The sequence below is a fragment of the Cenococcum geophilum genome, assembly GCF_001692895.1.
Source record: "Cenococcum geophilum 1.58 unplaced genomic scaffold K441scaffold_3, whole genome shotgun sequence".
Lineage (NCBI taxonomy): Eukaryota > Fungi > Ascomycota > Dothideomycetes > Gloniales > Gloniaceae > Cenococcum > Cenococcum geophilum.
Window position 1 is genome coordinate 889,417 of NW_027137561.1, and position 69,971 is coordinate 959,387.

General features: G+C 41.2%; 13 protein-coding genes across 13 annotated transcripts; 6 read left to right on the plus strand and 7 right to left on the minus strand.

Annotated features, from left to right (window-relative positions):
* Positions 1-11,864: 11,864 nt before the first annotated feature.
* Positions 11,865-12,215, minus strand: K441DRAFT_536216 (uncharacterized protein; the record flags this gene model as incomplete). The annotated part of the gene is made up of 1 exon (XM_067642403.1): positions 11,865-12,215. A coding segment is annotated over one exon (351 nt), but the record flags the coding sequence as incomplete, so codon positions are not given.
* A 9,897-nt stretch (positions 12,216-22,112) lies between these two features.
* On the plus strand, positions 22,113-23,227 carry K441DRAFT_535714 (uncharacterized protein; the record flags this gene model as incomplete). Its single annotated transcript, XM_067642384.1, has 2 exons — positions 22,113-22,286; positions 22,349-23,227. The coding sequence occupies 2 exons, from the start codon at positions 22,113-22,115 to the stop codon at positions 23,225-23,227; spliced, it is 1,053 nt and encodes a 350-aa protein (XP_067509133.1).
* A 3,520-nt stretch (positions 23,228-26,747) lies between these two features.
* K441DRAFT_673191 (uncharacterized protein) lies at positions 26,748-29,566 on the minus strand (the record flags this gene model as incomplete). Its single annotated transcript, XM_067650627.1, has 5 exons — positions 26,748-27,121; positions 27,172-28,502; positions 28,592-29,149; positions 29,305-29,451; positions 29,553-29,566. 5 exons carry the CDS (start codon positions 29,564-29,566, stop codon positions 26,748-26,750), a joined length of 2,424 nt encoding a protein of 807 aa, XP_067509134.1.
* Positions 29,567-32,099: 2,533 nt separating this feature from the next.
* K441DRAFT_651768 (uncharacterized protein) lies at positions 32,100-32,996 on the minus strand. The gene has a single exon (XM_067647248.1). The coding sequence runs from the start codon at positions 32,785-32,787 to the stop codon at positions 32,368-32,370; it is 420 nt and encodes a 139-aa protein (XP_067509135.1). The 5' UTR covers positions 32,788-32,996; the 3' UTR covers positions 32,100-32,367.
* Positions 32,997-38,626: 5,630 nt separating this feature from the next.
* On the plus strand, positions 38,627-38,847 carry K441DRAFT_536963 (uncharacterized protein; the record flags this gene model as incomplete). Its single annotated transcript, XM_067642446.1, has 2 exons — positions 38,627-38,711; positions 38,771-38,847. 2 exons carry the CDS (start codon positions 38,627-38,629, stop codon positions 38,845-38,847), a joined length of 162 nt encoding a protein of 53 aa, XP_067509136.1.
* Positions 38,848-39,693: 846 nt separating this feature from the next.
* K441DRAFT_724742 (uncharacterized protein) lies at positions 39,694-40,456 on the minus strand (the record flags this gene model as incomplete). The annotated part of the gene is made up of 1 exon (XM_067654112.1): positions 39,694-40,456. Exon 1 carries the CDS (start codon positions 40,339-40,341, stop codon positions 39,694-39,696), a length of 648 nt encoding a protein of 215 aa, XP_067509137.1. The 5' UTR covers positions 40,342-40,456.
* A 106-nt stretch (positions 40,457-40,562) lies between these two features.
* K441DRAFT_626574 (Sec14 cytosolic factor) lies at positions 40,563-42,342 on the minus strand. The gene is made up of 4 exons (XM_067646137.1): positions 42,008-42,342; positions 41,895-41,944; positions 41,712-41,841; positions 40,563-41,658 (listed from the first exon to the last, which is right to left on the minus strand). Exons 1-4 carry the CDS (start codon positions 42,203-42,205, stop codon positions 40,984-40,986), a joined length of 1,053 nt encoding a protein of 350 aa, XP_067509138.1. The 5' UTR covers positions 42,206-42,342; the 3' UTR covers positions 40,563-40,983.
* Positions 42,343-44,579: 2,237 nt separating this feature from the next.
* Positions 44,580-47,678, plus strand: K441DRAFT_156401 (uncharacterized protein). Its single transcript, XM_067640227.1, has 5 exons — positions 44,580-45,315; positions 45,372-45,887; positions 45,940-46,621; positions 46,691-47,208; positions 47,354-47,678. Exons 1-5 carry the CDS (start codon positions 44,752-44,754, stop codon positions 47,459-47,461), a joined length of 2,388 nt encoding a protein of 795 aa, XP_067509139.1. The 5' UTR covers positions 44,580-44,751; the 3' UTR covers positions 47,462-47,678.
* On the minus strand, positions 47,480-49,187 carry K441DRAFT_724746 (mitochondrial tricarboxylate transporter-like protein; the record flags this gene model as incomplete). Its single annotated transcript, XM_067654113.1, has 8 exons — positions 47,480-47,949; positions 48,004-48,153; positions 48,223-48,516; positions 48,578-48,725; positions 48,786-48,917; positions 48,977-48,997; positions 49,051-49,105; positions 49,158-49,187. 8 exons carry the CDS (start codon positions 49,185-49,187, stop codon positions 47,892-47,894), a joined length of 888 nt encoding a protein of 295 aa, XP_067509140.1. The 3' UTR covers positions 47,480-47,891.
* Positions 49,188-49,688: 501 nt separating this feature from the next.
* Positions 49,689-50,789, plus strand: K441DRAFT_535998 (mitochondrial glyco protein; the record flags this gene model as incomplete). Its single annotated transcript, XM_067642397.1, has 4 exons — positions 49,689-49,866; positions 49,937-50,052; positions 50,102-50,160; positions 50,210-50,789. 4 exons carry the CDS (start codon positions 49,689-49,691, stop codon positions 50,787-50,789), a joined length of 933 nt encoding a protein of 310 aa, XP_067509141.1.
* Positions 50,790-51,296: 507 nt separating this feature from the next.
* K441DRAFT_626585 (uncharacterized protein) lies at positions 51,297-51,885 on the minus strand (the record flags this gene model as incomplete). The annotated part of the gene is made up of 2 exons (XM_067646138.1): positions 51,297-51,664; positions 51,714-51,885. 2 exons carry the CDS (start codon positions 51,883-51,885, stop codon positions 51,297-51,299), a joined length of 540 nt encoding a protein of 179 aa, XP_067509142.1.
* Positions 51,886-52,139: 254 nt separating this feature from the next.
* Positions 52,140-54,689, plus strand: K441DRAFT_692476 (uncharacterized protein; the record flags this gene model as incomplete). The annotated part of the gene is made up of 3 exons (XM_067652575.1): positions 52,140-52,230; positions 52,277-52,424; positions 52,475-54,689. The coding sequence occupies exons 1-3, from the start codon at positions 52,218-52,220 to the stop codon at positions 54,687-54,689; spliced, it is 2,376 nt and encodes a 791-aa protein (XP_067509143.1). The 5' UTR covers positions 52,140-52,217.
* Positions 54,690-55,560: 871 nt separating this feature from the next.
* Positions 55,561-56,242, plus strand: K441DRAFT_724764 (uncharacterized protein; the record flags this gene model as incomplete). The annotated part of the gene is made up of 1 exon (XM_067654114.1): positions 55,561-56,242. A coding segment is annotated over one exon (682 nt), but the record flags the coding sequence as incomplete, so codon positions are not given.
* Between the last annotated feature and the right edge of the window lie 13,729 nt (positions 56,243-69,971).

Below are 69,971 nucleotides of genomic sequence, written 5' to 3' on the forward strand. Positions count from 1 at the left end.
TAAAGATGTTATAATAGAGATAGCTTAGAGGGGTAAACTATATAAGCAAAGAGACCAACTAAGAGAGGCGCCAGATGATTATTTAGAAGATCCATTAATAAGAGGGACACGTAAAAGAAAGGTGGATTACACTATAGATGGAGCCTCTAAGAAGCTAAAGAAATAAGAAATTTCTTATAAGAAAAGATTTTCGCAATTACGTTTATATTTTCTGGCGCTAAGAATTAAGGCGCCAATTAGAATTTCCTTAGCTCGGTATTGTTTTTCTATCTAGTTGCTTCTATATCAAAAGTATCTCATTATCGTTTACCTATACGTTAAATTAAAGTTAAGAACTCGCTTACAGTAAGCTTATAAGTCCTCCACCTTTATATACTTAGCAGCAATAAGTCAGCCTCTATAAAGAATTAAAGTTAAGGTATTATAGTCTCTAGCGTTTTTATAGGTAACTAGGGTGTAGGTTAACTCTAAATTTTATATTAATAAGGTGGGAATGTTAAGGATAAATACAGGATATCTCTCTTAATATTAAAAATAGGATCTTATTTTAAGAACTAGATCTAATTCTAAAGACTATATCCTATCCTAATTCTAAGCCAAACATACCAAACATAGCTAAAAAGGTATAGCGTTAAGCTAAGCGGTTCAATGGTCTTGGAAAAGAGGAGCTATTTTTAGTTATAGCTTAAGTTATAATTCCGGGAACGGAATCTAATTTTAAAACTAAGATTTTAATTCGGGTTTATAAAGCAGACTAATTAACTGCTATAAAAAGGGCGTAATCCTAAAAAAGGATTCGGTTCTAAGAACTGGATCCCAGTTACTAAAAATAGGTTAATTAAGCGCTATAAAATAGGGTTAGCTATATCTATATTTAGCATATTAGGTTTAGCTCGTTTTAGGACTAGCTATATAATTAATTATAGGTGCTTACATAACTAACCTAATAATTAACCCACTGTCGCCAGCTGTACCTTACCTAGCGCCTTTTAGCATCGCTATATTAGAGCCTTACTCTATTTAAGCCTTATACGTCGCGGAATAAACTAAAAGCTAATAACCACGATTACTAATAAATACTACCTACAACTTTCTACTTTAGGTCATCGTGGCTTAGTATTTAACTAAGCCCTATAAAGCCTTAGTCTAAGCCATATTAGGTCGGCTTAACTTTTCTACACCCAATCTTTAATCCTTACGTTCGCTCGCACCCTACTTTCTTCCTTACACTTTTCTCCCTAGTTATTTCCTTATTATAAGACGCGCTCGATATATACTTAACCTCCCTATACTTATCTACTATTATACCATCCGTTATATGCTAGCCTCTTTAATCTCCCCTCCTTATCTACCTACCCGCCTACCACGTCGGCCCTCCCAACGTAGCTCTCGGCGCGTTTACTCACAATAGCAAATTTCTCCTAATTAGAGATAATTAAAACGAAACCTATTAAAGAAGGACTAAATAACTTTCGCGATTTATTTAACTTGGCTTATTAGGATCTAGATATCTCTAGCTCTTTAGACTCGTTATACTAAATAGGTAACAAAGGTAATTGCTAATATACCTGTTATAAGTTTCTATCTAACGCTTACAGAACTAAAGAATATTTTACTCGATCTAATACTAGCTCTACAAAGCCTTTCTACTTCTTATTTATTGCTATCTAACAGCGGCAACAAAAGCCTTCTTGTTAATCTATTAAGACTTAATTTAGCAGTCGGTTCCAATGACTTTAACATTAAGTGGTTCCTACCTCTTCTAAATGCGATCCTTTGGATTAAACCTAACAAGGTTATCTAGGAAAAGGCGTACGCTACCATAATAGAGTTTACGCCTCCTTCCTAACCGCTACCATTCTATATTTAAACCCCATATCTACGCAATATAAGCAGCTTTACTAACTCGTCCGAATATAGAAAATATATAGATTATATTTTAAAGGAAGAGCTAGGCCCTCTTTACGTGGGGATTCCTAGCTTATATAAAGCATTCTTTAGGGGGGTAAAAGGTCTTAAAGAGGCAAGCGCCGCCGTTTTTAAGAAATGTAAAGAAGGGGACAATCTACTATACGCCAAGGGTAGTTAGCGTAACTAGCCTAGAAGCGCAGAGTAAGATAATGTCCTAGAGTGGTTTAATAACCTAATTAAATCATTTTTAGGCTTCATAAAGGAGTACGGGTCTGCCCCAAAGATATAATAAACGCTTATCATATATACTAAGCAGCCCTTATAAGGGTCTACAGCAAAGCAAAAGCTAGATATTAGTTTTGTAGATAATCCAATAACTAGCGAAAGTTCTTAATGCCATTAGTCGTATATACTTATGCTAGGAGAGCTAAAGAGTAATCTAAATACCAATATAGCCTCGCAGGTATAGTTTAATTTAGGAAAATACATAAGAGAAGTTTTTGCCGCTTAGGACACTCGTCACTTTATCCTAAGCTTTACCCTCTATAGATCTATTATATAGCTATAGAAGTATAACCGGGTAGAAGGCATCGCATTATTACTATTTAATATTAATAAAGACGGACTACAATTTACCTTAGCAATATTAGGGTTTCTCTAAATAAATAAGGAGCAGCTTAGGTTTAACCCTACTATTCTAATATTAGACGGCAAGCGATATATTAAGGTTATACGCAATAATCAGACTAAGTATTTTATCCTTAACAAACCTATAAAGCGGGCACGCTGTATCGCCAGTTAAGTAACTACTTACTAAAAAGTATACCGTAAAAGAAACACCTTTAAGATACCCCTCGTCATTAAGGACTTATAGCAGTACCTATAGCGCGAGAAAGAAGGCAAACTACTGCGTAAGGTAATGGAGAAAGAAGTGGTTAATATGGCTAGGTACTATCACCACAAGACAGTTTATATAGGCGGTAAAGAAAATAACATTTATAATAATATCCGCAAGGGGCTAGATATTATAAGAGCGATAAACTACAAGCTAGAAGACTTAATAATGCCTCTAAGACCGGCTAGAGTAAAAATTAGTATAAGGAAAGATAGAAGTTTTAGTAAAAAGAGGTTGTCTAGCTATACTAACGCCTTATTACCGCCTAATAAGCGTATATATTTAGGCTCTCCGCCTAAAGGCGGAAGGCGCCTTATAACCCTAAATTAAGTATATTAACGTATTATTACTAGGGACTACAAAAAGCCTCTTTACGAGGTAAGCTCTTAGGCTACAATACTTACTACACTAAAGGGTGGCATTAAAGGATATAAGTCTTTATATACGCGGGCCAGAATTATCTAATATAATATTTTAATAGGCAACCTTATAATAAACAAGAAAGATAACAATCCTTCTTAGCTAGCATTTTTAATCGACTTTAATCTTATAATTAAGGAGCAGTAAAAAGGGCCTTTAGAAATACGGGGCAAGACCGGCATAAGAGCGTTTATAGTAATTAGAGTGCTCCTAGGCGAGATATACTTAGCTTAGCATAATTTTAAGTCATTCTTTTAGGTGCTATTTTGGATATACATTTACTATAATGGACCTAATAGGAAAGGTAATATTATTAACAGGTTTAATAAGTGGAATTCTATAGATATAAAAGAGCTAGCTAAGATAAAGAAAGGAGAAGTGGATAACAAAGGGGATTTTCTTAAGGGTATAGGTGATAACTTTTTACTATACTATCAGCCACTAATCCCTTAGGTTAATAGATTGCGGAAGGTGGTATTTCTAGGCGGTAGGAGGCGAAAGGGAAATAATAAAAAACTTCCTTCTTAAATAAAGGAGGTGCTTTAGGAAGTAAGGAAGGATCTAAAGGTACTAGCAGAGTAGATAAAATAATATTTTATTGCTTAAGTAAAGTTTTACGGAGATTTAGGCGGCTAAGGCTAGGTAGCAGCCTTAGTTAAAACGCATGTAAAATAGCATAGGGCAAGTCGCCTGGGCTAAATAAACCCAGAAAAAAAAAATATTTTATTTTTCTATATTCTTCCACTATACGGGTTAAAGTTTTGTAGGGATTTAGGCGGCTATAGCCAAGTAGGTCGAAACGCATATAAAATAGCGTAGGGTGAGTTACTTAGGCTAAATAAACCTAAAAAAGCGGATAACCTAATCTTCCGCCAGGCCCCTATACCCCACTATCCCGTATAGGCTTTAATTTCCATAAAATACGCAACCTACTCTCTAGCCTATTAGAAGCCGCCTTATGCTATCTAAATAGAGGCCATAAGAGAATTAATCCCTTACTTTAGCCAATCCCCTACTTAAATAAGTCCCCTACTTAAATAAATCCCCTACGGGAGCTAATACCTACGTATTTCGCCGCCCTATAGGAACCAATCCCCTACTCCTAATAATCCCCTACAGGATCCGATCCCCTACTCTAACAAATCCCCTATAGGATCTACTCCCCTATAGGATCTACTCCCCTATATTAACAAATCCCCTACACTAATAAATCCCCTACGCTAACGAATCCCCTACAGGTACTAATACCTATATATTCCACCGCCCTATAGGAACTAATCCCCTACGGCTTATATTCCTATACGGCTTTTACTCCCCTACGGGAGCTAATAGCTACGTTTTCCTCTCCCATACGGGAACTAATGCTCTACAGCTTCCGTTCTCCTATTTCCAGATTTATAAATACTATTAGCTATATCTTCTACTCCCCTATGGAACAAATCCCCTATAAATTCCGTTCTTATATATAGTAACCGTATCTTTTACTACCTTATAAGAACTATACCCTATAACTCCTACTTTTATACGGCTTTTACTCCCCTATAGGAACTAATAGCGATTTCTTCCACTCCCCTACGGAAACTAATCTCCTATAGCTTACGGTTCTCTATAGGGATTAATACCTACTTTCTTTATCGCCTTATAGCTTTTAATCCCTTACAGGAACTAACGCTTATATCTTCTACTCCCCTACGGGAACCAATGCCCTATAGCTTCCGTTCTCCTATTCTTAAATCTATAAGCAATTTACCCGCGCTATAGCCTACTATATAGGCCTTATTATTATAAGAGTAAGTAAGTAATTTTAAGAAAGTAATAAGTAATAATACTACTAGCTATAAGATCTATAAGACGTATTTAATGCTATATATATATAAGCGAATCTATATATACGAGTTCAAATTCTTAACTAATCTAGCACCTTTAAAGTTACTCTTAAAATTTTAGTTTAACGTAAGAGCTATTCTTAAATACTTATATATAAGTTTCTCCCCCTTACTTTTAGCCAAGCCGTAACTAATCTATATAGTGTTCTTGATCTAATATAGTATGTTAGCACTAGCCTTAAAACTCTTACTTAAACATTACCTTACTTATCTTCCGTTTAATTAATAGTCCAAAAGCCGCTCTATATCTTTTTTAGAGATATTAGCAGTAGTATTAACTTGCTTTAGGAAGGTCTTCTATACCTACTTTTTTACTAGTCTCTTTAGCTCATTATATTTAAGTGTAAGATATATTCTGCTCTATATAGCTGCATTAAATACAGTAATCCTATTTGTTATAAGAAATATAATACCTTAAAAATACTCCATCTATCGCAGGAAGACGGATACTAGGCTATTACGTCGGACATTATTTAAAGTTCTTTCTACAAGAAAGACATTGGCCTTATCTAAAAAAAGGACAGCGCTCTAGCGGTAAACGTTCTTAACTATTAGAGCTAGGTTTTGTTCCAAATAGGCTAGATCTATATTAAGGTCTCCCGCATAAGCCTTATTATAGTTAAACTAGTATATAAATACACTTATAAAGGGGAACAAACTATATAAAGGGGTCTCCTCTAAGATTCGGCAAGTGCTTTAGCTGTTAATATCTTTTCTACCTTAGGTGGGCCACTAAAACGGTCAGCCTTTAAAACAGCTAATGCCTTACTAGAAAACTTACTATAGTAAAAAAACTAGGCCTTTCCCCTTTCCTTTAATTATATTATTAAACTTTAATTTCCCGGACCTAGACTAGTAGCTCTTTATAAGTCCTTAAAGCACTATTTTCTTATCCTCCTTAATTACGAGTGACTTAAATGCTAAGGCATTTCATTTAATGTCCTTGATATTAGCGACGGCAAATTCACCTATTAGTGCTTGTATTAGTATATATAATTCGCTAGCTCTAAAAAAAGTGTATAGAAAGCCTAACCCTATTTTTTATCTACTAAACTAAAGGCTAGGGCTATTAGTAGACAGATTAGGTACTTATTATCTCCTATCTCCTTAAGAACTAAACCCTAATTCTTTACGTCCCCTTACTAATTAGTCCCTTAATTAATTACGCTTATTCCGTACACATCTATAGCAATTAGCTGCTTATTATAGTTAGGATTCTAACAATAAAATACTATCGCGTCCACTATAATGCGGCCGCTTATAGAAAATCTTAATAGGCTATCTTTAGTCCAGAAAAACGCAATCCCTTTATATTTACGGTGGTTAATACCTCTTAAAGATATAAACTTCCGGCCATTACTAATAAGATCCTACTTTATCTCGGCTTGTCTCTTATAACGCTCTAGCGAAAATACCTTAAGAGACGTAATTTTTATAGTTAAACGGAATTCCGGAATAGAGAGGGTGGTTTTTACCTCACTAAACGCCTTCCTATTATAGCCGAAATAGTAACAGTTAAGTTCGAAGCTCTTTTCGCCAAAAAGTGAGGTTTTAAAGTTGCCTAAATTATATATAAGGCATCTTAGTTAATCCGAGCCTTCGCAAATTATAAGGACGTGTGTGTTTGGTTTAAATAAGGCCCAAAGGAAATTAAAATTAATTTCGCTATAGTCCAGAAGCAGTAGGAGACTATTAGTTATAGGCGCGAAATGGTCTTTAAGGAATCTTAGAAACCCCTAAAGGTACTTAGCGCCAATTAAGTTAGGAGAAAGACTCTCCTAGTATGTTTTTAACTAGGGTAGGAAATTAAATATAAGGTTTATAGGAATCTAGAAGTTAAATTAGAATAAGCTATATCTGTAAAAAGGCCTACTTACTATAGGCTTGTCTTCCCGAAGGGAGATGGCTCGTACGCCGTTTAGCACCACCTATAAGGCGTCTCTTACTTCTTCTAAATTTATGCCTAGGTACGTACTATAGTCTTTCTTATCCTTTTCTAGCTTAAAGTTAGTATCTAAGTTAATATATTTAAAGGCACCTAAGAGATAGACTAAATTTCTTCTAAAGGACATAAATATACTAATTATATATATTACGCTCACTTAATATATCTGGCGAAGTCTCTATAGTCTTATACTGGCAGCTTTGTTTATCCTAGCTATAGTAGACGCTACATTAGCGTATTTCTAAGCATATTTTGGGGATTTCGCGAGCATACATCTCATTTAACACCTTAACTTCAATCTTGGAACCTCTTACTTTGGGTATCTCTTTAACCCCTAAACTTGTAGGAGGTGGAAGAGGTAGAGGAGGTAAAGGAGGTAGAGAAGGTTAGGCCGCTTAAACTATCTTCAACACCGCTATAAGCATTTTAACTGTAAGATGCTATGCTGACTGCCTATAATATAGATGCGTTTTACTTAGACTACTAGGGGGTATATTTATGCCATCGCAAGGTAGTAAAGGCGCTAGCGTAACTAGCTTAGATGCGACCGGCATTATTACTCTATAAAGCTTTGGTAACGTAACACTAATCTAAAGTGCAAAGTTAGAGTAAGGAACTAAGTATAGATAATATCGTTTCTTTAAAGGATCCGCCCTCTTTTATACCCAGCAATACGATATAACTTGCGGCTGTGCCGCGAATATTCGCTACATGCCTCTTTTAGCTATAGTACCTTCCCTTACCAATCCTAAAAGCCGCTAGATAATGCATATTTATATTACTCTAACGTAGTAGAGAGCTAGCGGAAGTATAAGGACGTTCTATCCTTAACTATTTACCTATTACCAATAGTTTGTATACGGATAACGGGTTAGAGTACTAGTAAAGAGCGCTCTAATTAATATGTAGGAAATAGATAGTGTCTTAGATCGAATTAAAGATATAAGTGTAGAATTGGTACCAGTAATGCTAGCCTAATTGCAATAAGCGATCCGGCTGCGCATAAATGGGAATAATAGAGGTAGTGCGCTGTTAAAGGCGTATGTATACACGAATATAATTAGTTAGGTCTAGGGTCCTTAGTAGAGCAAAATATCTTTTTTACCCTTATCGAGCTCGATCTATCGCATTCCTTATTAAGCTTAATCTATCGCACTACCCTTGCTAAGCCTGAATATAGCGTACTGCCCTTGTTAAAAAGCCCTATACTTAAACTAGATAGGGCCCAAATCTCTTTTAATGCCTTAAGCGAATTTTTTACTTAAACCACTTGAATTCGAAGATTTTCACTCTTTTATTACCGCTGGGGTGTTAAGTTTAAGATAGCGGTCCTTTTGTTACAGGAGCTTAGGCGGAACCTAAATAAGGTTAGAGAAGACATCTAGTGCTATAATAGTCCCGCCTTTATTTTAGACGACGTTTTAGAAAGCTTATTAGAGCTATATACATAGCTAAAAGTCCAAAGAGCGCTTTAGATAACAGCGGAACTACTATAACAACATCTAAGCAATAAGTCGCTTCTAGGCAAGCAGGCCACTAGGGTAAAGCACTTTATTAAGTTTATCTTTAAAAAGGCAACTTATAGAAACGAAAGGCAAACGCGGTTGCGGAAGCTAGATTGCGATACCTTAAAGTTCTACGGACTAGCTTACAAGGTTAGGGATATCCTTAAATTACCGCCAGTAGAGTTTAACTTCCTTATTGCGAACGTAGCGGACTTTATACATCGCTAAAAGCTTTTATAATATTTATATCGCGAGGACATTAATAAGGCCGTTTATGGCGAGTTTAATCCTAAGGATGATGACTTATTTAAAGAATTCCTAAAGTATTCGTCCGCCTCTGCCGATCCAAAATAATAGGGTAGCTAACTAGATTAGCATATGTTGAGCTCCGACCTGCGAAACGTAAGCAAGATAAAGGTATGTAAACCTCTATTCCCCGTTTAAGGAGAGAGTATAACTAATTATAGTAGCGTTGCCAAATTAACAAGCTAGACCTAATAGAGAAGCTTAGTCGACTAGAGCCCAAGGCCTAGGCTTAGGTGCGTAATAATTGATTAGTTATATAATCAGTGCTTAGTATTAACTATCGCTAGGGTTAGCCTAAGACTCTTAGTTATTGGAGAGGCATTTTAAAGCTTTAATCCCTTAGGACGCTTATAGAACGCTTAGTATACAAGTCTTAGGTGCTTATTAATTAGTTACTTATATATCTTAGAGCAAGATTTATTATAAAAGGAAAGTACAATCTTATCTAATAATCCAAAAACTAATGGTTGGATACCTTGTTCCCCAAATTTAATATATTAATACTTATCTAAGATAAACGCCTCTTCTAAGAGTCCTCTAAGCGCTATTATACTAGTATACCGTTAAGTTACCGATAAACCATTATTAAAGCGTCCTCGGTTAGAATTATAGCAAACTTTAGGTCTGTAAAATAACCTTTAATAAGATATCGTATCTATGGTTAACATTAAACAGGAAATCCAATATTGCTAGGGGAGGGCTAGTACTTTTCTTTCTTATTTATAAGGCGCTATATAATTAAAAACCTCCCTAAGCTATTTCGCACCAGGATAAAGACGAGTAATTTATAAAGAAAGAAAAAGGAAAGCGAAGGACTAGTGGTTATAAATTGCCTATCTATATATATGCCAAAGAATAATAAGGACGCTCTTTTGTTAGTTAGGATCGGCTACAAGAATAGATAAAACATCTTTAATTTATTTGGTTTGGGGACCTAGATACTCTAGAGTTTTAAAAAAATACTATAGAAAAAGCTAGAGATTAACTCTTATCCACAAATAAATAGTATATATCGCTTTGGATTACCACTTAGCGCTACCTCTTTTCTAACTTAATCCGTGCCCTTATTATATAACATTTATACCCAGCAAAAACCTCTCTTATTACTTATCCATCTTCTATACCTAATGCTTTAACTACTTTCCCTTTGCCGTCTTTAATAAGGCATAATCCGCCTTTAAATATTATAGTTATATCCTCTATTATCTTAAATTTATAACCTCCAATTTCCTCCTATTCTCCACTAAGCGCCTTATCCCCAGCCTTAGTGGACATAATCTATATAGCTAGAAGTGCGACCGCGTAAGTTAGCGGGACTAGTAGCTATAAAGGAGAGGTATTCTATAGACGTGAAATATTAAGTAAATGTTATCTTTTATAAAGCGTTCTTAATTACGGATAGCCGTCTAAGGAGGAATAGCGGCTGATTTAGGAATTTGTTTTAGAATAAAAGGCCGTAAAGCACATGCGTATTAAAGCACAACTATTATAAAAGATATAAGTAATTAGGCACATACTGCGCGGAGTAAAATAGCTAAGCTAATATTTACCTTAATAGCAAGAATAGAATTACTGGATAACTATAAAAGGTAAAACGTAAAAAATATAAAAAGAGGTAGATTGTAGGCTTAAATAGAGAGCGGCTTTACGGAACTGCGCTACGAATAACCAGCGAAGTAGGGTTAAAGGAAATTTATAAGGGGAAATAGAGGTGTTGCTACAGCTAATAGGTTTATAGCTACTTAGGTATTAGTGCCCGACAGAAAGGCTTATATAAAAGAATTGCCAAACGGCTACCTCTTAGGCTAAGCTGCGGCCGGATTTACCTTACCCTACCATTAAAGCTTTCTAGCGCAGAATATTACGTATATAATTAGGCCACTAGCCGAATAGTAGAACGGGTAAGGCGTCTGCTATGACGCGTATTCTAGCTATATATTGGAGTCACCAGATATATATAGCCCTCCGCCAACTAAAATATCTTATAAGGATTGGATTCTCGTGGTTCGTTCTTATTAGTAAGGCAAATTAACTAAAAACTAAGTTTCTACAGCCAGTTTATGCGCCTTCACGTTATATACATAAGTTAATCAATTATTAACGCCCGACTTTATATTATTCGGACTGCCAATCGGTTTTAGCTATATTATGTAATTTGAATTGGCTGGCCAAGTCGTGAACGTAGTTTCAGCCTTGCATTCTCTATCGTTTATAGCGTTATAAGTGGTAATAAGTGGCTCTTGCTTACCGCCCTCAAAAAAGTAATACTCTTACGGACCTTTTTATGCAGCCCTTATATAATAGGAAATGCGCTATAAATAGATTAAGCTTTTATCCAGGCAGACCTACTGCCTAGAATAGTCCTATAGTGGCTATATTAAAATACTATATAAAAGGACATATTTCCCCATCGCCTATTTTCTTATATACCTTATTTTTCCCCCACTAAAACGGGAGCCTCTCGCTAATTTCAGCTGCTTGTCGTTAACTATATAATATATCACTACTTTAACCAATCGTTTTACTACAGTAAATATAGCGCTTGACCTTATTATATTCAGTCAGAACGCAGCTAGGATAAATACACAAAAGCCCAAGCTAATAGGCACTACTATGCCGATGCGTTACCAGCTAAAGGTCTAAATGGTGAAGTGCTAGTAATGGGGTCATTAAAGACTATAGGCAACTGTCCTTAGTGTCCGCCTTAAAAGGTATAGGTAAATAAAAAAAACTTAGATATCTGCTAAAAACACAAGAACTTAGCCAACTAGCCCCGTTATTTACAATTTCTTACCTAGAACGTAATAGGAAGTAGAAATATAAGAGTAAGGGCTATAGGAAATGCGGTATTATAAAGGATTATAGATAGCTTAACCCATACGGCGCGTCCAGACTCTATAGTAACTAGAAAATTATTAGTACTAAATATCCTACCAAATAAAAAACATATCTTTGGCCTTTATATCCTCTAGTAATTTATCTATACTTACATAGCCTTAAGCCCAGCACTTAGCAATAATGTCCCTAAACGCGGCTAGGAAAGCTAGGCTTAGAAATTCCCCCCGGGCATATACGTTACATATCGCTTCGTCTAAAAGCTCTTTATATAGTTTAGATCCTATTATTACTTTATAGAAGGTAGAGCTAAGAGCAAATACCTTACTCCTTATCGAGACACCTTTATTATTAGGATGCTTATAACTAGTCTTATAATAGATAAGAGGGGCTTTATCATTAATTAGAGATCCAGCAAAGTCGCTAAGCTTCGCGTTAAGCTCTTTATTAAGGAAGACATTATTACAGGAGATATCCCTATATATTATATTTCTAGAATAAACAAAAGCAATTAAGGCCGTAATCTATTAAACCTAGCGGAGTCGTTATAAAAGCGGAACGGGTTTGTCTTGTCTTGTAAAGTACTGTCTTATAGAGCCGTTATAGGCATACTATAGGATAAGAGCGTCCTCTAGGCTCCTATAATATTAAAGGACCCCATCGTAATCGTGTCTAAGGCGTTGGTAGACGCGCTTTTCTCTCTTAATAAATTATAGCTTGGAAGGCCGGACGAACTTTATAATGGCATCAAGATAAGCGACTAGTCCCATAATGCCATAGCCTACCATATCTTAGCCGTTTAAACTATATAGGTAACAAACAGTATACTCTATTAGAGGCATTTATAATAGCTATAGTACCTATACCCACAGTGTTAAAAAATAAGAGGGGTGTATATGCTGCGGGATTATATTTATTGCTCTATTAATAAAGCCGCTAAGGGAGCGTAAGGAACCCAGTAGGTGGGCTAGATTATTTCTAGCTTAGCGGATTTTGCTAAAGGGGATTAGCGATATTAGATTAAGGAGCCTACGGATTATTAATGTGGGGATATATAAAGGAAACCAAAGGCATAAAGAAGGGTTAAAGAAGAGTCTTAAAATGATTTGGGAGCGTGGCTCAGATCTAAGCTTAGTGCGTTGCCTTATATATTAACGCTAGGCCCAGTAGGGAAGCAGTTAGGACTATTAATAAAACCTGCTAAGGACCTAACATTAGTTAGTAATAGGTTGCTATAAAAGACTATTAGAACTTTTTTCCAGCATAGAATACTAGACTTAATTTAGCGCTATTATAGGTATCTAAAGCTAGCGCAGCCATAGACAGACTTGGAAGGGAAACGCCTTATAGAATTGCGTAATATATAGAAGCTACTATAGAAGGAAATAGAACTTTAAGCTAAAAAGAACAGCACTATTATTACCGCCGATTCTTCCGCCTAGTAGGCCGCCCCCTTTTCTTCTACGCAATAGGCTAAGCCTTTAATTTTAAATAGTAATGCCCCTATAGTAATCTAAGACTTCTTTTTAAAAAGCTCTCTTTAATCTATTCCTATAAGAGATTTTGTTTCTCCTTTAGATTAGTAAGCAGCACGTCTTCCTCTTCTATAAATTTCGCTCTGGACTTTAGTTTTTAGGGCTTTAATTCTAGCTCTTAAGGTTGCTTAACTAGGTTAGCTAGTAAGTAGAATTATTAAGGAAGTATATCTACTGCGTACAACCCGTCTTCTTAGCGCTTATAAATAGCTCGGATTAATAATTCTTCTAAATTATTTAAGGCAGCTCCCAGTATCGCTTTATTAGGGTTAGAGCCAAAGATAGAGTTTAACAGCGGTTTTTAAGCATATAGGCGATTATATATTATAGATCCAACCCGCTTATAGTAATCGCTACTAAGCGCAGTGCTCCGGGCAGATGTGTATAGGGATAAAATTAAAGGAGAACGGTAAGACCACTAAAGACGATGTTTTGGCAATCCTCGTCGTCCTACACACCCGCGGGCCTTATTACCCTTGTCGCTATCGCTGCTATCGCCATCCCCAGTGTTATCATCATCTATATCGCTGTTGTTGCTTCCATCATTGCAGTTCTTAGCCTTACCTTCGTCTATATCGCTCTCGCCGTCCTTATTATTATCGCCATAATTAGATTCTTTAGCCAAGCTATTAACAAGATCGTCAAATTTTTAATTACAACTATCGTTAACCTCGTCTTACGGTGGTCTAATATTACAAGAAGACGAATATCGCTAAAGGGAAGGGCTAGCGGACTACGCAGTAAAGGCCACTCGCTCCTTAATACGTTTATCGCTATTATTAAGGCTAAGGGTAAAAGGGCTAGGAGGTAAGGTCTTCCGGGAAGCTAATAAGCTTTATTACTTCCTAGGTTATAGGTTCTTACTACTCTTGCTAATAAAAGTATTAGAGATATAATTAGTATTATCTGGTTACTTAAGCTAATTAAACCTCCGCTTCTTTAACTTCTTAGCTCTTAAAGATTCTTAACTAGTAATTACCAATGTCTTAAGCTCCTGCCTAAACTGCGGAGCAGTTTTAATACAACACTCCTTAGCTAAATTATCCGTTTAATTGCCGTCTAGCGTTAAGGGTGTAGTACAATTGTGCGCAGGTGCGTATACCTCCTCTTATAGCGCTTCTAACGAAGGCAGCTCCTTATCTTCTTTATTATCCTTATTACTGCCGTTATTCCTATTATCTACTAATTATTAGATAAGGCCATTGTAAATTAAAGGGAGGCATATACCTAATTTACGGGGCATTTATTGGTTATTGGCTTTACTAGCTTTATTAACTTCGCCGGCTTTATTATTAGCGTTACTAGCTTCGTTGCCCTTAGCTTCCAAGTCTAGATCGGCTGTATTATCTTTAATAACTATTAAATTTACTACTAGTTATTAAAACTATATATTTGGAACTACTAGGGAAAAATAGAGAGTAGTGGGATAATTATTAGGATAATTACCTTAACTACTTCCCCTAGAGACTTAACTATCATTTCCATCCCCATAGAAATCTTCCTTATTATCCTCGTTATCCTTATTATTCTTATAATACTTATTATAGGCTTTCTTATAATTATATATAGGGTCTATAGGCGCTTTATTAAACGGAATCTCTAAATTAAGGCCCTAGGTAGAATAATATGCTATTAAGTGCCTAAGCTTCTAATGCTTCTTAACTTTTTAGGGGGAAAAGAGGTACTCCCCTATTTCTCCTTTTAGGTTTACTGCTCGCGCTTTTCTTAGGGGCTGTAATTTTATAGTACTAAGATGAAGCTATTAATCTTTTAGGGGGATTAGTGTAAAAATTATTCTTATTAAGTAAAATTTCGTAAGGGATATAAAATGAAGATTAAGATAGTGCTAATATTATTATTATTAGAGTTACTATTGCTTTATAACTTTTAAAAGCTTTAAGGGGGGATTAACGGTCTTTTTAAGTGTACGTTAGTCCTCCCTTTACTACTAGCACTTATCTATTGCCCCTTACCCCTTACCCCTTATTTAGGTTTCTTATTAAATTAAAGCATTTAATATATACGCCTCCGGCATAGACTAGGGTCAATTGCTATTTATAGGGTAAGGTTTGCAAGGGCTTAAATTCTAACGCCTAATTAACACCCTTAGCAAATTACAGTTAAACCGTATCCGCCCGTCTAAGCTAGTATATTTAGCTCTAATACAGCCATTACATCTAGCCCCTTATTAGGAGGTTAGTGGTGTAAATTCTCTACCCTTAGTCCTTAGTAAAGGGTAACGCTGACGTGTCTATTTACTTCCCGACAATACCAATCCAGCTAATCTTCTACGCCGCTTATATCAGTAGGAGGTAAAGCCCTACTTATATATGCGCGTTACAAGCTATCTATAACGGAAGAAGGCAGTGTCCTTATTAGTGGCGGGCGGGGTTCTCTAATGCTAACCGCCTAGTGACGGATACGCTTACCGCTCGTACGGTGATTATATATATATCCATAAATATATTAGGTAAAAGACTACATAGGGATACTCACTCTCCTAACGTAGCTAGCTGGTGTTAGAGATTCCTTTATAGTTATACCACTATACCGCTAATCCATTATGCGCCTAAAAGCTACAACCTTCCAATTTTAATCTAGGTAGTTCCTATATAGCCCTATAACTTAAAAGCCCAGATTGTTAATCCTTTACCGCTCTACCGCTAAGTAGTTAGGCAGAGCTAATAGCCCCTTAACCCTAAACTAGTAGATTAAACGGCGTCTCCGAAACATCCATGGCAATACTCCATACAATATCCGTTCGAATAATACCTAACATAGCCCCGTATGGGGTGGTCGCTTAAATTAGCGACGTCTAGCTACTTTTTTGCTAAGTAGCCTAGTAGGCATACTAGCCGTAATACAGGTAGCTTTAGCTATTATTAAACGCTAAAGCGGGCCATCTAACTAACAGTATATCCCAGGCGAGAAAATAGCGCGTGGGTTAGCTAAAATAAGTGCGACGTAAGCTCGCTTAAGCCCTTAAAGGGGGTAGTACGGCACGCCTATCCCTCCCTACCTTAGAAGGAAATATGCGGCAGAGTTAAATAAGACGATAGTACTAACGCGGCTAGTAACTACAGAATTCCCCTAACCCTCTTCCTATGGGACGGTTGCGGACTAGCGTTATCTAGAAGGTAAAAGGAGAGAGGGTATATATAAGAGAGAGAATAGAATTATAAGGATAAGGACGCGCTTAGCGGATAGAGGCGGCGCTAAAAGAGCTTAATAAAAATTAAAGCCATCGGCTCCAGAGGCGGGAATTAGGGGAGGAGGCTAAAACCGTCTATATATTACTATAGAATAGAGACTTACCCATTAAAAAGGCCGCAGTTAACTATATTAATTATTAGTTTAAGACACGGGGGAATAAAGGAATAAGTGGGCTGGACTTATATATATATAAGCGCTAAGGGGACGGCAGAAATGCCTTAATGCAACCGTGCTAGGGACTAGCAGTAAGAAGAGGAGGAGGCGCAGCGTTGGGAGAAAGGAAAGGTAGAGGATAAGAGGAAAAGTAGTAAGAGAAATGGCCTTTTATGGTTAAGGTTAAGGGGCAGTCTTAGCTTGGCTGGGGTTAATAAGCGAGGGCGCCTTGCCCGTAAAGGAAGCCTCTATTTCCTAATGCAGTTTCCCGCGCAATAAAATAACTATTTAAATTTAATATAATATAAATTGCCCTTATTATAAACCTTAAACTAATATAATAAAGTTATAACTGCTAATTGCGGTAAAGAATGCGAAGATAATATATTAAAACCCCTTAAAATTTATATAGTATAAGCCGTACCCTTTTATTTACTAGCAAGAAAATAAAACTATAAGATCTTTACTATAATACTAGAAGATATTAAAAAGGTATTAGAACTGAAGCAATATATTAACCCCTAACCTCTTATACCTAAAGAATATTATAATCTAATTAATACGTTTAAGAAACAATTTATAGACTAACTACCCCCACATTAAGATAAGTATAATTTTAAGATAGAACTTAAACCTAGTATAACGCTAAAGTTTGGCCCGTTATATGGTATATTATAAGAAGAGCTGCTTATAATATAATAATACCTTAAAGAGCACCTAAAGAAAGGATTTATTCGCCCTAGTTAATTACTATTTCCATACTATTTATTAAAAAACCTAAAAAAGGCTTAAGGTTTTATATTAATTATTAAGCCCTAAATACGATTATAATTTAAAACCGATATTTAATTCCTCTGCTTTAAGAAACGCTTAATTACTTAGTAAAAGTATAATACTTTATAAAGCTTAACGTAGTTACTACCTTTAATTAAATCCGTGTTTGTAAAGGAGATAAAAAGTATATAGCTTTCCGTATATAATAGGGACTTTTTAAATACCTAGTAATGCTATTTAGTATATAGAATAGTTCTAGTACATTTTAATAATATATTAATAATACGCTTCGCGAATTCCTTAATATATTTATTACTGTCGGGAATGAGGCAAGCGGTCGTCACGTGACCACACGTGATATATTCCCGACAATTACCGCGTATATTAATAATATCTTAATTAATTTATCTTCGCTTTTTAAGCATTAGAAGCACATCTAAATAGTCCTTAAATGCCTATAAGACGCGGGCTTATAATGTAATATTAAGAAATATAAGTTCTATACGTCCGAAGTTATATACTTAGGCCTAATTATATCCCATAACGGAATTAAAATAAACCCTAAGAAAATTACTATAATTATAAACTAGAAAAGTCCTAGTAGTATATAAAATATCTAAGGATTTCTAGGATTCGCAAATTTCTACTATTAATTTATTAATTACTTCTTAAAAATTATTTAGCTATTAGTAAACTTAATAAGGAAGAATATAAAATTTAAATAGACTATTAAATATAAATAAGTTTTTAACAACCTAAAATATTATTTTATAACTACTTTAATTCTTACCTACTTTAATCCGGACCTTAAATATATTATTAAAATAGACTTATTTAATTATATACTAAGAGAAGTATTATCGTAATATAATAAAAACAGCGAGCTACGCCTAGTAGCCTTTCTCTCCTAGAAACTTACCCCTATTAAATTAAACTATAAGATATATAATAAGGAACTACTTATAATTATTAGATACTTTAAATAATGGCGCCTAAAACTTAAAGGATTATTATTCCTAATACGCGTATTAACGGACTATAAAAACCTATAGTACTTTATAACTATAAAGCAATTAACGCAGCGCTAAATTTGTTAGGCTAAATACCCCTTTTATAATTTAACTTAAGATTACGTACTAACCTAGCAAACTTAATTAAAAGCCTAACTTATTATAATATAATATATAGGACTTACCTATAAACGCCTCTAACAAATAGATTATAAATTAATTATAAATTCTACTACCCCCAAACGCTTTAAGAAACTACGCCCTATATTTCTAGATATAGAACTTAATAGGAATAAATTAGAAATAGATAAGTGGATATAGAATTAATAATTATAGATATAAATATAAGATCTTTAGATAGTGATATAATAAAAGCAATTTAAATAGGGGAAACGGTAAATAAAGGATATTAATACTCGCTAAATATAAAATCCGTAATAATCGGTTATACTAGTTAATTAGAAAATATTAATCCAGATTCCAAACCCTTATAATTTAAAATCCTTAATTTATATATACGATTTCCTATAATAGGCATCTGGTATATAAAGACTATAGATTATCTAACAAGTATATACTAGCCTATAATGTATAACCTATATAATAAAATACGTTTAAGTATATAGAATATGCGTATATAGGAGACCTTATTATAAGAAGTAAGGAGTATTTATACCGTTGCTAATCCAATATAAAAGAGCGAGATATCTTAATTAACTTTATAGTTCCTACCTATAGTAATAGGGTTTATAAATATTATAGTTATTTAACTATCTTATAAAATGCGAATTATTATAATTCCTATAGGAATTATGTTAAAGTATTATTAGTAGCTAAATGTTTTTTAAGCTACGTCTTTAAGCTGTAACAGGCTTCCTGAATTTAATATAATAGGCAACTATAAAAGCCAGTTTATTTTAGACTTCTAGCAAGCCGCTATATAAACGATTAAGTATATAAGTATAACTCTTAACTATATTTTATCCGGAAATAAATAATTAAACTAAAATTGGTAACAAACGCGATTATAAAATAACACCTATAAATATACTGCTCCTACCTATAAAATACTAGGAAAAATGCTACTTTACGAGAAACGAATTAATAGGCGTAACGCCGTTCTACGCAACCTACGGATAAGACCCTTAACTTAGATTTAAACTATAACCCGAAATTAATATAACAGAACCTATAATTAAGAGGATTTAGCTAATTAACGTATATAACTTTGCTAATTAAATAAAGTAGTTAACGGAACTATTATAAAGTAAATTAGCGTACGTTTAAATAGTATAGAAATAGCATATAAATAAAGGATAAGCTCCTATATAGGACTTTAAAAAAAGGTAATATAGTTTACCTAAATATATAAAACCTAAAGACTTAATAACCCTTAAAGAAACTAGACTGGAAGTTTGCGGGCCTATACTAAATTAAGAAGAAACTAAGCCCGTATACTTATAAGCTTAAACTACTAACTAAAATAAAAATATATCTAACGTTTTATATAAACTTGCTGTAACCCTTAAAAAGTAAACCTATAACTTATAAAGTACTACTACTACCTTCTATAATTATTAATAACGGTAACGGTTCTTACTTTATTAACTTAATTAATAATATATAATAGAAAACATAATCTAAACAATTTAAACTACTTATTAAGTGGGAAAGATATAAAATATAAACTTAGGAAACCTATAACTAGATTAAAACTAACGCGCCTTTCCTAGTTAAAGAATTCTATAAAGACCATCCTTTACGGCCTACTTTAGTTAAATAGATATAATATAAAGGTAAATAACTACTACCTAATATAAATATATAAAATATAATAGCAGGAAGCTTAAAATTAAAAAGAACTTAAAATATATTATAACGTTTGTGATACGATTATATAATATATAAGATATTAAGGAACTTTAACCGCCGGTTAAAGTTATCTAATTAGTTAAATTTGCCTTGCTAAGACTTACTATAAAGATATTAGTTTGGCTTACCGCCTTAACTAAGCTAATAGCGATTTTCTATACCGGGTATAGAAAATTCTAATTAGCCTACTTAACGATTAGAACCGGTAAAACCCTATACTACTACTTAACGCGAAAATACGACATATAATAAGTTATAAGTCTTAACTAAAATTAAATTATTTAGACCTTTAGCTAAAAGGGGGGGTACTATAACGGGACTAGTCTAGTTATAGTAGGAATGTCTTGGTAAAACACTTGACAGATAAATTCCAACGCTTTAATTAAATTCTACTAAAGTCTATTAAAGACCGCGTGCGTATATATGCACGCATTAACCACTAAGCCCCTAACTATTTAATTATATAATTCTCTTGTTATTCCTTTCTCTTCTTTACGCAACGTCTTGTTCTTAGCGAGAGCTATATACCCTTAGATTTAGATAGAATTTATATTATTCCTTTAAATCTTCCCTGAAGTCTCTCCGCGCCCTTATAGATATCTTTATTTTACCGCTTTAATACTAAAGGGCGAGCGAGAGATATATATACTTTAGGTATCTTTTATACCTAGGCCTTAGTTACTAGGTCCTCCCTAGGGTAGCTAGTTATAAGGAGGAGATAAGGTAAACCGTAGGGTTATTATCTAGACTACTAAATAGGATTATACTATAGATAGTAAGTAACTATATACTTTGCGGGCGACTACCTTAGGGGTAAAGAATGGGGGTGTATTTGTTTATTTATTTGTCAATATAAGGTTATTAGTACTTTTAATTAGGGGTTAGAAAACGTTAGAATTTATATTATATTTATAAGGATTATATAGGTAACGGAATAGTAATATAGTAGCTATTTACTATAAAGGGGTACTATTAGTAGTAGTTTTTAAGATCTTACTATTCTATATAAAAACTTTTTACTACCGCCTATAATATTTTAATGACGACCACTACCTCCTACCTGCATGCTGTGCGATGTCTCTACGTTAGCTCTGCTAAACCCGAAGACTAGTAGGTTTGTAGCTATCACCCTAAACAGATACAGAGTCCGATTTTAATGGCCGCTTCTATTAATATAGGCATTAGTTAATAGTAGAGTTAATAGTTTATATATTTATATAACGCTAACTTTTATATCCCTTAACCCGTTGAAATTCGTCTAATAATTACCAGCCAATTAAAGTATTTAAATTAGCGAAAGACACTGAATAAAATCTATAAGGGGGTAATATGAACGAGTCAGCCGCCCCCCTACTAGTATAGGTGAAGAAATAAGCGAGTCCAAAATGACATAGCGGGACCAAGTTATTTTATTTACTATACTAGCATGGGGGGTATGACCCGTTCATGTTACCCCCTTGTAGTCGTAAACTTAAGCGACCTTGGCGTAGGACTCCAATGGGTCAAGGGATAAGAATTATATATAAAATCTCGCCAACTACTAATAAAAATTTTAGACACCCCCTAGACGTCTACTACCGTAGCTGATATAATCAAGCGCTAATTAGTAGACGTCTAGTTACGAGATAATTATTATAGAAGTTGATAAGCAATTATATAAGCAGCTTGTGATTGGATAAACGTATTGTAGCGAGGGAACAAACAAATGCCTGGATCTACAGAACACGGGTTGGTACTCCATTTTCGCCCATCACGAGTCATTGCCGTACGACAACACATCTTTCTAAGATATTCAGCGCTTTTCTTTTTCTTTGGTGGGAAATAGTCCGTAACGTCATATAATTTTCCGTCGATGGCAGGTTCTTACAATGAGGCATTATCGAATATACGTCAATATGCCACCGAGGCTCAGGATGCGCAAGAAAGCCAGATGGATGTCGACGTGTCGAGCGTCGAGACGCGTCTTGATAGTACCTTGAAAGAGCTCCAAGATCGTGTCAAGCAACAACAAATTGCCCTAGACAAGGTACTGCGCCACATTACAGCCCTCTCTTCACCGAAAGCCCAATTTTTTAACATGCAACGTAGCTACGCGCCGCACCTCCAGGCGGTGTCCCCACGGCCCCATCTGCCGATCCACGAGAGCGTCTGAAGCAATTACTTATTCTAAAAGATGCGTATAAGCGCCTTACTCCGTCTGAGCCGTTTCTTCCCTCGCGTGGCTCGATTCTCCCGGCGATCTTGGCAGCCCGAACAATCCAGCAAACCATTTCCGGCACAAAAGAAGCAATCGCCAGCACGCAAGAGCAGCTCAAAGAAAAGGAGGCTTTACTTCGGCAGGAAGAAGCCAACCTGCACGATGCTAATCTTATCACTGCGAGCATAGAAAGTCGCATTGAGAAGCTCCGTGCACAGAAGCTCGCTAAATCCCAACAAACATCTTTGCAAGCGGCCAACAACATGATTCGTGCGAAGCAGAAGAAAAAGCAAGACTATGACAACGAAATGAGAGAGCTTGGGCAAGCTTTTGAAGCCTTCGTTGACGAGAATCTTGCCGGGATGTTGGCAGCTGAAGAACTAGGAGGGCCTGTTGTTGGCGACATGACGGAGATTGATGACGGCATCCTCGCGGCTGGTTTTTCCCAGAAGGGAAGGCCAAAGTCACTCAAGAAGATGGTTCCAGATTCGAAGAGGCAGAGACGAATTGATGAGATATGGGGAAACAAGGCAGCTGACGACAATGGAGAGCTGCTTAGTGAAATGGATGCAGCTGGAAGAGAGCTTCGGGAGTTAATTGAAGAACTATTCAATGCACTGGTTGTACCTGGAGGTTCAGGAGCGTATGTAGGTCTAGAGAGGGATTCGGCAGCCTCCAGATTCCTGGTTCGAGCGAAGGTTGCCCAGTTCCACCCCAAGGACGCTCGAAAGTTGAGGCTAATCGATTTTGGGAGAGAGCTGGACGACTGATTTTGATGAAGAGGGGGCGAGACAGCGTCGACTCTGTGCTTGAGTTCCTCATTATTGCTTTCTATATCAAGGAGCTCGTGAATGAAACAAGCCAGACTGCTCCTTCTGAAAATTCAACCATCTCTGGGTGCTCAATTTGGCTAACGTATCGAAGGGGCGCATAACGTGGCTTTGTCTTAACGATGCCCGATTCCATTGCACATGACCTCTTTAAGGCAAACACTGCCTTATGCAGCCGTCAAGACTCATTATAGTACATTTTCTTTGAAACGCCTAGAGAGACGATCGGCTTGCGTCATGTTCAGCTAAACATGCGTCAACGTACCCTCGTGACTGACCTTATATCTTCACGAATCATGCGGCTGTCAATTAAGCATCACAACTACCTCATCAGCGAACTTGTGGCTTCAAACTCCTCTTATCCGGCGAAATTACTGTCCGCTATGATCTTTGGTAGCTGAAATGAATGCTCACTCCTCAAGAACATTGATGACCGAGCTCTTTTATATGGATCGTCACCCAATCTTGCCTCATGCGAACTGTTTCTTCCTTTTCATGCGAATCATCTCTTCTCGTTTCATGCTACATGATATTGATTATTACAGGGGAAAGGACGAACACAAATTATGAAACAAAGCCCACAAGCCTTCCTTTTCTACTATAATAAGTTAAGACCGGATCTAAAATTCCGCAACATAGCATATAGAGTCATATGGTCATCAAAATGAAAGCAGACTTAATTATCGGCAAGGTATGGTTTTTGATCTCCCAACTAGTAAAGTCTGATTGTCCCGGCTTTAAGCTCTGATCTTCCACATATGCACCAGTGCTTTGATATCAATCTAATCTTCAAGAATGAATACATATTAGCGTACCGTTAAATCAAGCACGCTAGACTTCCAGCAATTATGTGTCGGTACATGATGCAAACACAACTAACTAAACTAATATTGAATCCAGCCTGACCCACAGCTATGATAGAAACGCTCCCCTATAGCGCATCAAGCTGTCAACGTCAAACGTAATCAGCTTCTGCATCTAATCCAACGTCGTCGAGTTTACCATACCATGCGCCTTACCAATGTTTCAGTACCCGTAATCTAGCCTCAATAGCACGCGGTGTTGGGCCGCGCCCCACCTTGCAAGCTCCCCAACTCCCAACTCCTGCTGATACAAACTCAACCGGCAGCACTCAGGCAAGCAGTCGCATCATGACATCGTGCATCCGAGGGAATCCGAGGGAAGAAAACGTGACGTCCACCCCGCGCCTCACGCGTACAGCGTTCAAACGCCATGGTGACGCCGGTAGAGGCGCCGCGGGTGTAAGAAGCAGTGAGCGGCGGCGACCTTCACCCAGCGGATGCAGAAGCGCATGCTGCGGATAATGGAATCACCAGTTGCGCTGCCAGGATCACACCTGGGAGTTCAAAGGAGAATGTCCGTGGCGGCCCAGAAAAATGCTCGGGCAGGGCTCCGGGCAGGGCTCTAGGCAGGGCTCAAAGCAAGACAAAAAGCTGAAGCCTATTCCGCAGACGCAAAAATGCCTGAACATTGGCCACCGAGAATGGGACTGAAGGGGCAAGTCTTGGGTGCTGCAGTTGCCCAGGTGGTGCCGGAAGACTGCCGGTTGGGCAGCGGGGTGTGGCGCCTGCATCAGAGACGCCGCTCCAGATGAGTAGGTATGCCCTTACATACGCAGGCATGTCGAGCCCTGCCTGATGCCTCTCGGAGTTGACACCGAGCTGAATGCATCGACCCCAGACATCATGCTGCTATTATTCCAATATTCCAATATGAACCCCTCCATAATGCCCATTAGCGTGATACCACCTCAGGATCGGTGAAACCTCCGACCCAATCGCCCCAATATAGCCACTAGACCAATCGCAGCATGGCCCCTCACGCCGAAACAGGAAAGAGCTCTCACAGTCTTCGACCACCTGTGGCTGTGCTATTCAAGATACCAGAAAAGGGTTCAGGGCCCCGCGCGCGCGCGAAGAAAAACGGGCCTGGAGCAAAATGCCTCGGTTGAAACATAGCATAACATCATCCTGCAGGGTCCGAGGGTCCCAAAATGCCCAGCCAGCCAGCCAGCCAGCCAGCCAGCAACCCGAAATCGCCATCTGTGGCAAAAAAAAAAGATGAGCCGACGCGAGCCCTAAACCCAAACCTAAATCTAAACCCCCTGGGACTCACCGACTAACTACAACTGATAACCAATCATTAGCCCGAGACCTGAGGATGATCCCCTTTCCCCGGGTACGAGTCCTGTCACGAGACGGCATGTCACTCGGTCGATCCTTTCCCGCGCTGGCACGCTGCGCGCCACTCGCGCGCCCGCCAGGAGCCCAAGATGAAGCGTGTGGCGAGTTTCAGTGTGGCTAGGGTAAATCCACCTATATTTGTATAAGCAGAAAAAAAAAAACCCCTCGCCGATCCCGCAGATCGTTTGCGGCGGCCTGTTCTGATTATAGCAGCGCTGGGTCAAATGCAGGGCGAGAGACGCGCAATGCGGTGGCGCCGCTGTCAAAAATTCTAGAAGTTGGTAGAAAAACGCCAGAAGTTGGCAGGGCTGGAATAGGGGGGAGGAGATGAATCCTGCGTGACAAGAGCAGCCCAGCCCGAGCAGCGAACGGGGTGGAGGTCCTTAGCCAATCGCTACCAGCCCTACTCACCGAGCAAAAGAGAGCACCATCTAAGCGGTAAGGTTTTTTAAGGGGCGAACTCTGAAGCGCGGCGCAGGTAAAGGCCGTACGCATAAGGGGGTGTAAATCAATTCACCACGGTGTATTCCGTCTAAGTCGATGACACCAAAGGGCTGCTTTCTCGCGCAGCACCGACTTCATTGGTTCTATCATGAAGGGAGCCTAAATTGGCACAAGTACAAGTGACGAAAGCCAAAAGCCAAATCCGAAAGGGAGAAAAGCTAGAACTTCCTACTCAAACCTCTAACGACAAAGGAAAGGCCGTATGGCTATGGACTGTGATACAGAGCAATGTGTAGCGATTCAATTGGCGCGTCCGCCTCAAAGAAAATAGTTGAGTGTTAAATAGCCTGTCATTACTGACATCGCCAGATCGGAATTGCAGGGGTATTTCCACCATGACAAAAAGCCGGCGCTTCAAAAAGGTATTAGAGTAGGCACTGCAAAATAGTTGCAGGTTGAATTAAGTAGATGGAAAAAATAAATAATAATATCGAGAGAAAAAAAAACCGAAGTTCAAAGAAATCATTCTGAGCCAATGTAGCTGGTAACGGTAAAGAAAGATTCTCCACCTGCTCGCCCATGTGTGCAATTTCCTCGTGTACGTAGCATCTTTAAACTGAATGTAAATGGGTATCGTAAAACAAAAAAAGGCCCCTGTTCGAGCTTGTGGTATCTTCAATACGAATAAAACGCCAGTGGTGCATCAACCAGTCCCTAAAGCGGTTCCTATCCAGCGCTTCGTTTGTGCGAATAGTACATATCATTAGTGGTCATTAGGAGTAGAGCGGGGGCCGCAAGGCCGTAGTATCGCTTTAGTAGAGAAGTTTGAGCTCGTAGCCTGCGGAGTTGACGTTCTCAATGGCGCCTACATCACCGTCTACTTGAATATCGGTCGGTCCTGCGTCCCACTCCCTCTTCGTGGGAGATTGTGGTGTTATTTCGTGGAATTCCGCCGTCATATCCTGGCCTTCCGGAAGCTCTCTTACGGCCTCATCATCGAAGAGTATCTGAAGCCCTTGACGGTCGATTCGGAGAGTACGGATAACTTTTGTTGGCTCAATATTGACTTTCGCGGCGATTCCATTTACTAGGTCTTTAAGAGTACGCTGCATAAGATAAACCGCTCTGTAGTAGCTGTCCTCGGGTGCTTTTCCTGCAAGCCTTGGTTGGACATAGAAACAGGCAACTAAGTCGTGTTAGAACTACCAGAATACAATGCGAATTATCACGACTTACTAGGTTTGACAATGCGCTCCGGAGGCGGTTGATAGGTATAATCGACACCCAAGGCTTCGATCCATCCCGAAAGCGTACCGTGATCGTCAGCATGCGACTTTTGTACTTTCACTGGTATATCAGGTGGGCTGATCGTCTGCTGTGCCACTACAGCCTGGATATCCCCTGTAGCTGTCTGGGGAAGATTACGCCATTCGTTTGAGGAGATTCTCGCGGGGGGATTGAATGGAGCTGGATGCTGAAATACTGATCCACGACGACCTCTAGAGTGTAGGGACTGCGAACTTGGCGTTGGGGAAACTATCGACGATGTTGCTCCAGTGTGCGAGCTCTGTCTCTCCCACATTGCCGTATCGACATTGGTGTCGATTTTGGTTAAATCTTGAGGCTCTCCTGACAGTGTTACTGGATGCAGGTCAGGATCATCCAATTCGTCCCCTTTCAGATAGAGAACACTCGCGGGTCTCGTCGAACTGAACATATCTTGAAGAGTTGCTAGTTTAAGGTGCAGATCCTCTTCAGCAGGCACTCGATTTCCCGTTGAACTTGCGGATGACATTGACCACGTCCTCTTGTGCTTGGGAACTTTGCCTGGTCTCGAGCTCGCGCTAGTTTTCGATATTGATCCACTGCGCTTCCTCTTTCCGAAGTCCTTCATGCCAGATTCTGCCTGCGCGATTTGTTGCTTCAGCTTGTCTATCGTTTTCTTAACATGGGCAACATCGTTCGACAATTTTCGTTCCGCGCCATGATCACGGAACAGTTTAACTTTGCAATAGCATACTTCTGGTGATGTCTCGGGCGGCGATCCTTGCAGGTTGGTAAGAAGCTCCGTTTTGGTACAGAGCCTTACAGGAATACCTTTTACGCCCTTGGAGTGGCTAAAATCCGTGGATAGAAAATTAAATCGCACGGCAACGGAGCAGTCCGGTGCAGTGCTAAGTACCGGTGTCCAGGTTACGGCAAAACCGTCGAATGAGGCGGATTCAAGTTCGATCCTCGGGCGACCTTGGGCGTCACCTCCCCCAACTTGGCTCGGATCGACAAATTCGACAGCTTGCAGCCTACCGCCTCGCTGATGGGCCTCATTTGTACCCCGTCCTTCTTTCCATAACTGCCAACAAGCAGCAGGGCGCTGTCGCTGATGCTCATCTTCGAAGGAGATACGGATGAAAGTTCGGTACTTAACGGGGATTGTCGGAGTCTGCGTGGGCGCGGTATCTACTATCGCGATGGAGTAAGCCTGACCCTTGTTGAGGTAAGTTACCGGGATCTCTTCCGCGTGCTTGATCATCGCTGTGGGCGCATTCAGCGTAACGTGATAGCGAAAGCTACGTCATATTAGCAAAAAGGGTATTGATAGGCGCAAAATCACATAGCAACCCTGAGTGCGGATTTGGGCTTGTCATGGACTACTCACTTCTCGTGCGGCTGCTGGGTCAAAGTAGGGCGTACGTTCTCATCATATGTTTGCGATGGGAATGTCAGGACGGGCGACTGGCCTTGCATCTCGACGTCCGTAGCAACAACGTTATCCATGGGAGATTCATCGTGTGTTGGGGCCAGGGGCTCAAATGCTGATGGTTGATGCGAAAAGTGATGTGGTGCGAAAGTCGGGTGCGGTTGTAAAGTAAATGGGTTGGGATTTTGAAAGTGATGAGCGCCAAGAGCATGAGGGTGGAAGCCTTGGAGCTGTCCCGTAGAAGTCTGGCCTGCATGAACGCCTCCTTCGGAAGTAGGAAGTGATAGAGGAGTGCCTAAACCGAAGCTAAAACCCGGGGTGTGGAGGTCTCCCGCTTGGCTGTGGTAAAGCGTGCTCCCACCCGGCGTCGGGGTGTAATAGCCAGGCGGCTGGTTGGCAAAAGAAGCAAATGCGAAGCTATTGGGATCAAGAAGAGAAGGTGTAAATCTCCATGGCTCATTCGAGCCTCTGGGGGTCGGGTCCTGGTCCTTGATGTCCTCATGGTCAGGGAACTGACTGTATTTGCAGTCAGTATCTACCAAACTACACTTCAGAGGGGACGGTATTGTTTGATGCGGCTGCGTTGGGGTCGAAGCCTCTCGCATGCCGCAAGATGCACGTCTTCGCCAACGAAGCACAGGTGGAGCAGCGCAACTCGCGAAAAGACATACCGAGGGTGAAGCGCTACATCGAGAGCATCAGTAAGAGTCGGTGCGCTCTGGGCATTGGCAGCGGAAGAACTGGTAGTTTGTGTGAGCTGCGGGAATGAGGCTTTGAAGTCCTCGTACAGCTCGTCGTTCGGCTTTTGGGAATTGGTCCTGTTGGGTCGTCAGGTTACGGTACAAGGCCGATATAATGAGCGCAACGCGTCCAGAGGATGACGCGAAGGCGGGGAGCTTCAGCTGACAGGCAAACCTACCGATTTCGAAACATCGTTGGGAAGCTCGACGGAGGAGACTTAACGTGTCAAAAGCATCGAAAGAGGTGCAGTCGGTAGAAGGCTCCAAGTCGGTGAAAGTGCAGGTGTGAAACATGAGTTATGGCGCATTCGGGTCAAGCCACAGGTGCAAGCTGGTGCATACATTAAGAAGGAACAGGCCTCTTTTATCAGGGCTAACGACGGATGGGGCTCCACTGGGTCAAACGGCAGCGCTTGGGGGAGCGGTCATCGCGTCTGTGGCAGTGGCAATAGTGGCAGGCCGAACGGTAGAGGTTTAGGAGGTAGGGAGGGAAAGTGGACTCGAGGAGCGGACTCCGGCGCTGCAACGAACGACGTCTCGCCGCCTCCCTGCACGCCTGTGGCCTGTCCACCACTCACCACGCCCGCTCATGGCGCGCACAGCCACAAGCCCTATGGGCCTTTGTGCTTTGTCGTAGACCTCCGGCTACCCAAAAGAGGCACGATTTTCAGTGCATTCATCCGCAAGTGGCCGTCCTTTTGTGAAGACCTCACACCAAGACGCAGAGATCCTCGCTCATCGGCGGCAACAAGAGCCCAGTGCCACGCGGTCCCCTCGATTGCCAGGAGATGCCAGGAGATGCCGCGGTGCTAGGCAATGCCAGCCTGTCCCAAGCCGTCGTAAAAAAAAAAGGAAAGGCCTACCCACGAGAGCCAGAGGGCCCTTTTCTCCTCCCTCGCGCGCCGGGCCAACTGCCACACCAGCGTTTGCACAGGACCCTGTGGCTCGGGGTCGACTGGAGAGTAACCGTCCAATTGCCCGAACAACGAGGGCCCTCCGGTAATTAGTCTCGTCCAGCAAAGGCTACACAAGACGGGCCAGACCAGCCCTGACCCGCCAAGCCCGGTCGCCAGAGGACAATGCAATTTGCATCCTTCCCAGCATCGCAAACGTGACAAGTCCATCATTTCTCTCGTCTCCCCTTTTTTTCACGCTCGTCCCCAGGCTGTTGCGCCTCCCCGTGCCTCGCGCCGCGCCTCACCCTCATGTGACACTTCTGCCGCAACGAAACGGGCCGCAAAATGAGTGAAGTTGAACAGCTCGCGGCCCTTACTACCCGCTTTCATTATTTGGTCATTTCCCCTGCGTGGAGGCGATGGGTCGAGCGGATGGGCGACGAGGATGTGCCCCGCGATCAACCCGCCGTCGCCCGCCAAACGGCTGCGGGCATCCAATCCTGTGGCTGACCGACGTCGAGTCTAAATCAGCCGTATCGCTTAGAAATATTCGCTGGCACCTAGTGGCCTAGTCGGCCTAATAATTATTAATTTCTAGAAATTCTGGTAAACCCTGAACCGAGATTAACAAGAATTAGGAAACGAGCGCTTACCCAAAACGCTGACTGAAGGCGGTCCTTATGCCCCCATTCCGGAGCCTCTTCGTCATTATCTTGCTGAGCGCCGCGCCGCCTATGGAACGAATAATGAATAAGGACAACTACGGCCACATGATTTCTTCTGCACAGGCCTGCATAAGAGCAAAGCACGCGAAAGCGGCTGGCGTGTTGCTTGCTCGGCATTTTCCGCCATCACAAGGCACAGAGCTGTTCGCCGCCTCTCTTTTTTTTCTGGGGTGGGAAAAAGCTCTAAAAGTCGAAAGATCGCCGAATTGTGGCGAGATGCACAATGCTTTACGCAGCCTTTTTTTTGGGTATCGGCAGGCGGGATCTATCGCACATGGACCAGCACCACTACCCGAGGTTGCCATGTGGTAACTTAGCATCCACTTCCGGCCTAGTTGTGGCGTACACGTATCGTGGCTAGGTCGGTGGCGTCAACCATTAGATCGCTTCCAACACATCTCCAGCCTGAGCCGACGGCCGCGTACTCGTGCATCGACCGACTACCAGAAGGTGCAAGCATCTCGATCGCTCTATGAGTAAGAGAATCATGCCACCATGGGTGATCTAGATGCAGCTGAAAATGAGTGCGCGAGCTGAAAGCGGGGAAATTGTTACCTCGTACTGGTCGTGTGCGTACTATTATGCTCCTGTCTCCAAGCACGGGTGATCGCGTTCCTTATCATCCACGGTGATGCTGATGTGAAGCGACCGCGTTTTGTGTTAGCCTATTTGCATTATTCAGTCATGACTGCTATCTCTGGGGGATAGGAAAGATATGGCATAAATACGATGCGCTTTTTGCGAACAGAAACCAGGGCATTCGCGATCCTACATATACTCGCAAACCGTGCCGTATATCTAACTATTCCATGTCTAACAGACGGAAATCAAAGAAATGCATAGCTGGGCCAAAACATGGGTGATGGTAAATGGTCTGCGAAATGCGCCATGGGAAACGTGCTAGCTAATTAGGTAATGTCGCAGCCATTTTCTGTTGCATGTGCATTCCTGCTGCATGTGTATTTCCGTTGCACGTGCGCCTATCTCCTTCATGCCTTTATTGGGCTGGTGCTCTTCCAATACCCGAAATCTTCTCCACTTCCGGCGTCTCCTGCTTACGGGCTCTCCGAGCTTTCATTTTCGGAGTTATTCCTCGCATTTATATTGGTAGCCATGCGGCGTTTAGAATAAATCCTGCTAACCTCTCGCTTGCTATGTCTGCGTTGGTCGCTGCTAGTCTCGGCGCTTGAACTTCGTCCACTTCCTCCCTCTGCCGCTCTAGCTGCAGCTAATGCTACCGCACTGTTCCTAAGACTGTTCCGTTGCTCTACCAGACGCTGTCCAGCAAGGTAACCTGTATTGTTACTCGATCTTCTGTTGGACATGGTCCGACTAGTCCTTCTAGAGTCATGGTGAACGGCTGTGACAACGCTTTAGAGAGAACTAGGGCTAGACTCTCTATGCCCAGGACCATCGTGATGAATGGTCGTTAGAAGGCTGGGACCCGAATCCTCTCGCAAACGGGTCATCGAAGGCTCATTTAGCGGGCTAGGGATCTTCGAGGGCTTGCGAGCTTCACTACTAAGTGGGGGAGGTTTACTGACAGATGCCCCAGCGCGTGGTGTCTCAGCATCTGATGAGAATGAATAATCTCTCAGCTTTAAAGGAGGCGGGTGGTACATGGATGCGCTTTGATACCGTGAGGATATGTCTGTGTCGTCTCCAGGAGCAAACGAGAAATGGCGATGACGAGAATGGCCCGAAATCAACCAAGGCTGTGATCGAAAACATTTGAGACGCCGCTCATGGCTGTATACTGCACTGTCCACTTCCAACTTGTCAGACTGAACCATGATTTTCTCGAGGCTCCAATTCATCCACTCCGGCGCAGATACCTGTTTCTGCAATTGCTCTCCACCCAATATGAGATTCATCAACTTGGGAAATACAGTTTCAATTTCCGCCCCATATCGTCGAGCTACGACCACTGCAAGCGCCGAAGGGCCACTACGAAGTCCTCTTGGCCTCTTGCATCCAATATTGAATGAGCCGGTTCGTCGACCTCGTCTGGTAGGGGATCTCCAATTGAACTGAAAGTAGAGTACCCATCCGACTGGTCCCCGGCGTACCCATTTTGCAAGGAATTAATGCCCTGCGATCGAGATGACTCGCTTTCTGCCCTTTGTGACAGTGAGTGTGAGTAGTGTTTATGTGGAGGTCTTCCAAATGGCAAGTCGTAATGGATATTTGTGTTCGAAAACGTCTTAGACAGTGCAGTCATTCCAGCGGATGGTGAGGATGAGCGATGGATAAGAACTAATAAAACATGTGAGCTCCGTTCTGTAGTCGGTAAGTGTAACAATATTTGAATCTTTTTATACCTTTTTGGCCCTGCGTCATAGCATCTTGATAGATCTGATCCCTGCTCAAGAACTCATATGCTGTCTCGAGCTTCTCATTAGTAGGTGACTTATGATGCGTCCGCTTTCGTTTGATGACACTATCCTGTCTCGTCCTTATGAGTTCTGTCATGCCTTGTTTTCCTCTTGCGATAATAAGCTCCAGTCGTCTGATTTCTGCCCTGTATCCAGCCTCCTCCGTCGTCCACCGTTCCTCGGCTTCCTTGAATCCATCTAGCGTCTGCTGAAGCAATTCCTCAATCTTGTCCTTCTCAAGCCTTAAACCCCGATAATCTTCGAGTAGATGCAACAAGCTGCTGTTCTGCTGTATTGGGAGGGTTTTATTAGGGCTGTCAATGAGGGTAGATGATATAGATTCGAGGACTTGCAAAGAATCCACCTTTGGTTCGTAGATAATGGGCTCTCCCAGAGTGTCCCAAAAATTGCGCGAGAACCCCTCAGGCTTAACTGGGGTTGTAATTGCAAGATAATTCGAAATGTACTTGGACAGTTTAGGTCGTTGGCGTGGTGTCGGGATATCTGAAGTGGAGCCATGCTCACTATGGCGATCTTCAGTGTCTTCCACTATTAGTGTTTTGGAACGAGTAGGCCGGATCCTTTTTCGCTGTGTATGAATGTCTGTCATAATGGCGACTGCCGTAAGGTCTTTGTCACTAATTGGTATTATTGTTAATGTTTCCGCCTTCTTCGGAGCTACTAACTATAACCCAAAGATCACGGAGTCAAGGTTGTGAATAGGCGGCTACCACTTGTTGCATACAACACTTGGAGGTTTACTTTATTGCTAATAGATTGCGAGAAGATGTTGTTGAGTTGTCACTAAGGAATGAGTGGGGAGCAGAAGCTAAGAAATAAGGGAGGTCCCATTCACTTCGCTCTCGACTCCATCATGAACAATTCACCTTTCTCTCCGCAATCTCAATTGTCTGAATATACCACGCTCCTAATCACAGCCCTAGATGAAGTTCAGCGGCAAGAACGCCATCCGAGTGTTGATGTACTGTGGTGCCTTTACGATCAGTCGATCGTAAGAAGCCTTTGTAGAAGCTTCTTGGGGGGTAGATGCGGTATGCATTCCGCGGTGGAGGCGTGGGCTCGACTTCAAGTCCCACCTCTGTGAAATTATATATATATATATATTATTGATTCTTGTTTAACGTCTGATGCGGTCCCCATCTGGGTCCATGCAGACTAATACCGTTAAGTTAGGTACAAAAAACCTCCAAGGGAGACGTGAGAGGTAATACAGTATACACTCCCCCAGGTAACACCTGTACTACATCAACGGGAGGAAAAACACCGTTAGGTCGCTGCTCTGAGACTCCTGTAAGGGAGTGTCCTGATTGCCTATCTTGCCCTGTCTGCCGTTCGTACCATGTTTCCGTGCTTTTGTAGATTGCCGTAAGATTGCGTTGTGTGCCTGCCCTTCCTGTCCTATATACGTGTATACACGTCGCCTGCGGTCCTCCTGCTTGCAGCATAAATCCAGTCCTGTATGACCTTCCACCCCAAAGGAACAGCGGGATAAACTAGGTGTCTTGTCCTAGGGCCCCAACCTAGGTCCCCTATCTCCTATCTCCTGCATCCAATAACATGCTCAACCTAGTATTGTACTCGCAGCTAAGTGCCTACGCTGCCGACGATATCGGAATAAAGCTAGGCAGATTAAGGCGTAGAGGAAGACGAAATACCGAATGCCGTGCGTTTGGTAAATCCAGGCTGTCGGGTAGGGTGGTATGTAAGGCGGGTGGTTGAGAGGCTCATCACAGGCCTCCCACGAGGTGTATGTAGATCGATTGCGCGTATAGTAGCTATACCGTATAGGAGGAAGGGGACGCCGGAGGTAGATTGCCGTGGTTCGATGGCTCGAAATCGTACGTTAAGGGACGTAGTAGCTGTGTTCTCAAGTCTCTGCTGGGGTTCACCCTCCCAGCAAGAGAAATTTTCCCGTCGCCACCACGTCGCGGCGCCCGCGATGCGCTGCCGTACGTACGTCTCTGCGTTTGCTCTAACAGTCTATTGACACGATCCTAATGGAACACTAATAGTACTGCTAGGTTCCCGGGCTCCACCGCGTGGAGGTGCAGAGGCCGATTTCATGGAGCCGATTTCATATATATATGTTTTTCCACTTTTCAATGTTTGTTGCTGGATGTAGACTTCGTTCGGTGTCAGTGAAAGGCGAATTTCGTAACCGGATTAAAAACATACAAAACGAAAAATGACATCTCATTTTCCACGAGGGCGATTTAGAGGGATCTGTTTTATATTGCGTATGATGTATACTACCATTAACGTGCTGTCTGGTAGTTAGTTCCACTTGATTCTACGAACAGCTTTCGTTTTACAATTACTGAAAACGGAGGACTGACGGAAACTCAAGGTCCCTTGCCCTCTAAATAACTCTATTCTGGTCGCTTTATAAATAGTAGTGCGCATACGGCCTTGAAATCTTTGTGCTCCAAGTCACTCCATTGTGGACGACCTCTGCCGCACGGATCCAAGAACCAACTCCCGCTCGGCACTTATACCTATTAAAAAATAGCTGTTATGACGATGACGAACTTGCAATAAGTCGTCTATAGTATCCCATCGGGGCTATGTGTAGCCTTAGTCTCAAAGTCTTGGTCTTGAATTCATGTGAATGCCTAGTTTCTCCAGGTAACGCCTATGTACAGTACGTATTGCAAGAGTCGGGGTAATGGAAAGAAGTTTACTTATCCTGTCTTATACTGGAAACTGTACTCGAGAATCTTATACAATAGTTGAAGTGACTAGTTACTTACTAATGCGTCGCTTTCGTGGCGGAGAGAGTGCCGAAATGAGTTTGTGATATTGTCAACCTATAAAATGCGTCCTATTTGGCTTCGCCAAAAGGGCCGGTCTTTTTGGGCCAATTGGGCGTCGACAGATATTTTAGTCATAAAATTTTAGAGACCTAGAGTTTCGAGAGGATTAAGGTTCATGAGTGCTCCGATATGCCTATACACTCGAAGTGTTATTGTGAAATTATAAGGTGGCGGAACAGCGCTCGGCGGGGGAAAGGTAGTTGCGTGCCACTGCAATAATTTCCGAATCGCCATCCGGATTAAGATCGGATGATGACCAGTAGAGCTCCCGGCATGCCTAGAGTCCGCAAAAAAGCCTCGGCTATCTAGGCCATAACAAGACAGATGAAAAATTTCAAGAAGATTTTCGTAGTACAGTAAACCCCCCTTATTACGATATGGGGTATATAACGATATATATCTATATTACGATCTACACCCCTTGATCAAGCCTTTTTTGGTATAATATTACGATAATCTGACTTTTGACGATATCGTTAAGGTGGCTCCACCAAAATCGTTGTAACCAGATAAGATTTTGTATGGGAGAAGCCCTATTTAGCCCGTACAATGGGTGTATTATACCCTTTTAGGGTGGTTTGCCTCCTTTTTCCTGCTTATTAACACATCACGTGACAATTTTGTATAACAATACCATTGGTATTACGATATGCTCGGCCGCAAAAATGGTATCGTACTAAAGAGGTTTTACTGTAGGAATGTTCGTGATTAGGTAACAGAGGTTGCTCTACATTAAATCCGCCAGCGAGTGGGAAATTCCGCTTGGTGTCTTGAGTTTTCCCTTTTCCTGAGTAGCTTCGTCTCATCGGATGCGATCCCCCATATACTAGCACCAAAGAATATTCGACTACTAGATAATTACCTCTTAAGCAATTTTCAGTCGTTGGCATGGTGTATAGAAGTCATGAATGAGGTGACGGTCTTGCAAAGGTTTCCATCACATGCCTGACCCACAGTAAATTTGAATAAGATTAGGAGTAGAGCAAAAAACGGTGAGGTTCTTCGGCACTAGAAGAAAATCTTAACTATTACGAACTACTGAATTTTTGACGTTAAAATGGAAGCGGATCCAGAAAGGGATATCTGCGTAGAGCGATAGAAATTCTGATAAGCTTCGCTGCAGCTTTATCCCTAATCCCGAGCGCATATAAAATCGAAGATTCGGCGGTGGGAACGGGAACGAAGCAGGGGTAGAAACAAGATATGGCCGATAGGACAGGAGAGGGACAGTTGATCGTGGGCAGCAGAATCCAGATATTCCTTGATACTCTAAACGGCGTCCTCTCCTCCGTAGTTAGGAACATTTCGGGATTATTAGGAATATGACGGCTTGACTGAGATGTCGCTGGATTATCAATTATCAAGATGGCACGGCTGTAGAAATCTGGCGAGCGATCGGTCTGCGGGCGTTTCCTTTTAGCAAGTTCTTAAGTGCTTTGCCGTCCCTGTCGCGTATGTCCGAATGAGGTTTAGCGCAGAAGCACACTCATTTCCAACTTCCAACGTCCTTCCTTCGCATCTCTGTCTTCTCAATTCAGGTTGATGCTCTTTTTGAGCTGTTTGTTATGATCCTCCTGAAGGGGATGATGTCTTCTTGGAACCTTGCGTCGTGATTGATTATTTAAGCACGGATCCTCCACCGCCGGTTTCAGCTTCGTTCGGGCTCTGTTTCATGCCGAGTCCTCCTTGGAGATGAATTTTTCGAATACTCCAGATGCTAATTTCAAAGGTTTGAAATGAATTACGAATACTTGTGGAGTTTGTAGGTTGAGTGTGCTCTGTCTTGTCACATTATCTCTTCGCGCAGCTCTGATGGAAAAATGATGGCGCTTCCCAAGATACTTGGCTTCATTATCCTGAAGTCTGCGACAGAGACGAAATGGGAGGCTGAATACGACATTCATGCCTTGTAGCGTAGGCGCTTGCAATTCTCGGACCCCTGAGCTTCTAGCAAGATGTGACACGTAGATTTAACCTTAAAAGTTACCTCGCTACAGCCTCGTTTCCAAAAATATGGGTCGAAATCAAGCAGCTGCAATATTCAAGCCAGCCCATAGGTCGATCTTACCAGATCTCACTCAGGTTCATTCCCGGGCTGGCTTCAGGCGCGAATGGCGGCCGTCCTGATCCGGTTTCACGGTCAAGCCGGATACCGCATCGGTCTCAATCTCTAGCTATCCTCGTCTCAACGTGCCGTGTGCTTTCAATGCTTAATCTTGGCAGTCTGGGCATCATACAAAAGACCATGCTTCCCTCGCTGGGGCTCTCTTCTATCCTCCGCATCACCTTTCCAGCAAAGTTCTATTCCGTTATTTCTGCTTCAGTCACGTTCCTTTGTCGCCGGCCGACCGTTTACATTCTCTCTGATCAACTTCATAAAGCCTTGTTCATAAAGCTATACCAATCACTTCACTGTCGCCAAAATGAAGTTCACCGCTGTCATTGCTACCATCCTCTCTTTGGCTGTCTTTGCCTCCGCAGCACCAATCTCTGAGCCAGCTGCTGACGGTATGAACTGCTCTTGATTCTTACCTGGATACTTCGGGAAACTAATAGAGTGCACATAGATATTGCTGAACGTCAGAATCATGGAATGTGTGTAAAGTCGGACGGCACCGACATCACCGAAATCCCTAATTGCTAAATGTACTACATCACTGATCGAAAGAGGGGGGCCAAATCAAGCGAGAAGAAATCCCTGGAAAAAAGACTCAGCTTCACAGCATGAGGCTAAGTTCTGGAGGAGAAAAGCTTTTAGGGCCTTAGAGGCGTATTGGGTTGTAATTTTACCCGCATTTTTACCCGCATTTCAAATAAAAAGACCGGATCCTATTACGAATAGCAGTAATCATTCGTGGATCTCAAAATCGTGGCATTTGCTATGGTGGTGAATTTTAAGATTCTTGCGGTGCCCACTGAAGAAAACAGTCCCAGTCATTCAGCTTTAAACAAGCAAATTTGAACAGAAGAAATATAAAATAAACCAACAACCTCTAATACAAGCGTAAATATAGTTATCTCATTTCCTACATCTTACCTTGCCTTTCTCCTTCCCTTTTCCTCTACTCACCGCCTTCCTAGCCGCACTCTCCCTCCTAAACACCAGATTGCCCTCCAAATACTTTCTGTCCAAACTACCACTTACCTCTCTCGCAAACCTCGCAAACCCACCGGCCTCATAGAACGTCTTAACCCACTTCCTCACAATAGCTTCATTTCCATCCCTCCACCTATTCTTCTCTATCCTCTCCACAGCCCTCCCCATCAGCCCCGTCGCCCTCATCCTCACCCTCCCCGCCTCCGCTGTTCATCCGCACCCCCCTCCCCGCCCAAGCGCCAGGAATAATACTTCCTAACATCCTCCTGGACGCCAACATCCCGCAGCACATCATCAAGCAGATGATCTGCATCTTCCACCCTCCCCCCCAGCAGCGCCCGCACGTCCGCCGTAGTTGCGCGGTCACAGAAAGCCACCAGCGCGGTAACGACCTCACACCAAGCCACGATCTCCAGCAGCTCCAGCGTCCCGCGATGCTGGCGGAACTCGACAGTCCGCTTGCGCGGCACCGCTTGCGCGGCTCCGCCGGCGATGCTGCTGTCGAAGTCGTACGCATGGCCGCTGGCGCGGCGCGCGGCTTGCGCGATCAGGTCGCACCAGGCGAGCGGGTGGGAGGCGGAGCCGCTGCGGCGTCGGGCGGGCGGGCTGGCTCTGCGCCGGCGGAAGAACTGCGAGGGCGTCTTGTACGCGGGCTCGTGCTGCTGCGATGTCGGGTGCATTTCGCTGAGCAGCCGCTCGAAGCCCGTCACTATCTGGAAGAGCTTGCTGAGGGTGCTGAGGGGGAAGCGGTGGTTCTGGCCTTTGCCGGCCCGACGTGTACGTGTAGGCCGCGGATCTCGTTGACGAGGAGGCGGAACGGGAAGGTGGGTTCGGTTGTGTTGAAGAGTTCGTGGAGGACGTGCAGGATTTGCTCGAGCTCGCCATGCCAGTCATCGTCGCGGGGCTGATGAGCTCGACGTCTTGCACGAAGTAGTCTTCGGGCAGCTCGGTGAATTCGGAGGGTAATGGCGTTACGCTTGAGTCGCTTGTTACGGTCCAGTTCTCGTAATGGCCGTCTTTACTGACCGTTGAAAGGAACATCTAGTAAGCGATGCTGGAGGATTTGTTTTATTGCTGTGAGAGGTTTCGTGGGATCAGCAGGGTGTAGACGAGGTCTGAGGCATCCTTCCTGCCGATGGGAAGAAATTCAATCTCGATACCTAGTGTTAGCCCCGCTTTTGTTGACATAGTGCGAAGCTAGGAACGAGCATATACTAATATTTGAGTCGGCAAAAAATATTTGGAAGTGTTAGCGCCCGTCGCTGCTTTGTTTTACTGAAGTGGATTTAAAGGTGTGTAGTTAGTTCTAGGGCGTGTAAATGATAGCTGGACTACACGAGACACTGGTTTTCTATTGTTTTCTGAACGTTCTGGCATGCAGTATGGATTGAAAGGGGTAGAATAATGGATACCTGAGACAAAAGTGACTATCACAAAGAGACAAGGGACCACCATAGAGTGAAAGAACCATCACAAGGCAGACAAAGAGAGTAGCACAAGGCCATGATAATGTCATTATTTCTCTCGATCAGGATGCTGCGCAGCTATTTCGAGAACCATTCTCGGCCCAGTGAGACCTAAGCGTCCAAGAAGCGGACACGATTCTGTAGGGAACGAGAATCCATCCTAAAAAAAAAGATAGACGGAAGACGTTCTAAGGATGCTTCTATGAGGCGAAGTGATTTACTGTACTACAAGTGTGGCTCCCTCGGTTGCTTCACTTGGATCTGTCGCTTGACCATTGGGCGCGGTTTTACCACCCTCTGTGTTCTGGGGAGTTCCGCTTAAGGATGAGTTATCCTCGATAGTATCAGAGCTCTCCTTAGCCCACTTAGGAGGTTTCACCCACTCCGGATCTTGCCAAGGACCCATGTCACTCAAGGCACAGCCTCCTTCGCAGTCGCAAGTTCCGCCAAACTCTTTTGGTAAATTCTCCTTAGGGACTTGCGCAAGGAGCTCTTTCTCGTATCCACTGCCCAGAATATGTATCTTGGCCACTGTGACGGGATCTAAAAACCGTTTGATAACGCTGAAAACTCCCTGGAAACCCCATGGTGCATTGATAATGTATAGTTTACCCAGTCGCTCGGGATAGTAGTTCTGAGAAATAGCAGATGCCTGACCGACATAGCCATAGACGGAGGTGGCCTTGGAAAGCCCGACACCCTTCAGGTCCATGATTGTGCAGCAGGTTTCTAAAAGGCACCCAGATTTTCGGGAGCAGGCAGGAAGACGGGGGTCAGCGACCTTCTCGTATTCGCAGACGAGATTCTGCAGCATACGATCACCAGTAGTGATCTTGTACATTGCATTGATGTCAACCTTGCCAAGCTGCTCGATATATACTGGTCGTCCATCCTGAGTAGAGTCAGCCATGTTTGAAAGGGGGTTGTTCCTGTTCATGCACATACTTTATCAGTCTTGTGATAGAATTGCGGATAGTATTGGGAGACTTCAGCCTTCTCCTTGTATTCAAAAGTGCGAATAAGGTGGTCTACACCACCTCCAAATTCTTTCCGCCATTTCTCGCAGTCGAGGAACCTGAAAATGCGTCAATGGATATCCAAATAAGTCACGAGTACGTGTGGGCATACATCTGCTTCGCTTGTTCAACGTTGAATTTCCTCGCGCGTAGAAATCTCAACTGTGGGAATACTTGGGTTAGCGACTTTTGCTGTAGGTCAAAATCTACCGGAATAAAACGCACCATACTCAAAGTATCCAGTCTTTCCGTACATCCAGCTGCCTCCAGCATAGAGCGTAACTGAAACACCTGCGCATCTTGTTCTGGCGTTGTGTGACCAGGGTGGCCGGGCTGTGGGGTAGGGGCTGTTGTTGGGTAATCGTAGTCGTCGTATTTAGGGTCGAGTTTCATTTCAGGGTTTGCTGGGTTTGCGGTCGCCATGGTGGGCAATTCTCTCAAATATGCGGTGAATGTTGGGAGGTTAAAGGGGATATTATAGAGGGAGTGGGAGGGAGTGAATAGGTTGTAGCGTTTGGGGCGCAGGTAGACCTTGTGCTGTGAGGTTTCATGAATGACGGAAGTTTTGGCTGGGCAGAGCAAAGCACGTGGAGGCATTCAGCAAACCTTAGGCGAGGGTCGAGACAAATGCTAACGACGCCCCTGAAACCCTCAATAAACATCACAAGTGACACAGAATCGTCTTCGTGTGACATATTCGGCCAGCTGCACAGTGTATATACGCATGGTTCTGCACTGCTTTAGGGTTTTACGTAGCCAGGTACCCATGGAACAGTAGCCATGGCTAATCATCAAGCCCCAATAAAACCAAAGAACAACCCGCCACAGTGTGGCGGGGTGAAACTTCCCCTGACCGTACACTCGGAGTTGCTTCATGGCCTTCACTTTCACCGCAACTTCCTGGGAACCTTCAGAAAAATCTGCACTGGATATGTTCAGACCGAATGCTAAGCTCGACCGATATCTGATCATGCACGAATAGGAGTGTCTTCAAAATCCTCACAATCCAGGACTTTTGACAGGCTATGAACCTGAGAATCCATAGATTCCGATTGCCCGAAAGGCCTGAAGTGTGACTGCTACTGACATGCTATGTAATAGCTTGCTTTGGACATTCCCCTTCCCTGCACCGATGTACACGTTTTGGGTTATAGGTTATCCCTTAGCACGTCAATTCGGGTCCAATTGTTATCGATAAGATCCAGCCAATCAATTGAACTGCATATAACGCCCGTACTCAGGAATACGAAGCTTTTGATAGAGGCCAAACTCCATAGTATTTTAATATATAAGCTTATTCTTTGAAGTTGAGTCGCTCAATATGAGGTTACTAGCACTTATCCTTTCTGCAGAAATTCTAGCACGAGTAGAAGGCATTGCGGTAGGTATTTGTGCGTTTTTGAAAACGGTGTTCCCGCACGGACCACTTACTCGTTGGACCCTGACGTGCTAAGGGATAAGGGTCCGTCCTCTATTCGGATCTCTCCTGTTGAAGAATCCTATCCTTCTGAACTCTTGCTTCTCGCAATCGTGTGATGCTAGAATAAGACCCACCAAACTCATGGATCCTGTAGACGTCGCTTGATGCGACAACCGTGCGAGTATATTCTATAAGTTCATGATCTAGTGAACCTCCCACGGCTAGAGAGTCGTCAAAATAAGCGAAGCCTTCAGCTAGAGGAATTAGCCATAGGGTGAATTTAAGTGACATAGTAGACCTCCATTGGCCTTTCAGAACTGGGCATTGTTGCGCTGACCGACTTCCTGCTTCTGTAGGTTGTCCCGTAGCATCTTTAGATTTAGGCACTAGGTGAGCGAAGAGAACTGCAATTAAGGTCTATAGACCGCAATTACCTATCACTGTTGTAAACATCATGTGCAATACCGCCCTTGATCAAGGCTTAGCTTCATGAAGGAGCACGCTAAGCACTTGGAGGACTAGTTTGCTGAGAATTGCGTGCGTGTCAGAGTAGCCCTTCGTGCATACCTTTCCGAGAGAACTAGTAGATGTTCTCCCCGTTGAATGAACTACCTTGGGCTCTGAGCTAAATATGCGGTGCTTCTACCGACAAAGGACCCCGCTGGAAAGATAACCCATTGTCGCTGTCCGAAGCTGCGGAAGTTGCAATCTTGATAAATATGGTAAATATGATCCATGATTGCGCTTTGAGCCCTCCGGTCATCACGGTCACCTTAAGGGGTGCGTAAGCTGTCGATCCAGAGACACCTAACAGACAACCCTCTCGTAACCTTGACGGCATCGCGAGGTTCCTTTGGCAAGCCGGCAATTGATATTATGTCACCTAGAAGATTGCTGTATGCATCCTTAGTAAGGAGCAGCTTGAGGTTAAATCAAACAAGCATCCATACAGTAGTTACAAATACTGAGGTGGAGCTTCCATTAATGAAGATGTTGTGTCTCTGGTGAAGGCGACTCCTGCAGAGCACGTGGCTGAACTGCAGATTTTGTGCTGACAAAAGGAGGATCTGCTTACGAAGAATACGGAATTCCACTGGCCAAAGAGAGACATCAGTGAGGAGAAGTGGAAAGGAGATAAGGTGGTAGTTGCGACAGACGACATCAAATTAAGGCCGTTAACAGCGTGTTGTGAATGTTGGTGCATTTTCAGGCAGACGTTTGACACGACAAAGCCGTGAACCGACGGCGCTTTTTTCGCAAACCCTTCCTAATTGGGTCGACCCTCAACAGAGCTGAAGCGTCACGTATAACGACGATGATGGCGTCTCGGTGGCCCATTAGTATTGTTTAAGAGATCCTTGTAAATCCTTTGGTCGTCTTGGAAAGCCCCAACAAGACATCCTGCTTTTTATACCATATCTCCTTTGCACCACCACCTGCCTTTGCCACTTTCTCCTCCGTATACCTACGGGCGTAAAGTAGTCTCTTACGTGCGAAGGATCCCCGCATTCCCGCGCTTACGAAGTACGACCAGCTCTTATAGTATCCAATGGCCGATACATACGACCAGCTTTCCCAATCGTTGGGGGTGGCGCCGGTCTCGCCTTCACCATCATCAACTTCTGAGCGGAAGTCGCAGCAACCAAGGATACGCCGGAGGAACCGATTAATCACATCATGCCTTGAATGCCGACGTCGAAAGCTCAAATGCGACAAGTTGCAGCCATGCACCAATTGCACCAAATTCTCGCGGGACTGCGTCTTTCTGGCCCCTGCTTTGGACCCTGCCGGCCAAGCCAAGCTTGCTGAAGTCAAGGAGAAGATGGGTATGTTGGAGAGGACTCTGGAAGAAGATGTAGCACGCAGAAGAAGTGCGCCGAGATCGACTGACGCGTCTCATTCCCAACTACCTGGGCAAGACGGAGGTGACAGTGCCGACGAACTTACAGCGCCCGAGGATGAACGAGATCTCGAGCCAACACCTCTGGCAACCGAGGACGCAGCGTACTATGATGATGCAGATGATGACCTGGTGGATCTGGGCGTCCAATTAGGAAAAATGAGGATTACCGAGAGAGTTGGCGGTTTCGTTAGACCAAAGCTATCAGAGGAGGTGAGTAGCGCTGATTAACTTAAGACGGCTCAGTATGCTAAAACTCATTTCACCAGCTCACGGAGGCCCTGAAAGAGGTCCCTCCTCAAGAAGAGTGTGACAAGGATCCATCCTTGTACCCAATGCGGTCACCAGCTGCCTTTCTGGTCCCTGGACGTGAATATGTGGCTCCTTCATCGGGCTTCTTTTTTGCACCAGAGCCGCGACGAACTTCTTTAATGCAGTATCTACCTACAAAGACTACGGCAGATAAATTGCTGCGGCATTATTGGGAAGCAGTACATGTCATAGCTCGAACCGTTCACCGTCCTTCGTTTGAAAGACAATACGAGACGTTCTGGAGAAACATCTCCATGGGCATCGAGCCTCGGGTATCATTCCAAGCTGTCGTCCTTGCTACAATGTTTTCCGCTGTTATGAGTATGTCAGAAGAAAAAGTGCTTACAGACTATGGCGTTACAAAACAAGAGTTGGTGGAAAACTTCCGTCAGGGAACAGAGACTGCACTCTCACGAGCAAATTTCCTCCGCACAACTAAACTGGAAACATTGCAGGCTTTCGTGATGTATCTGGTGGGTCAAACTACACTTAAACTAAAGATTCGAGATCCGCTGACTCCTCAAGATACCGCTATGTCGTAGTGAAATCTCGCGTGCTCATTCTGCTCTTACCGGCACTATCATACGCCTTGCAGAGTGTATGGGCCTCCATAGAGATGGATCGCATTACGGCTTAGGGTCAGTGGAGATTCATGTCCGTCGGCTAGTCTGGTACCAAATATGCTTCCTCGATATTCGGACTTGCGAGTCGACAGGCCCTCGGCCTCAGATTCGAAGAGAAGACTTCGACACGAGGTTCCCATTGAACGTGGACGACGCGGACCTTGAGTCACCATTTCCCCCAACGGAAGACTCGCCGCATTTCACTGACATGACCATCACACGCATGCGATTCGAGTGCAATGAGATGCACCGCCTAATCTGGATGGAAAGGCCGCGGATTGAGAGAAAGAAAACCACCTTGACTTCTCTCCTGGGCAAGATTCAAAACTTCCGGAGCGCAATGGAGAAAACATATCTCCCCATGTTAGATAAGAAGATACCTCTCCACTTTATGGCAATACAAATATACGGCGTTTTGTCAACAAGAATGCACGTCATGGTTTTGAGCAGGTATGCCAGCAATCAGCATCGCTTGATGCCAGAACGTCTGAGGCAGATTATGCTGGGCTCCGGTGTTCTTTTGCTAGAGCACGCTATGACAATCGAGACGACTCCTGCTTTGAGCACCTGGGTGTGGTATCAGGGTATGTATCCATGGGCTCTCTAGCCCCTATTATACCTGCTATATGATAACATTAACTAACCCCACCTAGGTGCCCTGCAGCAATACCACTCAGCTCTCCTCCTCCTTGGAGAGCTCTATGCCAAACCGCGCGATCCTGCCGTCGAAACACGCGTGTGGCGCTGTCTTGACTTCGCTTTCGAGCTACCACCAGCGCTCAGTGGCGCCGAGAAGTCACGCATGATCCTCGGCGAGCTGCGCGACAGGACCGAAGTGTACCAGAGCATCCGGCGGGTGCGTCCGCCAACCACCATGAGCGCGCCCGTGGGCCCACGCATCCATGCGCACGAATACCAGCGGAACCAGGAGCGCGCGCGGCGCTCCAGCTCCGTAGCTTCGTCGGGTGCGAGCGAGGCGGCGGCACCGGCTCCTGAGATCCCGGGTTTCGAGTTCAGGGTCACTAGTATGGCTGTTATGGGCGAGCAGTTCTATGCGCCGCCTGGCCCGATGAGTCCACAGAATAGCTCGGACACGAGCAGCAACATCAACCCTACTGGGTCGGGCAGTGGTGGGAGTCCCGGGAATGACCTAATGCTGGATATTGACTGGGTAAGTCTCTAACGTTCCTCGAATTCTTCTCTCTGGGCTTTAGTGAACTTGATTCGTTGTGACTTTAATGCTTGCACTTTTTTAATAACACCCCCAACACCCCCCAGAAAAACATAGAGCATAAATAGCTAATGTACCGTTGTAGAACGAATGGGACAAGCTCTTTCCGCCTAACATCAACACAGGCGATATCATGATTCCTCCATTCAGCTTCCCCCAATTCTCACCCACAGATCTACAATGGGGTACTTAATCTCAACCTACCAATGACTCATGACTATAAATAAATATCTTATTCATGTCAATTTAGGATTAGTTATTTGGTTTGGCTTGTTATGGATTCTTGGATGAGAAAAATACTTTTTGCTGGAACGCCGGCTACGAATTTTACCCCACTCTGCTTTTCTTCGCTGGACTGAATTGGATGATTACCTCAGCCTATATGTACTGTACATTACATAGTATATAAACTCCCAGTTGTCTGACTTTCCTGCTTCTATACTGACGCTTACAGTCGGAGTTTATTAGTAACTAGAATCCATGCCTACACTCATTGATATCAAAACGATTGAAGGGGAGGAATGGGAAAGGTGATAGCAGAGTGGGACGCAGAATGACACGGTTAGTGTCTAGAACCGGAGAGAGTTGATGGCACATTTGACTAAAATGGGAAGATAAGGATCTCATATGTATTTCCCTTGCGGGTCGAGTCTTTCCATGAATTCCATCGACTTCTCGTACCTACACAGCCATGGTTAGTGCACGAATTCTACTAGGTCGCGAAAGTGAACCTACATCGTAAATACTATACCACCGCTAAGAATCAGTCTTCCTAATCGTGGAACAGCACCGGCCCAGAATGTGAGAAGGCCCTCTTCTTTGAATATCCGAGCGGCGCAATCAAAGCTATTTTTATATAGAGAGCGAGCTTCTATAGATTGCATGCTGTTCGATATTAATTATTTGCTCCCGAAACGGTCGCCGGTGTGCTCGGGCGATAGCANCATGACTTACCGAGTCTTTACCGTATCCAGTGGCATAGTGGTATACACAGTTATCACGCCCGCTGTTCCGCCTATCAGGAATGTACTTATTGCACCGAGTTTCTCTCCGGGCGCAACGTACGCCTGTGCCATTTGCCGTAGCGTGGTATAACTCGAGAATCGCACTGCAGAGTTTGCGGCTTGTCTTGCGGTGGTGGGTACAAAGCCTTGGAAGAAGCCTCGTATGCCTTTTTCTTGCGCAATGATTTTAGATCCATGCAGGAAGCCGCGCATGCGAGGATTAGGGGATTTGCGGTCGTCGATGCTGGGATCAGAAGGGTAGATTAGGAATAATACCTGGTAAAGATATGGTAGGAAGGCTTTACAGTTGTGTCTTGATGCTCTCAAACGGTGTCACGGCTAATAGCGATTCTGTGGCGCCTGCTCCGAAACCCGCTATTACGTTCACTGGTCCTGAAACTTTGCCTTCTGAATCTGCCAATAGCGCTTTATATGTGTCGAACGCGACAAACCCTGTCCTTCTGTATTAGTTCAGCCGCATACTATGCGTGTAGAGTAGCATCGGTAGCCTACGTATCCCTGCCTTCAAAGAATTGCCAATTATTAGTGTCGTACATCCCGCGTACCACTGCTTCCCAAACGGCGGCCACGGGAGCTTCTTGCCGTCTGGTAACCGTCTATTAAGCTGTGTCCGAGTTTTGGCGACTATATGGGGGTTAGGAGGTTTGGTTAGAAGTAGTAATGGGCTGATGATGTTTGCGTACATTCGGCTGGATATGTTATTGCTAAAGGCTATTATTAGCAGAAAGCTTGAAAGGTAGAGGGAGAAAAACTGTACAGATTTCCACAGCGCCAGCTGTTGCGCCGGCGATGATAGACCGCAAGGCACTGGGCTGAGGAGGTTAGCCGATGAAGCCCGATAAAGGATGAAGAAGTTGTGTATACCTTTTTTTTTTCAGTAGTAGCCGTAGACATCTTCCTTGACTGTACGGTGGGGAGGTAGTAAGGGACACCACTGTCTTGTAGAGAGGAAGTAGGATAAACAGGCGGGCCTATTAGAAATATACTCTAAAACTAGTATATTCTAATATATCGCTGTTCTTAAGGAAATGTCATAACTGGTGGGGAACAGGTAGAATTAGGATTGGATAGAACTTTTAGGACGAAATAATGACGTCCGTGGTTTGGAACGAGACAATTGAGATCGCGCGCGGTCGTCTAACATCTAATCATTAGTTCAGTATGTTGCGCGCAGGTGGAGCCGTGCCATGGAGCTTATTCAATTGGAGTGGGCTGCGAGGGAGGTGTAAAATAATATTCACAAAGCTGTGACGCTCTGCACGTGACAACAAAATTAATTGACCTACGCGAACAGCATGGAAAAGCTCTTAGGCCATGCACCATTCCATCCATAACCATCGTCCTCCTTTCCTCTTCTAGCCCTTCTTCTCTCTCTTACCCATTGCATTGTTCAAGATGCTTTCTTTACGGAATATTGCGCGCTCGGCCCCTCGGTCGGTCGCCAGACTATCCGCAAAGCCTATCCTTCCACAGCTCTCCCTACTACGAACTGTATTCCAACCAGCATGGGCACAACCCGTAGCCAGACTCGCAGCCCCCTTCCACTCTTCAGTATTGAGAAGACAAGAAAGTGGTAATTGGAGCGCAAGCTTATTTTTATAAACCTTATTTTTATAAACCTATAGGCTAATTCTTACGCATAGTCAATGAAGAGCTCGTTGCGAAACTGAAATCTGAGATTGCTATAGAGGAGGACATGAGGGATGAGGACAACTATTCCACAAACATCAAGGACTATCTGGAGAACAGCCCATTTGAGGTTCGTTCAATCATTTAGGTAGCCGATTCTAGAACTGACGGGCTATTAGCTTGAAGAAAAATCTGGGCAGGAGGAGATCGTACTTACCAGAAAATTCAACGATGAAACGTATGCCTTGGATTGTCTTTTCGTATGGACTCATACTTACCTTCCCTAGTATCCGAGTCACCTTTACTACTGCCGACCTTGCGAACATGGACCAAGATGCGGATGAGTTAGAGGACCATGCTATGTATGACGAGGAGGGCGAAACCATGCAACAATCAGCAGGAGCCAATACGAAGGGTGCTGTGAACCAGGGCCGAAGTAGTGGGGGCAACATCAAAGTTGCTCCTGAAGATAATGTTTCCCCCACAGACAGGCCAGAATTAGACGATGAGATTGACGAGGATGCCCGTGAGCCAAGCTTCCCGGCTCGCGCCAATATTAAGATTGAGCGGCCAGGCAAGGGTGCTCTCGCCATCGAGGCTGTTGCTCAAGACGGCGACTTCGTCATCGAGAACTTATACTACTTCCCAAGTGCTAACCTGGCCGAGCCAAAGACCGCGGAGCAGGACTGGGAAAGACGAGCATTGTATACTGGCCCTCCATTCGGTAATTTGGATGAAGACCTACAGATTCTTCTCGAGAAGTACCTCGAAGAGAGGGGAATCAACACTCGCATGGCACTGTTTATTCCAGACTATATTGATTATAAGGAGCAGAAGGAGTATCTAAGGTGGCTGAACAGTGAGTGAATCAGATTCATTTCGCCACAATTCTTCAAACTAATTTCATTACAGATGTCAAGTCGTTTGTTGAGTGAGCCAGAAATGTCATGAGGAACGGTAGCTTTGCGGAAGTAATACTTGCGCTGTATTATTGTATTTATGTTCGACCTTCTTTCTAGATTCTGATGTAGCGTAGTACGGCCGTGTACATTAGCTAAGGGGGGATTGCTTAGGGAGGCATGTTGCGTAGTCTGGATTACTCGCAAACGTGATGCGGGTATGACCATAGAGTATCTTAATCCCCGCGAAATCGCGATTCCACTCTTCTCAGACTAGACCGGACCAGACCATCTCAAGTATTTTAGTCAACGGCTCCGCGGGTTCAGCTTTGTCTTCCCCAAGCTCAGGCTCAACTTTCTGCAGAAAGTACATCTGATGTTCCTGATGCATCCTACACCCGAGGCGTTTGCATGCGAAATCTAACAGGTATCCCCTGAATATGGATGTTGACAAACTCCACCAGCTCAATGTTGCTCACGATTGACCCTTTGGTGGAAAGCTCGATTCATGCTTTTTTCCGCTTCTTTCTATTCTCATGAACTTCATCCTGTTGAGGCCAACCCATTCGCCGTTCCACTCTCTCAACACACCAAGGTTCTCCGTGCTCTCCAGGTCAGGCAGCCAAAAACCCGATACATATTCACGGTCTTCGAGCACTTGCTTCTGCTTAAGCAGGTCCTCTCGCATGCTTGGAGGGCGTCCGGGACGGCGCTCGGCCTTTAATAGTGCAACCTCCCCATCACCGCGGTGTAGGTATTCTTCGATAAGACTTTGGATCTCCGGGATAGCGAAAGGCGAGGGTTTCTCAGTGGCTGCTTTTTGGAAGAAAAGTATCCTTTGTACTGCAAGTCACTTAGCTTCGAAGTATCCGTATTATTGCTCAGGGCTTACAATAAGGGCGATTCTGCTTCTCCCTCACAGCAGCGAGTCGATTGAGCTTGTCATCGCGAGCGCTTGCGCGCTGCAACCTGTGGGTATCTCGACTATTTTCGTGAAGAACAGTATTCCTGCCCTTTTTCTTGGCGACGTGCTTTTGCACCTTATTAAGGCTTTTGCTAGGCATCCTGACTTGGGGCTTACAAAATTTGTACTCGTAGGATGCTTGATTTCCGATATCAATTTTATAGTGGGGATTTGATCAGCCTCGACAAACTGTGGAGTTTTTCCGAGACTAGGGCGGTGAGAAGGGCTTGGCTTTCCGAATCGCGTCCCTTGCTGCGAGAGCGCGTCGTAGCCTGGGCCACAGCCTTCCTCCAAAACCCTCCAATTCTTGTAGATTCTTTCGTCTTCACACCTGACTGGACCTTGTCTTATACTCGTAGAGAGTCTTAAACGTAATGGCCGTGTAGCATCTCCTAAAAAGTTGTTATTGTTTGTGGCGGCCTGCTCATCAACATGGGCATCTCCGGTAAGCAAATCTACTGTACTGGTGGCAGTACCTGACTTCGGAATAGGCCTTCTTCCCCTCCTCAAGTCCATTCATAAGCCATGTAACCTTAAAGCATTTGCAGGCCGAACCATCGGTGTAGATGCCTACGGGTGGCTCCATAGAGGGACCGTTTCCTGCGCCATAGATCTGGCGCTTGACAAGCCGACGACCAAGTTCGCTTACATTACTCTTCAGACTTTATATAGAGCTTACAAGCCACTAGATATGTTGACTTTGCCATGAGCCGTGTTCGAATGCTTGTCCATTTTGGCATAACACCATTTCTAGTTTTCGATGGAGACTACTTACCAAGCAAAGCAGGAACGGAAAAGGAGCGCGCAGGCCGCCGAAAAGAAAGCAAAAAACTCGGTCTGGAATTTCTCAAGCTCGGCAAGACCTCTCAAGCGCATTTGGAGCTGCAAAAGGCCGTGGATGTTACCCCCGAAATGGCTCGCTTACTCATTGAGGAATTGAAACGCCACAAAATTCAATATGTCGTTGCGCCCTATGAAGCCGATTCCCAATTGGTATATCTGGAACGTAAAGGCATTATCCATGGCATCTTATCTGAGGACTCGGATCTTTTGGTGTTTGGCGCGAAGTGCCTAATCACTAAACTCGACCAGTACGGCGAATGCATCATGATCGATCGGAGCGATTTCACGGCTTGCCGGGAAATCAGCCTAGTTGGATGGACAGACGCAGACTTCAGGTGCATGGCGATTTTAAGTGGCTGTGACTACCTTGCAAGCATCAACAAAATGGGCCTAAAGACTGCTTACCGACTACTTAGAAAGCACAAGACGGTTGAAAGAATTCTACGCGCGGTCCAATTCGACAGCCAGTTCAAAGTGCCGCCAGGCTACTTGGATGCATTCATTCAAGCGGAGATGACCTTCCTCTACCAATGGGTTTTCTGCCCGATTGCCAATCAAGTCGTCAATTGCACCGATCTGGAGCCAGGAGTTGACCCACGGCAAATGGACTATATCGGACAGCATGTACCAGCAGATATTGCAATTGGGGTTGCCTTAGGTGATTTGAACCCTCACACCAAAGAACCTATCGTCGTAGACACAAGGAACAAGGCCCCATCCAGGCCCCTGTCCCTCTCCTCGAATAGACAAAACTTAATGCAGACGCCGGATCTCAAGAAAACAAAGTCCATTGATACTTTTTTCAGGCCAAAGCGTACGCCGCTCGCAGAGCTTGACCCTAACAGCTTTACGCCCTCACCAAGCCAACGGAGGCTGTTGAATGAGAGCCCAAGACCATGGTCTGCTGTCCCTGCGCCATCGCAAACACAGTCAGGCGCACGTCCAACTTCGTTTCCGTCCTCAGCTCCACAGCCCTCTCGTAGAGCTATATCCGAATCGTGGGCTAGAACATCATCGGCACAGCACCCCTCCAAACGGCAACGCCTGTGTTCAGACACTACAGCCTCTACACCCTACGAGGGCTCAGCCAGGGTTGAATCTGGTAGAAGTCGATTCTTTACGCCTAATTCAGCTGAACCAAGCCCTTCTCTCCGAACAGCGAGTACCAGTAAAAAGAGCCCAAAAAGGGAATTCAACTTGTGGTCTGATGACTCGATTGAAGCAGTAATGGCCGAATTATCTGATTTTGAATATTCCCCGCCCAAAACTAAAAAGAAGATGTCAGTATTCACGGATGGCTCCCAGCCCATATCCGAGGCCGGAACGTCTCAAGTTACAACTACATCCCGAAGCACATTGGATCAATCACAAGACACAAGCGGAACACTCACACCTGCTACTTCTTATGACAGCCCGGCCGCGAGCGAAGAACCAGAACCAACATTGTTCAGCGCTCACCTATCAACAGAGGTGAAGGAACTTCGGACGAAATTCTCCTATCAGCCATGCGCTGAAACATCTACAGCACCGACCTCTAAGCGGCCCAGAACAACCACTTCCTCAAGCAAACAGCTTGGCTGTACTTCATCGGCACTAGTGTCAGAGTTGACACCGAAATTTTCCACAGCAGACCGCCTCATATCGGAAGGGAACTCTCAAGGCTCGCATAGAAGCGGAAGGCATATGAAGGTTGCGAAAGCAAGGCTTATTGTAACGACCACTGAACAGGAGCCTGCTCAATACACTGACAAAGCTGCGCTCAAAACGAAATTTCCCGAAACAGCTCTAAGCAGAGAAAACTCGTCAGATGAACAAAACCTTCCATTAGAGCTTGAAGATTCTGCATGGGCAGCTATGGAGTCTAAGATAGTCATTCCTGGGAGCGAATCCGGCGATATCGAGGACGTTGCGGCACCGGAACCTGTGCCTGCAACGGAAGCTAAACACCTTAAGGGCAGCGAAGACTTGCTTGTCCCTGACAGCGAGGGGGATGAGAGTGATGGATCGGAGAAGGTGAAAAAGGTGCTGGATTTAGGAAGGTTCGCCTTTTCGCAGAAGTAGGTTCGGTACTTACAGAAGCGCTGCGTTCTGCTCTGGCAAGGCAGGACATGGCGTTAGGGTGAGATTGATCAAGCTTATAGAGCTCAGTAAGTCGTTGGTATCTTTATGTTCTAGGTCTTAAATAAAGAATGATGGCTTCGAAATTCTGGAATTGGGATGTTGACACAGACGAGGGCAACGGTCAGCGCGGAGTTTGTGGATTATGTTATCGGTTGAAGTCGATACCAGCATGTACATGTTTTATACCCGACTGACCTTGAAAAAGGTCTGCAGCATTGAATTGTACTTGTTCACACTGCCAGGAGCCATACATTCGCCGTAATATAGAGGTCATTATCGTGCATACGTTGGCGGCCTCGAATTTCTTTTTCAGACATCCCTCCCGCACAATTACACAGGGAAAAGTCGCACGGGCTCGCTTTATATGTTGGCCACTTTGACTTCAATAAGCCAGCTTTCACACGTGCAGCCGAAAAGGTATAGTTATGAAATGCATTCCTCGATCACATTCCACATTCAAAAACTGTCAAAACACCTAGGGACTCTCATTTGACTCAAAACTTATTTAATTTCTCATTTATTATCAACCATATCACGAAGCAAGCAGACGCCACTAAATGCTAATTTTTATTGCAGTCTACGACTTCAATTGCAATCGATTGTCGTTGAGCACTATGTGACTTCAAGGACTCAGCAAATCAATTGAGTGCCTTCTATCACCTAATTCAACCAGATTAGCCTCGATCAAATGCATTCCCAGATCCTTCTTGTTTGCAACCGCCTCTATCAATTTCTTCTAATTCTTTGTCCTCAAACTTCCGCCAACCGCCGCAAACGGCTAGCGCGTAGCAGGAGCCCTATTTAATGAGCAAGCCCTTGTTCCCTTTACTCTTATTCTACGCCAACTGACACAACTCGACTGGTTTCCGACCGAAATTCCCAAACTGCATACGCTAAGCTCCAACTTTCCGGCCAAAACTGCCACCATTTATAACACTTCATACACTTCATCAATGGGACACTCTTTCGATTCAGGCGAAATGGATCCCAGAAAAGCAAAATCACCCGTACCTGGTATTTTCGCCTCCAGGACGCGCTCCCCAAACTCCAGGCTACCCCTTCCGCGCGTCCGATACGAAGACGAATTTCCCGGTACGCTACGGACGTCAAAGCCGAAGAGAACCACAAAGAAAGCAGCGGCTTCTAAGACGGCAACCAAGAAGACTGACACGAAAAGTAAGGTCATCAAGGCGCCTCCCAAACGAGGCCCCAAGATTGCGTTGAAGAAGAAAACGCCGGCTAAAGAAGCAACAATCAAGAAGACTCCTCCCAAGAAAGCAACGAAGGCTGGCCCTAAGACAACGACCAAGAGTACCAGCAAGACAGCAACCACGCAGAATGCTACGAAAAGTGGTGTTACAAAGCCTCCTATCAAGAACGTGGGTCGGAAGACTGCTGATAAAGCCACACGCAAAACCTTAGGTCGAAAAAGTTCTAATAAAGCCACGCGCAGTAAAGGTGAATACCAATTCCCAGATATTGGAGTTACTTGAGACTGTGACAAGTCTGGGTAGAAGCTTACGGAAGCAGGGAAATAAGGAGCGAGTGGGTCTCATTCACCTCACGACCTGAGCGGTGGCCCGCTAGAGCATGCGATTTAATGCGTAGAGGCAGAGAAAGAATTGGATTTGATATGGACTCAAGCTCATACGAGCTGTACAGATTCTTCAACGTGCAGGACTATCTTGCCGTCTTTTATAGACAAAGGGTGATAAGAGAGGCAATCTATGATATCTCAGATAACCGACAGGATATCCCGGTGTCCTGCTAAACAAGGATCGTATCCCAGGGTGCACGTGGAGATGATGTCCCATTTCTTTATTATGCTTTTTACTCTAGTCGAAAAAAAGTTTTCTTCCGTTTGTTCCTATATGGCTTTGTCCTTTTCCTCTCGTAGTAATTCAGATCTCGTTCTCTAGCTATCATTATCTTTAGGCTTATGTGGCTAGCTCCACCAGGCTTGTGCATGTCCGAATCGGTACATCTTACGTTTGGCGCTTGATACCTCCGACAGGATTATAATAATTGCTGAGTGACTTTGGGCTGGGAAGGATGTCAGGGAAGCAAGCCCCCACTATACCTCATGTAGATTCATATAGATCTAAATCATCTATATTTTACTAAGTCGTGCATATCGTGTATATATGGATCTCCTGAAGTAGCTCTAGAGAATCAAGATGCGATTGATTAACCTATTTTACTTTTCTGCCATTTTAGCATTTTCTAGCATTTCTAGCATTTTCTAGCATTTAGCTGCTAAATGCTAGAAAATGCTAGAAATGCTAGAAAATGCTAAAATGGCAGAAAAGTAAAATCAGATACTGGTAAATTTTTTCCTGACGTTAGGGATATCCTTTAGCTATACGTGTTAATACTTTTTTTTTATTTTTATTTTTTTTTATATCCGTTGTATTATACTACGTATAATACTACGCATGCAGCCTCTAGGCTATGGCGCTATAGTCCTATATATATGAATCCCTTAGGGCAGCTTAACATATACTAGTAACTATGTCCTAGTAGTTTATAAGCCCCTAATCTAGGGGTTTATAGTTTCTTAGTAAAACACTAAGTTATAAGTAACTACTAGGTAATAAGAAAACGGTAGAAGACTATAAGAAATAAAAAATCCTAACACCTATCCCTATCCTTTTATAATTTAATTCTGTCCTTTTACTTACTAATATCTCTTTACTAGAAGCCTAGTAGGAGTTACCTCCTTCTATAGATCCTGCTGTTATTAGCCACTTTCTAGTAGCTATCCCTGTCCTACTTAGAAATAGGAAAAGCGCCTCTCTTCCTTTTAGTGTATAAAATAGCTTCTTTAGAGAGAGAGAAGAGCTTAGTTTCTTTTGCATTTCTCTTCTTTCTTCTCTATATAGGTTGTAGTCTAGTAGTAGGTGCCTAGGGGTTTATAGTGCTCTACATTCCCTAAAGCATCTACCGTCTTTATCCTCCCCCCCTATTACTTTGGAGAAGGATTTAAAATAGCCTTTTAGGATATTTATCCTTAGGGGCTTTAAGAGAAAAGGAATAGCTTCCTTTACAGATCCTAGTATAGTGTTTTCCCTTATTCTTATTCTGCTGCTAGTTGTTTTTCTACTATTCTAGTATCTTTTCTCTTGCTACTCTCCCTATATAGGCTAGGGAGGTATAAGAAGATTATAGTTTTCTTCTAGAAAGGCCCTTTTTAGCTAGCTTATTTGCTATTTCATTCCCATAGATTTCTAGATGGCTAGGAACCCAATAGAAGTTAATAGAGATCCCCTTACTAGCTAAATAGGAACAGCTTTGCGTGATTTTAAAGACTAGTTCTTACCCCCCTATAAGAGATTTAAGCTGTAACCTTTTAATAGCTACTTAGCTATCTATAAAGATATAAACTTATTTCTCTTCTAGTCTTTATTATTTTAGGTGCTTTAGGGCCCTATAGACTGTATAAAGCTCTACGTCTATAATTTCTATATAGGGTCCTAGATTCTAGATTATTGTATATTTAATCCTATTTCTCTCCCCTATTTTATATATAGTAGCTACATTTAATTTATTATCTTTAGAGCCATCTATATAGTATAAATCTACTAGGTCCCACTCTAGGGATTCTTATAAATTTTCTACTAGTCTTAGATGTTCTTATACAGCTTCTTTTTTACTACCTTTTAAGATAGAAAAGGATGCGGGAATAGGAGGAGACTACGGTTTTTGCTAATCTAGAGAGATTTTCTCTATTTTCCAGTTTTAAATTAGCTGCTAAACTCTAGAGGCTAGAGATAGTAGCTATATCTTTAGCTATAAGAGGTGCTTTATAGTAGAGTTTTTAGGGCTAAAACTAGAGCTAGAACTAGTGTTACGGATGCTTTAAGTACGATGTTACGACTACTTAGAGAAGAGACGGAAGAAGCTAGTTGGTTAATTTAGGCACGGTTTAGGATGGAGCCAATAGAACTATGTGACGAGGAATAGTAACTAAGGTTATATAATGTGCTACGTATTAAACGAGAGGAACAAGAGAAACTCACGTACCTTACGTATAAGACGTATATTATATATAAGAAGGATTTTATAGGAGTACGGTTGTGTATTTAAGGACCCTTAGTCCCTACCTAGATAGTTCCTTCCTTATAGTAATTCTTAGAATACAATTAGAGTTAATCTGTTAGGCAACCACTCCACTAGTTATTATTACGTTGTTAACTTTTATACTTACATTTTCTACACACCTAGCCTATTAACGAGCCCATCGTAGTTCCTACTATAAGGTTCCGTTACATAATTACTACCTAGTTATAGTATTAATATAAGAAGTCGAATAATATGCTACTAAAAGTAGCCACTATAACGCTATTAACGGCAGTAACTACTTCAAGGATAGGAGGTAATACTAGTATGGTAGATACTAACTTATAGCAACCTGTAACGGTCGGATAGCTATAGGAAATAGTTAACTAGCTAATAGCTAATAATGCAGTGTTAGAAGAAAGACTTAACGGGATAGGAGCAGCAAAGATTAAGCTACTATTAATTAAGAGATTTATAGGAGAAAGGTTAAAGCTTAAAGGATTCCTTACGTAAATGCACTTTAAGGTCTTATAGGAAGGAGTAAAGTTACCTATACCTATGGATCGGATAGCCTACGCAGGACTATTCTTATTAGGAAAAGCACTTAAGTGGTTTAAATCTTACCTTATAGAGATATAGGCAAATGGAATAATAACTACTAACTAAGACGTGCGATTTATATTCTTAAGTTAAAAAGGATTTGTAGAATAACTTACATAGATATTTAGAGACCCAGAAGAAACAACTATAGCAAAAAAAAAACTCCAGAACCTTGTATAACAAACTTTAGCAATTAAGTATACGATATAGTTCTAGACACTAGCAATATAAGTAGAGTAGAATAATAGGGCGCTTATAGTATAGTATAAATAGGGACTTAAGGCTAAAGTCTAGGACGTAATTATCCTAATAGAAGATGCGGATACCCTAAGGGAACTAATAGATTAGGTAATTAAGATTGACAATTAGATCTACTAAAGGAAATAGGCTAAGAAAGGCTAGGATAGAGTTCTATAGTTATATAAGGCGCAGAGTATACAACAATAAAAGCTAAGTTAGAAACTATAGTATGGCGCAAAGCTAATGGACCTAAGTAGTACTAAAGAAGCCTATAAGAGATAGAGCAAACTATAGAAACCTAGAGGATAAGGATTAAGTAATTACAGGACTAAGAAGCATAGGCTAAACTAAGGATCTTAGTAATAGAAGATATTTAAGCGGACTCTATAATAAAAGCAATGGTTTAAAGAGGGAGCTTATATAAATTGCGGAAAATAGGGTCATTTTGCTAAAGACTGTAAAAGTGGTTAGAGTTATTATGTAGTAAAGGAAACTAGACTAGTAGTATATAATATAGATATATAGAGGGATAATAGTATACTATAAGGAACAAAAGAATGTTTAATTAGAAGTTTTACGTTTTATTATAATAATGTATACTAAATTTATAAAGACGCCAAGTACGGTATAAGCTATTGGCTATAAGAGCTAGAGTTAAGAGGACTTAAAGGAACTAAAGAGTTAGATAAAGAATAAGATTAACTCTATAAGCTAAATTAAGATATTACAGCAATATACGGATAATAATTAGTAATAATAATAATAGAGTCGGAGTACTTATTAATTAACAGTAATAAGGATAGTAAAGGAACTAACTAGGGGTATCTAAACCTTAATAACGTAATAGAAGTAGAAACTAAGACCGCTATAAAGCAAGGTTTGGTAACGGGTATTATAACACCATTAGATATGGCATCCATCGCTTTATAAGATAGAAGGAGTAATATTTAGAGATAATTAAGTAAGCAGATAACTGCTAGTACTAACTTACCACTTAATAAAGGCAAAAGGCTAAAGGCTTAAGATTCTTAAGACGAGATAAAAAACGACTAAGATTCTTAAGATAAGATAAGGTATGCTTAAGGACCTATAATAGACAAAAACCGATGGGATAGAGTAATAGCTTAGTTTAGTAATATATAAATAAGCTTAGGACGAAGTTTCCTAAAGGTATAAGACTTTTAAGATAAGATAAGTAAAATCTAAGACTCTTAAGACGAGATAAGGACACTAGTAAAGCCTAGTTAGACTAAGGCTAAAGCGCAGCTTAAGAAAGAAGTAAGCTTAGGGTTAAAGAATCTAAGGGGTTAAGAATTTGGAGTACAAATAAGGACACCCGTAAGAAAGAAGTAAGAGACTTTGCTATAGATTAGAGAATCTGTAATATAAACAGTAGTTAAATTAAAAAACAAATATATAGACTTAGAGGACTTACTAGTTAAATAAGATGTTTAGATTAAAGATTAAGAGTTTAATACTAAGATTAAGAAGTAAGATAACTTTAAGAATTTACTTATAAGGCGAAAAGTAAAAAAAACTATAATGGAATTCAGAGCAAGAATTACTGTATAGTAAGAAAAGAAACTAGATATAAGATCTAGTATACTAGGTTATATAAGGGACAGAGCACCTATATAAAGAATTACTAATAGGCCGAGAGTAGGCATACTAAGAGCTAAGTAGCTTACTAAACTGGAAAATAAAGAGGATCTAGGGATTCTAACTAGGTTTAAAGAACGACATATAAAAGGCTGTTACGATATAGTAATAAGAAGATACTTTCTTATAAACAAGCTATATATACTCTAGTAGCTGTACCAAAAGTAGTATAGGCAAAGGCATAACAATAAGTAGGAAGATTTCTATATGTGGTTAGATAAGAGAGTTATCCAAAACTACCTAATTACGGAAAAAGCGATAAATTATATTAAGGGAGCCTTAATTATAATATTAAAGGATTTAAAGGAACGATTAGAGGACTAGAGAAGCGAGAGGCGCGTCTTAGTACCTGTAAATAAAGTTATAACGTTTAAATTAGTGTAATAGATGTTACGGACGCTTTAAGTACAATGTTACGACTACTTGGAGAGGAGTTGGAAGAAGCTAGTTAGTTAATATAAGCACGGTCTAGAATAGAACCCGTGGAACTATATGACGAGGAATGGTAGCCAAGGTTATATAAGATGCTACGTAAGGAACGCGAGGAACGAAGGGAACTTATATACCTTATATATAACACGTACATTACGTATAAGGAGGATTTCATAGGAGTACAGTTGTGTATTTAAGGACCCTTAGTCCCTACCTAGATAGTTCTTTCCTTATAGTGATTCTTAGAATATAATTAAAGTTAATCTATTAGGCAACCACTCCACCAGTTATTATTACGTTGTTAACTACTATCTTTGCATTTCCTATATACCTAGCCCATTAACAGAACCCATCGTAGTTCCTACTATAAGGTTCCGTTATATAATTACTACCTAGTTATGGTATTAAATATAAAAAGTTAAATAATATGCTACCAAAAGCAGCCACTATAACGCTATTGACGGCGGCAACTACTTTAAGGTTAGGGGGTAATACTAGTATAGCGGACACTGACTCGTAATAACCCGTAACGGTAAAATAATTATAGAAAATAGTAGATTAATTAACGGAAAATAATATGGTACTTAAGAATAGACTTAATAGAATTAGAGTAGTAAAGGTTAAATTACTATTAATTAAACAATTCTTAGGGGAGAGATTAAAGCTTAAAGGATTTTTAATATAAATGCATTTTAAAGTTATGCAAGAAGGGGCTAAGTTAGCTACGATAATGGACTAGATAGCCTATATAGGACTATTCCTAATAGGTTAGGCACTTAAATAGTTTAAACCCTACTTAATAAAGATACAGACTAACAGAATAACTACTGCTAATTAAGAGGTATGATTTGTGTTTTCTAGCTAGGTAGGATTTGTAGAATAATTAATACAAATATTTAGGGACCTAGAAGTAATAACTATAGTAGAAAGAAGGCTTTAGGACCTAATATAGCGAACTTTAGTAATTAAGTATATAATATAGTTTTAAATACTTATAATATAGGTTAAATAGAATAATAAGGCGCTTATGGTATAGTATAAATAAGGACTTAAGGCTAAAGTCTAGGATATAATTATTCTAATAGAAGATGCGGACACCCTAAGGGAATTAATAGATTAAGTAATTAAAATTAATAATAGGATCTTCTAAAGGGAACAGGCTAAGAAAGGCTAGGATAGAGTTCTATAGTTATATAAGACGTAGAGTACGTAACGACTAAAGCTAAGTTAGAAACTATAGTATAGCGCAGAGCTAATAGACCTAAGCGGTACTAAAGAAGCTTATAAGAGATAAAGTAAGAAACTATAGAAACCTAGAGGTTAAGGATTTAGTAATTATAGGACTAAGGAGCAGAGGCTAAACTAGGGATCTTAATAGTAGAAGACATTTAGGCGGACTCTATAATAAAGTTAATAGTTTAGAGATAGAGCTTATATAAATTACGGAAAACAGGGTTACTTTATAAGGGATTATAAAAGTGGTCAGAGTTACCATATAATAAAGGGAACTAGACTAATAGTATATAACATATACGTATAGATAAATAATAATATACTATAAGGAACAAAAGAGTGTTTAATTAAAAGTTTTACGTTTTATTATAATAACGTATACTAAATTTATAAAGACGCTAAGTATAGTATAAGCTATTAGCTATAAGAGCTAGAGTTAAAGGGACTTAGAGCACTAAAGAGTTAGATAAAGAATAAGATTAACTCTATAAGCTAGATTAAGATATTACAGTAACGTGCGGGCAATGATTAGTAATAATAACAATGGAGTTAGAGTACTTATTAATTAATAGCGACAAGGACAAGCAAGGTTTAGTAACGGGTATCATAACACCGTTAGACACGGCGTCCATCGCTTTATAAGACGGAAGGAGTAATATCTAGAAACGATTAAGCAAGCAAACGACTGCTAGTGCTAGCTCACCACTTAATAAAGGCAAAAGGCCAAAGGCTTAAGATTCTTAAGATGAGATAAAAGACAACCAAGATTCTTAAAACAAGATAAGGTATGCTTAGAGACCTATAACGGACGATAACTAATAAAGCAGAGCAGCAGCTTAGTTTAAGAATATACAAATAAGCTCGGGATAAGTGTTCCCAACGGTATAAAACTCTTAAGACGAGATAAGAACACCAAGCAAGCCTAGTTAGACTAAGGCTAGAGCTAAGCTAGAGGTAAGCTTAGGATTAAAGAATCCAAGGGATTAAGAATTTGGAGTATAAATTAGGACACCCATAAGCAAGAGGCAAGGAGCTTCTTTATAGATTAGAGAATCTATAGCGTAAATAGCAATTAAACTGGGAGATAGATATATAGACCTAGAAGATTTACTAGGGGAACATAGTGTTTAGCCTAAAGATTAAAAAGTTAATACTAAGATTAAGAAGCACGAAGACTTTAAGGATTTACTTATAAGACGCGACATAAAGGAAACCATAGAGGAATTTAGGGCAAGAATTACCTCATAGTAAGAACAGAAACTAGATAAGAGATCTAGCATATTAAGACGTATAAGGGACAGAGCGCCAGTATAAAGGATCACTAATAGGCCTAGAGCAGGCATATTAAGAGCTAAGTGGCTTACCAAACTAGAATAAGAAGAGGATTTAGGGATTCCTACTAGGTTTAAGGAACAATATACTAAAGGCTATCACAACATAGTAATAAAGAAATATTTCCTTACGGACAAGCCGTGTATACTTAAGCAGCTGTACTAAAAGTGGTATAGGTAACGACATAACAATAAGTAGGAGGATTTCTATATATGGTTGGACGAAAAAGTTATCTAAGACCACCCGATTATAGAAAAGGCTATAACTTATATTAAGGGGGCCTTAATTATAATATCAAAGGATCTAGAGGAGTAATTAGAAGATTAGAGAAGCAAAAGGCAAATCTTAGTACCTATAAATAAAGTTATAATGCTTAGATTAACACAAGAAAGGTTTAAACTTTAGGATAAAAACGAACTAAGAGTTAACCTAAGACATTAAGCATATCACACACTATCATAGATAGTATGTGTGGATAATGCGTGTAATATGCATAAAGCACTAAAGAACAAAAATTGAAAGTATTTAATAAGGATATATTAGATGGCGGATAAGGCGAAGTATTAAAACGCTAAGTATATACATAGTTAGCACCTAGTAGAAGTTTAAGAATAAGGAGACTTAACACTTTAATTAGGAAAATTCCTTACGGAAGAATGCCTAGATAGACGATAATGGTGGGAATATTTAGAGAATACCTATTTATAGTATATTGAAGACAAAAAACGAACTAAGTATTGGCTTAAGTTGGACTAAGTATAAATAGGATCTAGCAGCTAGTAGTTAGGAAAAGTAGAGGCCTATAGAACCAGAGGGAGCTAGTAGTAGAGCCTTAGACCCTTAAAGGAATTTAAGGATAACACCTAAATTTACAAGCTAAATAGCAAGATTAATAGTTTAAGGTATTAATAAATAGTGGAGCAATAAGGAACTATATCTCGCTAGTAGTAGTTAAAAGAATAGGGTTACTATACAGACAAAAGGAACGTCTTTACCTATTAGTAATAATTTTAGGAGATCCAATAGCCTATAGAGGAGGTATTATTAATCTTAAAATAGGACCTATTCAGCTAACTATTAAAGGAAGATAAGTTAAAATATCTTTTAACATATTACTATTAGGAAATAATAAGGCAGTATTAGGAATGCCTTAGTTACAGAAATATAATTTAAAGATTAATTAGGTTATAGGTTAGGTCGATATTAGAGATATATAATACCGTAAGATATAATAATAAGCCAAGTTAGTATAGTATTAAGTAGGAGCGACCTATAAAGAAACGGAAAAAGGGCTAAGCTATATACTAAAAAGATACATTAAGTATAGTAAGAAACTATAGTCACCTAAGAGTAAAAAGCTGTTAGAATATACAGTATAGGACTATAAGATAGAATTAGAACCAGGAATAAGTTTAAGGTTTTTTCTAATTTATAAGCTTACCAAAGAAGAAGGTAGAGCATTAAAAGAGTTTATCTAAGAAAACTTATAAAAGGGATATATTAGACCATCGCAGTTATTAGCAGGTTATCCAGTACTATTTATACTAAAAAAGAATAGTAAACTAAGGCTGTGTATTAACTATAGATAGTTAAATAGCATCACTAGAAAGGATAGGTATCTTTTACCCTTAATTAGCAAAATCTAAGATAGGATAGGTAATGTGTAAATCTTTATAAAGATAGATCTGAGATAGGCATACCATTAAATTAGGATTAAGGAAGGCGACAAATAAAAGGTAGCCTTTAGGTTAAAGGAAGGACTATATAAACTATTAGTTATACAATTTAGGCATATAAATGTACTAATAACGTTTTAAAAGCGTATTAATAATATATTAGGAGAATATTTAGATGAATTTGTTATAGTATACCTTAATAATATTATTATCTACTTAATAAATAAGGAAGAGTATAGAGAACACGTTAAATAGGTTTTAAAGAGACTATAGGAAGAATAAATGCTAGTAATAATTAAGAAATGCGAGTTCTTTACCAGGAAGACCGATTTTGTTAAATTTATTATTAAACTAGGCCAACTTAATATAGATTTAAAGAAGATTAAGGCTATAGTGAATTAGTAAGAACTAGAGAATGTTATATAATTAAGATTATTCCTAGGGTTTTGTAATTACTATAGAAGGTTTATAGCGTAATGGTTAAAGGATATTAAACCATTTACGCAATTAACAAAGAAAGAAAAACTATAGGTATAGGGAGAGAAACAGCGAGAACTTTTTAAGAAAGTTAAAGAGTTATTTACCTAGGAGCTAGTTCTTAAGATCTATTAACTAGGACTAGAGACGGTTATAGAAATAGATATATTAGACTTTATACTAGGAGCATATTTTATATAAAGGTATTTAGATAGATAGCATCTAGTGGCATATTATAGTCGGAAAATAACACTACTAAAGTTAAACTATAACATCTATAATAAGGAGTTATTAGGTATAATTATAGTACTAAAAAAATAGAGAGCATTTTTGCAAGGTATAGAAAAACTATTTATAGTTAAAACGGATTATAAGAACCTAATAGGATTCCTAATAATAAAGGAACTTAACTAAAGGTAAGTTAAATAGGCAGAGATGCTTATAGAATACTATTTTAAGATTTAGTATACTAAGGGTACAGATAACACGTAAGCCGATACGTTAAGTTAAAAGGCTAAACTATAAAATAATAATAAGCTATTAGGGGCTTTACTATAAAAAGATATAGACGGACTAATTAGGTATAATTATCCAAAAATCGCAGCAACTTAAGAAAATAAGTTAGAAAAGGTCTACGAGATACTAAAAAGCTTTTAGGTATAAAGAATTCTAGAAGCATAGCTAGAAGATCTATAGTNNGATATATACNAAAATTAANAAGCGAAGTATATCCTAAAAAGTATAGCAGAGTAGTTTATGGAGGACTTCTATAAGGGACTAACTTAAGGACATAATAGAGCTACGGGCTTAGTGTTAAGACTTTAGAAGGAGTATATTATTAATAGAATCTAAAGGATAGCTAAAAGAGTTACTAAAGAGTGTTTAGATTACTAAAGGAATAAACTAATAAGGTATAAGCCGTATGGAGGGCTACAACCTATTAAAACACTAGAGAGACTATAGGAGGTTATATTATAGGACTTTATTATTAAGTTACTAAAGTTAAAAAATCCTATTACTAGATAAGATTATAACGTAATTTTAGTAATAGTAGATAAGCTTATAAAGTGGGGATACTTTATAGCCTATACGGAAGAAATCTTAGCGGAAGATATTGCTAGAATCTATATTAAAGAAGTATTTATAAGATATGGAGTACTAAGTAAAATTATATTAGATAGAGATCTAAGATTTATAGTAGCATTCTAGGAGGTATTCTTAGCGGAATAAGGAGTTTAAGTAGCAACTTCTACCGTATATTATCCGCAAATAGACGGTTAAATGGAAAGATTAAACTAGACACTAGAGCAGTATTTAAGGTATTATATTAATTACGCACAAAATAATTAGGTATCGCTATTACCAGTTATATAGTTTGTATATAATATAGCACTATAAGAAGGAATGGATATATTACTATTTAAGGCGAATTACGGATATAAGCTAAGAATATTATTATCGCTATATTAAGTAAAGAAGATAAGTAGTATAGCTAAGTAAAGAATAAAGAGTTTAATAAATCTTTATGCAAACCTTACGGAAATAGCTAAGGGGGTATAGTAAAGAATGAAAAAGTACTATAATGCTAAGAGATCTAAGGGACCAGATCTTAAGGAGGGAGATAAAGTATAGCTACTATATAAAAATTTCAAAAGTTAANNACNAAGTAAGAAGTTAGACTANGTNAGACTAGGACCTTTTAAAATTANATANAGNATTTNACNNGTTANATTTAAGTTAAACCTACTAGCTAGGATAAAGATCTACCCTATATAATATATTGTAATACTAGAGCTAGTATACAGAAATGTTAAGCCACTAGTCTATAAAGTAGATACGTATAGAGGATAAGAAGAAGACAAATAGTAAGTTTTAAAGATTGTTAGTTATAAGGACATAAACAATAAAATATAGTATAAAGTAAAGTGGATAGGCTACGACGAGACTACCTAGGAGCTACTAGAAAATTTAAAAAACGCTATAGGAAAGGTATAGGAGTATTAGAAGAGAAAAGGTTAGGCAATATTAATAAAGAAGAATCGCCAAAGAACGAACCACCTAAGGGGGACCTAGGAAGAGCAACTGCTAAACTACTTAGAGTTGTTTCCTTCTCTAATAGAGGAGAACCCGTTCTTTTATTACTAAGTTCCTGTAAACCTTATTTTATAAGCTTCTACTCCTTAAAACAAACTTTCTTACACACTTTCTTAAGACGAAGTAGACGGGTAGATGCCGCAATGCGAGCATTTAGAGCCTTCTGTTCCGCATCCTAAGAACGCTTAAGTTTAGTAAGGGCCTACGCTAGGTCACTATTAAGCTTTATAGCAGCAGATTAAATACGAGACCCTATAATAAATTACTTAGGGAACTTAAAGACTATTAAGAGTTATAGGACACATATACTTAGCGTTAGAAGTAAAGCGAACATTATAAGACGATTAAATGTTTACTTTAGTGCACTCTAAATAAGAGGAGGGTTGCTAAGACGAAGGACTCGCTAATGCAATATATACTAGCCCCTCTTTTAAGCAATAAGAATACGGAGATGGTATTATTTCACTAAGCGACAATATTATAGTAATAGTGCGAGCACGACGTTGCGCGTATAAAGAAGAAGAAGCTTTAGGTATTATAAGTAACAATATTAACCAAATTAATTAGACGGATATTACACCTCTAGTAAACGACTTAGAGATATTAGGTATCTTTAAGGACGAAGATAAAGAGGAGGGAGATAGTGTTACGGACGCTTTAAGTACAATATTATAACTACTTAGAGAGGAGTCGGAAGAAGCTAGTTAGTTAATATAAGAACAATCTAGGATGGAACCCGTAGAACTATATAACGAGGAATGGTAGCTAAGGTTATATAAGATGCTACGTAAGGAACGCAAGGAACGAAGGGAACTTACGTATCTTACGTATAATACGTATATTACATATAAGGAGGATTTTATAGGAGTATAGTTGTATATTTAAGGACCCTTAGTCCCTACCTAGATAGTTCTTTCCTTATAGTGATTCTTAAAATATAATTAGAGTTAATCTATTAAACAACCACTCCACCAGTTATTATTACGTTGTTAACTACTATCTTTGCATTTCCTATATACCTAGCCTATTGACAGAACCCATCGTAGTTCCTACTATAAGGTTCCGTTACAATAGAGGTTCGAACTTAAAGATAAAGATAAGTTAAGAGTTAACCTAAAGCACTTAGTATATTATACGCTATTATAAATTGCATGCGTAGATAATATATATAAAATGCATAAGAATCTAAAAGAAAAAAATCGGAAATACCCTATAAGGATATATTAGGCGCTAAATAAGCGATAGTATAGGAATGCTAAGTATATATACAGCTGGCATCTAGCAGAAATCCAAGAGGAAGGGGATTTAACACTTTAACTAGAAAGATTCCTTACGGAAGAATGCTTAGATAGACAATAATAGTAGAAATATTTAGAGAATACCTGTTTATAGTATATTAAAGATAAAAAGTAAACTAAGA

What these genes read in the sequence shown, in the direction of transcription:
- K441DRAFT_651768 (XM_067647248.1), bottom strand. Translation starts at nt 32,787, where the DNA reads ATGGTTCAGTCTGACAAGTTGGAAGTGGACAGTGCAGTATACAGCCAT.
- K441DRAFT_626574 (XM_067646137.1), bottom strand. Translation starts at nt 42,205, where the DNA reads ATGGCGACCGCAAACCCAGCAAACCCTGAAATGAAACTCGACCCTAAA. An exon ending in GACTGGATACTTTGAGTATG is followed by an intron (nt 41,945 to 42,007) that starts GTGCGTTTTATT and finishes GTATTCCCACAG; the next exon opens with TTGAGATTTCTACGCGCGAG. An exon ending in TCTATCACAAGACTGATAAA is followed by an intron (nt 41,659 to 41,711) that starts GTATGTGCATGA and finishes GACTCTACTCAG; the next exon opens with GATGGACGACCAGTATATAT.
- K441DRAFT_156401 (XM_067640227.1), top strand. Translation starts at nt 44,752, where the DNA reads ATGGCCGATACATACGACCAGCTTTCCCAATCGTTGGGGGTGGCGCCG. An exon ending in GACCAAAGCTATCAGAGGAG is followed by an intron (nt 45,316 to 45,371) that starts GTGAGTAGCGCT and finishes TCATTTCACCAG; the next exon opens with CTCACGGAGGCCCTGAAAGA. An exon ending in TAATGCTGGATATTGACTGG is followed by an intron (nt 47,209 to 47,353) that starts GTAAGTCTCTAA and finishes GTACCGTTGTAG; the next exon opens with AACGAATGGGACAAGCTCTT.